Source organism: Callospermophilus lateralis, chromosome 12 (assembly GCF_048772815.1).
Source record: "Callospermophilus lateralis isolate mCalLat2 chromosome 12, mCalLat2.hap1, whole genome shotgun sequence".
Lineage (NCBI taxonomy): Eukaryota > Metazoa > Chordata > Mammalia > Rodentia > Sciuridae > Callospermophilus > Callospermophilus lateralis.
Window position 1 is genome coordinate 100,891,331 of NC_135316.1, and position 71,865 is coordinate 100,963,195.

Consider the following 71,865-nt stretch of genomic DNA (forward strand, 5'->3'; position numbering starts at 1 on the left):
GTTCAATCCCCAGCACCACAATAGATAAATAAATAAGTAAATCTTTTCTGAGACTTGCTCAAAGTCTCAGTTTCGCCATCTGTAAAATTGGACCTGGACCTGGAGATCCTTGGCTGCGGTCCCTTAGGCTCTATTTGTTTGTGATCTGTGAAGGGGCCACCATAGGGAGGAGGAAGTCAGCAAAGAAGCCTGTTTGCGGCGAGCTTTTGTCTTCTCTGTAGAAGCCAGTCCCTTTGTAAAATAACGCCCTGCCCGACTGCCTAATGAATTTCTGCAAGGCTGGGGTCTTGGTTTTCCCCACGCGGGAGCAACGAAAGAGAGGGGGACGTCCAAACCCGGCGAGTGCCGCCTGGCTGTTATTTGCAAAGCGGTGTTCACCAAAACGTGCCCAAAGCGGTGCGCGCGGGCGCACTCTCCTCCTCTGCCCTGGGCAGCTGTTCGCATTTTGTTTCCGCCTCCTCTCAACCTACTCCCTTGTATCCCTTTAACGCCTGCTGCCGACTGCATCCCTGCTGCCCTCAGTGTAGGATGGGCACTTCTCTTCAGCCTGCAAATGAGAAGTGACATTTGCACTCGGCTCAGCCAACGCGTGAGCAGAGCGGCCGGACACAGGCCCATTGACCGAGAGCGGTCCAGGGGCCGGCCGGCTAGGCGGCATCAGAAGCTGCCTTAATTAATACCATCTTAAATAGTCCAGCAGCCACCGAAGACAAAGTTGAAGAAAGACTTTAAGGCTGAGTGCCCCTCGACAAGCTCTTTTTCCCGTGTCATTCAATATTTAATGCGCCCGCTTGTAATTCTACTACTGGTGTTCCTTTCTCAGCGAGGACATTATTTTTTCACGGTGCCCATAGCCAGGGAAAGCCCTTTAGGCAAAGAAAATCAAAATGTTTGTTGTTTTGGATGACTTATAACTCTTGTTTAACACAAGTACTTTCAGGAAAGTATAACAGGCGCAGCCTCCAAAGCAAACAACACAATCCTTGTGACAGAGTCGGACACAAAAAGCACATTGTCTTGCGGACTACCCTTTCTCTGGTGCTAGATGGGGGCCTGTCTCCAGTGAACGCCACGATGCCATTTCACTTTTGAACTATTGTTTTTGAGTTATGCCATGTGGTCAAAAGGAGCGAGAAGGGGGTTGTTTCCAGGCTCCTAAGACAAACGAGTTGCCTTTTCAATGAAATCCCCCTCGATCCTTGAAAACCGAGTTTAAATGTCACTTCGCCTTTCTAATGGGCGCAGGGCTGGAGGCGACCCTTCAAAGAGCCTCGGTGATAAACGACCCTGATTAAATATGGCCCAGACTGCTGGGAAAGTCCGAGCTCGGCCTGGGTGCTCAAGAGCGCCCCTCGCTGGAGGGCCCTGGAGGAGCCCGGGCCTCCCCGCCGCGGACGAGGCCACAGCCCCAGGCTCGGGCTCGGGTGAGAGAGAGGGAGCTGGGGTGGGGAGCGCGGGTGAGGGGGGCCAGTTGTAATACAACTTCTTATCTGCCGCCCCCCACACGCCCGTGCGCCCCATCCCCAACGACTCGGCGTGAAAGGTTGGTGCGTTTCCCCCCTGACTTCTTTTTGTCCGTGGCCGAGTGGCGTCTGCAAGTCTGAGCTGCAAAGTTACTGATTTGCAGGCTGCATGTTAAGGCAGCCCATGTAAGTAATTTCTCCGGGCACCCCAGCAAAGGAGAACAAATCGCTGACAAAGGCGAGCGCTTTCGATTCAGCGGCGTCGTTAAGGCAACCCCAAAGTATTCCTCCTATAATAAGTTCCACTTCAAAGGGTTTCTCATTCAGCGGTGACTGCCTCGCACTTTTATTAAGTCCGGGCTTTTTCACTCGGAGGAATCATCTGTTTGGTTATTTTTCATCATGTTTATTTTTCACCATTCACACAGTACTTGTATTAAATAAACAAAGAACAATCGCTCTGCAAATAAAAGTACTTAGGTGGGGAGAGAAGGAAGAGGAACTGGGGCTCTGGCGCCCCTGCCCCTCTCCCCCCACCCTCTGACATCACCCGCCCCCCACCCCCACTCGGTTTTCTCTCCTCTCTCCATTCTTTCCCTCTCCTTTCTCCCAAGCTAGGAGGTTCTAGGAGGGGTTCCACCAAAGAGCGAATAGATATAAGTATGTGCGTGTGCGTGTGTATGTATTTCTGATGAGATGAAAATTGACTGGACTAACTTGGCATGAAAGTAAAGGTCACTGCAACTGTATCTTAATAGAGTGTCTCGAATCGCCGTGGACCGACTGCCAGCGACTCCCCTGGCCCTGCCCATTGCCATAGCAATCCTGATGCTCTGGGCCCATGGACCATAAAAGCAGTAGTTTGAATTTCAAAGAACATGCCTTTGAGCTTCTCCCCGCCTGATTAGGCACTTGCTGTCGTATGCGAATGTGTGCTCCGGGAGTGTTTGTGCGTGGCCGTGGATGTGGGCATTTCTGAGAGTTTTGTTCACGGAGGGAAGTGTGCTGGTAACAACGGGAGCTTTCGCTGTAGGTCTCCTTCACCGTCCTTCCCGACCTGGAAGGCTTCCGTGGTCATGGGTCAGGTGTTTTGGTACACGATGGGTGGATGGGCAAGCCCGTAGTACCGCCATGGGGTGACAGGATGGAAGTATTAATAAGCGGGATTGTTTTGTTTACCTTGTGATCTGCCTTCCTTTCCTGATGTCAGGTGATCCTTTGGGAGATCAGATTGTCTCTCAGGCAGTTGTACTTCCTAACCAAACTGGGATTTTCAAGTACTGATGTCCAGTATCTCTCCTACTTCAAGTATAGATAGAGATGGTAGAAAAAAAACCACAGTGGTCTCCAAAAGCTTCCACAAAATGAAAGATATCAGGACAAATATGATGTCTGCAGACAGCTGGGCTCAGCTTTTGAGGAGTGTGGGCCTCTTTTCCTCCAGTCCCCAATGTGACCACACTTGTATGGTCAAGAGTATAGAATTTCCACCCTTGAGGTCTTCCTCAGTACCTTAGATTTTAGGAGCATTAGCTTTCTGCAAGAACATCTGAATGGGGGAAAATATGTACACAAGCAACAAATGATCATGTGATTGAAGATTCTTCTAACCAGCAAAACAAAGGTATATGATTTAAACAGTGTTTGCGGGAGCCACATCTTGCCTAGGGAAGATGAAGTCTTTGATGATAGCCAACTTAGTGTCAATAAGTGGCTTTCTTTGAGACATATTCAGATGGGAACGTCTTGCTTGCCAATTGCCATAGAAATCTTAACACACCATGAAGATTGTCCAAGCGCCAAGCCTTCCGTTCTGGACTAAATTACTTTGAAGTGGCGCAGGACGAGCAGTGGTCAATTTTAACTCTATAGACTGGACAGAGAACGCTGGGAGTGGGAGATTGTGCGTTTTAAAGCAGAAAATAAGAAGGGGAAACTTGTTTTATACACTCTATACAAGGTTCTGCTCATTGTCAGATATCTTTTATCTTTTATATTTCCCATGAATGATTCATGTCTTGGTGGCTTTGTGTCACCCTTCTTTTCACAAGAAACTTCATTAGAGAGCTATAAGTTTTCCCATTGATAGGAGTCCTCATTTACCAGTGTTTTTCTCCTTCGTGTGCTGGTTATTGTCATCTGGCTTAAACAGCTCTTGGCAACCTGTTTCACCTTTACTACATTTAACAAACCTTTTAAAAGCCACTATAACCTTTTGGAGAAATGCTTATTGACATTACTGATTGTTTTTAACTACTTGCCTTTTATCAGTTTTGTATCAGCTAGCATAATAAAACTCCAGGCTTGTTAAGGTACATAGGCAAATACATTAATTTAAGCTACTTGAATATTTTGTTGCCATGAGAAAATCCAATTTCTCCTTAACACCTGCCCCCAGTGCTGAGCGTAAGTTACTCCATTTCCAAAATGAATGACAATAAAGTCCTATTTTGAGGCCCCCATGACCTATGAGAGAACTCCTTAGCCACTATTCAGATTCATCCCACATCCATAGCATCTCCTAGACCGTCTTACTTTATCTTCCTTTGTGTTGAAGCTTCTCACTGTCCTTCCCTCTTTTTCTTCATTAGGTTTCCCCCTTTAGAAGGTAGGCACCAAAGAAATGCTAAAATGCACTTTTCACTGAGTTGAATCACTGTGTATATTACTAACTTTAACAAATTAATGCAGTAACCCCTGAGGTGTGTGTGCTACTGTAGGTACAACCTGCAGGGATTAGTTTCCATAAATATCTGGTATTGTCTAGATTAAACTGTAAGTTAAACCAAGCTGTAAAAACATATTTGGGGGTGAGGGAGGCTAAGAGATCAAAGGAGGAAAACTATAATGTTCACTATCTCAGCAACTGTTCTGTTTGAAAAGAATGACAGAGATATGCCATTAGGTAAAATGTAGCAATACATAGGAAGAATACCTTTATTACATTTCTTACTTCATAGTCATTCTTGCTTTCTTTTCTATTGGAGGTACACATTTTAAGCTTTTATTTTAGGTGTATCAGGAACCAATAAATCTGTGGCAGAGTTAACCTATGCATGGCAAAATACATAAAATACATATTCCTTTGTTTCATAATAAATAAACCTGTAGCATAATAAAGAATAGTGCAAACTACCATTGAAAAAGTTGTATAAATAAAACAACTCATTATACATCAGGAATATTTTGTCCTAATAATTTTACAATACATAAATTATCCCCCCAAAATCCATACCTTATTTTTCTATTTGAAAGGACTTTGAAAGTGGTTAATATGAAAATCAAATAAACTTTTAAAATGTAGAATTATTTTATATTCAAGTTTTATGGTCTTTTTCTTTATAAAGGAGGGTCTGCATGATTCATAATTACTGTAACAATCTGAGGACAACATTGAAAGGCTTTCCAAGTGACAGCACCATGCACTGTACTAGTAATATATCTATAAACTATATATAATCTCATCAACACAATGCAAAAAAGACATGCAGGAAGAGTCTTGGTTTTCACATTACGTTGTTCATTCAAGTAAGCTCAAAAATATATTTTTCCATTTCCTTTCCTTTTTTTTAAATAAACCATGAATCATAAATGATAATCTTTCACCAAAATGTATAATATAATTCTTTGGTGTGCTTTGAACTCTTCCGGGGAGTGGGAGGGAAGGGGGGAAACAATGTCTGAAAATAAATTAATTCAACTGTACAAATAAAAGTGTTCACATACAAGTTATTAACAATGACAAGACTACATCAACCACTCACAGCACACAAATTTCTACAAACCCTGGGGAGGGGGTGTCTTCAGGGTCTCTGAGGATAAATTAGTGCTCTTTAGTATATTTGTATGATGTTTCTGATGGACTACATTTTGCACAGGAGATGTGTTGTACCAACCGAAAATAAATTGACTAAGAGTTATTGTCCTAGGTCCTTGACCTTTTTTATCCTAGCTTGACAGCTCTGGCAAAGGTCACACATTCATCAATGTTTGGTAGTAACTACAAACCTTTTAAAAATTTTAATATGTATAGCAACTCCCTCCCCTCTTTCAATGTAAGTCATGTATTTCACATTATCATTTTCAAGAAGAGAGTTTGGGTGCTCAGTACTCAGGTGGAAGAAAATGCACTCAAATGCATTTAGGCAGTAAAAAATAGAGACTTTTTTTTTTTTTTTTTTAAAGGTTGACACAATAGTATAAAAGAGGAGTTGGCCCGTTTCAAAAACAACAGCTTTCAAAAAAAAAAAAAGGCATCACACCTCCTCAGACTTGACTGTCAATGTTGGCATCCCAAAGAATTTATGCTCAAAAACAATCTCTTTATTACACAAGAAGTTTGGACACAGTAAGAAGGCAGCATCTGAAATTTCAGATTTAAAAAAAACAAAACAAAAACAAAAACAAAAGAAAAAAAAAAAAAAACTCCAGAGAGGAAAAAGAAAGCACTTGAATTTCTTCTGTTTTATAAAAGATCACAGTTTCACAGTTGTCTCTTGCAGCAGCTTTTCTTCTCTCCACTTTTGCTTGAACAATCACAGTAGCACAATACATGGAGATAGATTAAGGTTGCTGCACTTTTTTTTTTTTTTTTAAATCACACAAGTAAGGGTTCTGAAGAAATAATCCTGTATAAAAATATCATGTTAAGATGAGATCAGTAATAAAAGCATGAAAATTAAAAATTATAAATATTAGAACTTAAAGGGCTTTTACAAATACTTTTGGACACAGGCACAGTCCAAGATCTGTTGGCGATGCAGCAAGTGTGTGGTTTACAATCAAGAGGCCTTTGCAGAATTAGGGCTTGACAAGGAGGCTCAAAAGCAGCCTGCGTTACGGTGTCAAAGGCATTCAAGAGGCACTCCGGGAAACACAGAGGGCCTGGTTGCTGTGTGAAGTTCTGACTTAATGCTCATCTTCTCCCCACTTTAAATATATACACATACATGCATATATGTGTGTGATATATATACACACGTATGCACACACATATATATGTATCGGCAGTGTGTATCTCGGTTAATGTCTCCATTCATTTTCCTTGGTACAATTCGCCCTCAGCCCTGTCTCCCTGCAATGTACAAGTCCAGCTTGGTTGTTTTTTGTTAGCTTTTTTAAGAAGAAAGGAAAAAAAAAAAGCCCAAATATCTTAATTAAATTAATTAAATGTACAAACACCATAGGGTTTCATACTGAATAAATAGGGCTAATTAGACCAGTAGCAAGTCTGAGTCACACGTTTGTCTCAGGCTCGGCATTGTCTCAGGTTAGGATATGGTCCAAGGACTCCCACTTATTAATAATGATAAATTCTAATGTATCGTCCGCACAACTTCCGGGTTCCCATACATTTCCTCATCTTCAGACTCAGAGGTGGTTCCGTTGCTGGAAGGTGTGTGGAGGTGGCTGGGGGCCCCACTGGCCTGGCAAACGTACCACTCATTGAGGTTGGTCACCTGAGGGGACAGAGTGCTAGAGCGACTCCTGGCTGGGTCCAGCACAGGGGACAAGGGGGCACCCACCGGAGTCCCCACTGATGAGTAACCAAGGGCTCCTGGAGAAGGTGGGGGGGACTTGCAGTGAATCTTCATGTGCTTCCTCAGAGAACTCGGGTGAGTGTAGGATTTGTCACAGCCTCGGATCTTGCAGTAGTAGGGCTTGTCACTGGTATGGACATGGGAATGTTTCTTTCGATCACTGCTATTGGCAAACTTCCTATCACAACCATCAAATTCACATTTGAAAGGCTTTTCCCCTGCAAGGAAACACAGGAAAGGTTAACAATGGCTTTCCAGAGACTAGCTTGAAAGAAATCTTGGAGCAGAACTGGGGATGGAGTTTCCCATTCTCCTAAAGACCAACACCCAGCCTTATTTCTATTCCTAATTCCTATATTCCAAGACGCAAAGGAGAAGAGATGCTGCAAGGACTGGCCTGGGCCCACTTGCCTGGAGGTTCTGCTTAGATCTGGATTTTGAGAGGCCAGATGCCAGCCCCCTAGGTACTACAGGGGTCAGGGTGAAATCCCCATGGTTGAAGCAAGGCCCAGGATGTACCACTGAAGCCCACCTGGGCCCTCATAACAACCTCATTCATCTCAGGGTCAGGACACTCAAATATACAAGTAGAAAATCCTCTATCAAGATAAACACTGATAAAAAGATACTCTCAGAATCACGGGTGGAGGTGAGAACAAGAAAAATGGAAGAAAGATAAACATATAACATTAAAAATAAGCTGGGGATGCAATAAAATGATGATAATGGCACTTTGTTCCAGAGTGTTCCCAGAATTTCATTGCTGGGAAGGAGCAGCAGGAGAGGATGTGGAGTTAGGAAAGGAAAGGAAATAATCCAACATTCTCCCTTTAGAAATAAAGGCACCTGTGAAACACAATCCCACCACCAGCTTTTGCAGGGCTGGCTGGGCAGAGAATAAGCTGCTGGTCTCCGCATTCTGCCAGATTCCCCCACAACTTGCAGGGTGCTGGACAGTGTGGCAGAACAGAATCTGATCACATGTGGGCAAAGACCACAGTCTCGGCACACAATCTGTCATTTACCTTAGGCTTTTCGTATACTTATTCTAACAGCTTTCTCCATCACTTATTCATTAAAACCACTTTAAAAAAAAAAAAATCAGGGTCTTTGGCCTGTTACCCCTAAGCTGGTCTGACCATACCAGGCACACTATGACTTAAACACAAGGCCACTAGTCCAAAAAGTAGAGATGCTTAATAACACAACCAGAAAAATTTAACCACTGCTCCTGGGGGTTGAAAAACAAAAGGGAAGACATCACTGACAGCATAGCTGGGCTCTCTCACCTTAGTGTCTATGAACTTATAAATTTGAATCCATAATTGAATAAGTCATCACATATTCTTTTATAATATCTTCCTCTGACATTCAGATGATCTAAAAAGATCACCAGCTACTTTGGTGACATACTAGGTAGGGCATCTTTCTTTGTTTTGGATAACTTATTTTTAAAAAGAAAAACCATTAAGAATTGGTTTAATGCACATACATTTCTGTGGTGAATCTTATTCCCTCCACACAAATATGTGTTTGTTGTTTTAAAAAATATTTCACTAATGGCCACTGCTTCAATGCCAGAATATGTTAACACATCTGAAAATATCCAGAAGACTGAAATATAACTTTCCCTACCTATCCTTGTTTAAAAATGAAATTAGACATTATTGGAATACAACTCTTAACCTATAAATAGCAGGAAAACAGAGAACTCACAAAAAATTACAACCTTTAAAAATTCTTTGGAGATGACCCACAGCAAAAACAAAGCTAATTCCTTTCTACCAAAACATCAGTGACTTGTCCCGATTTTTGTATTACATTTTAAGTTGGAGATAATACTAATTTAAAATAGCAGTCTTCTTTTTTTTTTACAAAACAAACAAAATAAGATAATCAACCTCCTTCAATAGGGAGGCTTATGTGGTTTTATTCATTCTATGCACATGTCAATGTTGTTTAGAATTCTTAGGTTTCTGCCCAACTTACATAACCCGGATTGTGAAAGGTAAAGCTTTGAACATTGCTAGTCCCTCCACTACTCACAAGAGAGAGAAGCAGTAAAAGTCAGTAAAGGGAGAGAGGAAGTGGAAAGAAAGTTGGAAATTAGGGATAAAGGAAAGGTGGAGGGACAAAGCAGAAGAAAAAGGAAATGTATTAGAAGGGCCTGGTGTTGTTCAGGGGGCCCACAGGAGCTCTGAGTAAATTCCCCCTAAATAGAAACACTGAGAGACCTCAGTGTTTACATTCCAGATTCTGACAGAGGAGTCACATCAGAATTTAACTATTTACAGAGTTTTGGAGATTTGGTGCCTGTGGGAAGGTAACGGAAAGGAAATCAAGTTGTGGATATCACTCAGGGCTTGCCAGCTTGCTCTAGGGTTGGGCTGGGAGGCAGATCATAAACCCAATTGAGGGCAAACAGGTCAGGACAGAAGACTTCAGGAGTGACCTGGGGATTAGTCCGTTTGACCAATCTGTTCTGGGGTCCTGATAACCCCCCAAAAGGAGAGAAGTCTATACTAGGGAGAGAAAGAAGTCCACAACTGTCCCTCTCTGGACACAATGTCCAATGGCTGAGGACCCAAGGACAGCCAAAACACCAGGCCAGGCGCGGGTTTGAGTTGGACTGGGAGTCGCCAGCATCCCAGGTTGGGGTGTGTGTGGAATCCCTGCATGCTTTTCCTGGTGGGGTTCACACTAGCAGCAGGAGTGGGGAGCAGGAAATTCTATCATTCTCACAACCTGGAACCAGAAAACCAGCCACCGGTCCCCTGCCCCCCACCCCCACTCTCTCTTGGAGCAAAATCTGCTCAGTGCTGTGGGGTCCCCGGCAGAGGGGCAGGGAAGGAAGGTCCACTCCCCACCAGAGGCCAGGGAAGGAGAGGGGCGGAGGCCACATGCGCCTCATTTAGGGCCTCCTTTTGGGAACTCGGTTAGGGCGGGGACTTCACAGTCCCAGTGCTGGGCACCGAGCAAGCAGATGGCTTAGTGGGCCATGGCGTTTTTATAAGAGCCTCGTGGGAAGTTTCCTTTTGGAAAAGCCATTAAGGTGGATTGATCTGGATTAGAAAAACACAAGGCTCAAGGGACAACGTGCTCCCAGCCGGTCTTCTGCAGGTCCACAAGGGAGGCCTGTGAGGTGTCAGTCCATAGGAGCAAGGCCTGGAGCGCCAGCCTGGGGCCACCCGGCCGCGGCTGCTCCTGGACATTTAGAATAAGTCATACACACCCCTAACACCCGCAGACTGCCGCTGGCCAGGTCGCGGCCCACGCCCCCGGGCTGCCTCCTCGCCGCCGCCGCCACCGCCACCGATAAATCAGCCAAGTGATCACTGAATGTAAACTCCAGTTACTTAAGTGTCCTCCGAGGGGTAATATTGTCTGTCCCTATAAATCCCGGCTATGCTCAGCAGCTCTACCGACCGAGGAACTCCTTGGTTCAAAGAGGGCACACTACCCTAAGGGGCTAAACCGCCGCCCCATGCTGCAGCCACCCTCACCGGGCCACGGCGGCCCCAAAGGCAGAGCTTGGAGTGGGGTGGGAGGGTCCCCACGGCGCTGGGGACTCCGCAACCCCATGTTCCACAGCGGGTTAGGCCTCAGCAACCACAAGAGGTCTCATCTTCCTCCAACTAGAACCTTCCTTAAAAGGACAAAAACCAATTCTCCGGCATCCAGCACACTCGCAGGTGCGTGGGAAGTCTATGTGTGTGATCGCTGTGTGACAGCGCGTGTGTGACTGCGGGTGTGTAAATGAAGTGAGGGAGCATATATATGAAGTATGAGGGAGTGTGGGTGTCGCAGAAATGGGGTGCAGGAGGCGGGCAGGAGTGTGTGTGAACTGGTCCCGGACCATGTACGTGGAGGGGTTAGGAGTGGGGTGTGTGAGTGGGGTGTGACTGAGCGGGGGTCTGGGGGGGGGCGGAGGGCGGGCTCCTCTTGACATCCGCACCCATCTCGGAGGCACTAGACCCCCTCCCTCCGACGGGCCCCAGCTCGCGGCCCCAACACCGTAGCAAATCCCACGCGCCCTTGCCCCCCCCACCCCACCCCCCCCGGCTTTCGGTGGTGCAGCTACCGCGCAGGGTCTGCGACCTGTAGGAAGGGAGGCACCGCAGGGGCGACTCCGGCCCTGGCCCTGATTCCCCGTGGCCCTCCCCGACCTCCCGGGGCCGGGCGGATGGGGGCTGCCGACCGTCCTGGGCGCCTTCCTGCTCCTGCTGCTGCTGCTTCTGCTCCGGGGAGGCGGCGGCGGCGGCGGCTGGAGCGCGTTGCCGGTCCCGGCCGAGGGGCTGAGGGCGCGCTGGAGACTCCGCCGTGTGGGAAGCCTGCGCGGGGCCTGTGTGTGCTATCGAATTACTTATTCATAGAAAAAAGGGGGAGAGAAAAAAAAGAAGTCACATGTCCGGGTTATACGTATGCGAAGAGAAGCAGCAGAAGGAGGGAAAAATTAAGGAGAGCAGGAGCAGGAGGAGAAGCAGCGGCGGAAGCGGCGGCGGCGCAGGAGGCGGCGGCGGCGGCGCGGCCGGGGACAGACACCCACCTGTATGAGTGCGCTTGTGGATCTTGAGGTTTTCAGAGCGTGCAAAGACCTTGCCGCAGCCCGGGAAGGGGCAGGGGAAGGGCTTCTCGCCAGTGTGCACGCGGATGTGGTTGATGAGCTTGTATTTGGCCTTGAAGGGCTTGCCTTCGCGTGGACAGTCCTCCCAGAAGCAGACGTGGCTGCTTTGCTCCGGGCCGCCCACGTGCTCCACCGTGACGTGGTTCACCAGCTCATGCATGGTGCCGAAAGTTTTGGAGCAGGGCTTGGCGCCGCCGGCCGGAGGCGGTGGCGGTGGCGGCCCGGCCAGCTCGTCGGGGTCGATCCACTTGCAGATGAGCTCCTGCTTGATTGGCTGCCGCATGTAGCGCAGGAAGGCCCCGGCTGCCCCTGGGAGGTGGGGGTGGTGCTGGTGCGGGTGCTGCGCGGGCGGCGGCGGCGGCGGCGGCGCCGGGGGCGGCGCGTGGTGCTGCAGGTGGGGCCCAGGCCCCGCTGCCGCTGCGGCCGCCGCTGCAGCCAGGTTCAGGTTTAAGTTCACGGCTCCATAGCCGTGCAGGGCGGCGGCCGCAGCGGCAGCCACCGCCCCGTAGTGCGCGTCCCCAGAGCGTGGAGCGAAGGGCGGCTCTGCTCGGCCATACAGCTCAGCAGCCGCTGCTGCTGCCGCCGCCGCCAGCCCCAGACGCATTTGGCCGTTGAGCGGGTGTGGGTGACCGCCGGGAGCCCCTGGAGTGTCGTGCAGCGCGGGGAAGAGCGCCGGGCCACCGCCGCTGTCCGGGCCCGCGTAGGTGCCGCTGGCAGAGATGAACATGCTGGCCGAGTGGGGAGGCGGGGCCGGGTGCTGGGGGGAGCTGGTGCCGGACCTCTGCTCCCCTCCGAGCGGGGCCCCGTGCATGGCCGCCGCGGGGGCCGTGGCGGAAAGGTCCCTCCGGAGGACGAAGTCCCTGCTGTGGCCTTTGCCGCTGCTGCCGCCGCCGCCACTGTTGGTGGTGGTGTAGCCCGAGAGGGCAGAAGGAGGAGGCGGGGGAGGGGAAGGAGGAGGGGGTGAAGGGGAGGGAGGAAGAGGAGGGGCTGGGGGCGGGGGCGCGGAGGACTGCGCGCCACTGCTGCCCCCGCCGCCGGGGTAGGTGCCGGAGCCTGGGTGCGCGACTACGGCCACAGTGCGGGCAGCAGCCGCTGGAGCCTCGGACTGCGCCGGGAGCACCTGGGAAGAAGGGCTGAGGCTCTGAGCGCTCGCCTGGGCCATGTGCTCGGGTCCAAGCGCAGTGACGGCCACGCCGGGGTCAGTACCCAGGTCCCGCGGGTGGAGGTGCGCGGTAGCAGCGCGGAGTTGGGAGTGGGCGGGCGGGCTGGCCAGCGCCGGGAAGCCTGTCATATTCTGATGCGGCTGGGCCTGAGCCGTTGCCAAATCCGCTAATCTCAGCTCTGGCGGGTTCCTCTTGCTCAAAGGGGGCTCCATCAGAACTACACAATCAGGCTCATAGACCCTCACTGGGGGGACCTTTTTCCCTCTGCCCGCCTTCAAAAACATGTATATATTAGGCGCTCTTTAACTTCTTTTGTCCTGACCTCCTAACTCTGCTTATTCCTGTTCCCACTCTGTCCTCCAGCGATTGGCAGAGTGAGCACCACATTTGAGCTGCACAGTGGGACTGAGATTTTGGAAATGGCACGGGTGGGATTGGAGGGAGCCGCGTGATTGGCAGCAGACTCGGCTGCCCGATTGGCTCCCGTTCAGACCCTGGGCCCAGCGGGGAACCGCCCCTGTGCTCGCGACCGCCTGCGCTTTCACTTCGCGCCCCCTCCTCCCCTGGAGCCCTTGGTCCCCGCCTCCCCAGGGATGCCCAAGTTGCACTTGCAGAAAGTTTGTGCTTGGCCTGCGCGCGCAGCGCTCTGCGCTCCGTTGACGCGCCTATGGAGAGCGTGCGCGCGCAGTCAGGGTACACCGGGTGGTAAGGGACTGGAGACCCCCAAGGGGCAAAGGGCGGGGCGGGAACCCCTAACTTCAAAAACCTACGCCTCACTGCTCGCAGTTTCCCCTTCCAGTACCCACTTCTACTCCTCCTACTTTGGAAGATGCCTGAGCTGCCCTCTGCAGGAGGGTGAACTTCCCGTCTTCATACCTGTAGTGGTGATGCCAGAGACATTTGGACACCAGTCTGCCCAGCTCTCACGTAGGGAGCAGACAGGAGACCGACCAAGGAAGGTTATTAAAGTCTATTGATTGCAAAACAACTGGAGTGATTTGGCTCCGCAAAACGCCAGGTGAAGTCAAAATAAATCTTTTCCCAAAGGAACGGTTTTATTTCTACTTTTTAGCTCATGGAGTCCCTTTCAACAGGGTTCAAAGGAGTTGGCTCAAAGTGTAATCTCACTACTCATGGGTTCTAGATCTGCCACTTCCAATTAGATCTACCGGAGGGGCGGGGCGGCGTGGATATCCGGCAGCAATGCTAACTTTTGCCTTTCGGAGATACAGTGACAGGGCAGGCCAAACCTCATCTCTCCTGAGCGAAGCAGTGCTAAGCAATGTCCTTTAAGCAGAATTTCTCTTTCTTGTCCAGAACGCACTTAACGTGTATGCCTCATTTCTTTTAAAGGACCACAAATTCAAATAGATACAATACAATTTATCTTAGTTAGTTATTTACAATAAAATATCATCTCACCTTATCATTTTCAAGTAAACTGAGATGTCTTATTTGAAAACCATAAAAGCTGGACCTCATTGCTGTTCTTAGTGAACACCATCCCTTCCCAGCAGTTTGCTACCAAATCAGTTTTTAAAAAAATAACGTGAAGTTCCTATATCACTTGGGAGGGGGGGGGGCAGAAAATTCCAAAGTAGGTTATAGTGTACCAAATTGTCACTTCAGATTTTTAAAAGGAAACATTTTTTTAAATGTGTTAGTCCAAAATGTTCTAAAACTAATATCAGGATTAAAAATTTGCTTTCCTCCATAAAATTATTTGTTAGAGGTCATAATAAATAAAATGTGTTCCCCCTCCCCTTTGGGGATACAATAAAACATGTTCCTAGCTTAATTCGTTTACCGTTCAAGTAAAGGTAGACCACACAAAGCCATCCTCAGGAAATGGTCCTGGGAAGAAATAAGGAATATTTTTCAAAAGAGTTGATTCCATAGCCCCATTGACATGGGTGTGAACAATGCTAAGTGAGAGTTTCCCCATGAGCCATGGGAATGTCATTTCTCTTATAAAACTGACAAGCAAACAAAGACAATAATACTATCAAATTTCAAATGAGCTTTTTTTTTTTTTTTTTAAAAGCTTCAGTGAAGTTCAGATATAGGGAAATTAAAAAGGCACGAGTGAAGCACAATGAAAATTTTAATAGGCAGGAGTGACAAAATCCACATCCATATTTTAAGAGACCATGTCCTTCCATGATTTTGTTCCAAAATCTTAAAACATCTGAAGCCAATCACAGGAAGGTGGATTGAGAACTGTGCCATCTCTATGGATGATTTATAAAGAAAGCATCATATTGGGAATTATCACCACTTTCTTTCTTTCCTCTCAAAATATTTCAAGTGAATTTCCTTTATGTGAATTTCTTGGCAGTGAATGTCCATATTTGCAATAATGGCAGCTTTGAGTTCCATCCTGCAGGTTATAAGTAAAAACAAAACAAAACCAAGGAAAGGAATGAATAAAGAAAAAGAAAATAAATACAGCCTCGCCTATAATATGGACTGTTGAGCATTTTTATTGCGCAATAAAATGGGTACCTCCACCCCCCTCAAAATAGCTTTTCGTCAAAATTATAACTGCTTTGTTTTATTGAATTGCTGAAATTTAATGGTTTAATGGGTGGAGGCATGAAGGAAGGGCTGTAAAAATGTGAATGATGCTGCAGCAGAGCCGTGCGGAATCTGGAACCCGCCTCCTTGTACAGCTCTTGTTAAACACAGCGTGATATGTATCTGTCATCGATTTAATATGTCTTAATTCAAATATAGCTCCCTGATCAAATTCTTTTTATGGAAGCCTTAAAAAAGAAAAGAGTTTCTTAGGAAATAACAGAGATTTGGGTAGTGACTGGAAAAACGGATATTTACAAAGTGAGTTTAATGAATATTTGCAAATTTATGACCAAATCCAGACCCTAAAAAGATAATTGACTCAGGTAAATCGACTTGAGCTGCTAATTCTTAAGAAAAAGGACTGGGAGCAAAATTTCAATCAACACCAATAAGGCGCCAATAAACCTCCTGCCAATTAAACCTGAGAATAGGCCTAGCTAGATGGTCATCAGGAAGGCTTGCACTGGATTTCCGGGATTGCCTTTCTTTATAAAAAGAGCTTTTTTGTTATTTTGTTAGACGCGCTTTTTTGTTATTGTGATGACCTGCCTGACCCCAGGTGCGCTGTTTCTTTTTCAAGCTATTTGGGAGCCAAGTAAAATCTCTTTAAATTCCGAGTTTCTAAGGGCCCAATAACTGTGTTACTCTTCTTAAATAAACACCAACAACTTCCAGGGCGTTGAAGAAAATGATGTATTAATTTTAAAAGCAGGGGGCTATAGAGGCACTATGCCAGTTCTCCTTCCGTGGATTTAGCCCCATATTTCCACGGTGGTGCTGATCCTCAGGGCCAGTCCTCAAAACGTATGCCCTTGCAGCAGAGGTGCTTGTGTGCTTGTGTGGAGGTAGCAATGTGGCAAGTCACTGAAATGCCCTTTGGGGGGCTTTTTAAGGCCGTCGGTTTCCAGACCTTTTGGTTGCACCCCGAACCCCAACCTCTTCAGGTCCTGAACAAAGGCACCGAGAGTCTGAGGAGGAGAGAGGCACAGTAAATGCCCGGCTGGCGGGAGTCTGACCGCCACGCCACAGCTCAGTTGCCTATAGAGGCCACTGAACGGGTCTCTGGGGACGCTCACGCGGGCGCTTAGGGCTTCCCGCTGCGTGGAGTGAGGAACGCGGCTCCTAGGCTCCCCGGTGCCCTCCGTTCCTCACTGAACACTGCCAAGTTTCCTGCGATGGGTGTGGGTAATAATAAACTCTAGGGAAGTGAATTGGACATTTCCTGGCCTTTGAGCCTTTGATTGTTTCTGCAGGCTAGGGAAGAGGGACACTTGGGGACTGTGGGGTGAACAAGAAAGGAGCTGGGGGACCACCAAGCCTCCTTTTATTGCCCCTGCAATTGCTTTATGACTCGCTGATCCCGCGTGGTTTCTGAGAGAACGACCTCCTCGTAGAAGGGCTGGGTCCGGGCGGATTTGGAGAGTCCAGGGGCATTTGGGCCGCGTGGGAGGCGGGTTCAAGGGCGAATGAGACACCTCAAGTTAGTTACTGGAGAAATCGAAGGACCTTTGAAGCCTAGCCCAAGGATGCCCTTGGGTGCTTAGCGGACGGGGTGCCGCGGGTGGGGGATTAGCAAGCAGACCCTGGGAAGGTGGTGATGGTTCACTGGAAACTCCACAAGCCAGGGCCAGATGGGCAAAGGGGACGGCAAAGCTGCATTTTGTAGCGCTTTGTCAGGGCTGGAAGTGATGGGAATTTTCGATGCAAGGACATCGCCACCCGTCTAGGCAGCAAGGTCCATGGGCCACCTCCCCTGGCCCTATCCGCAGTGTGTAGGGACTAGATCCTCTACCCTCCCACCCTCACCACTAGCGATCTGCCTTGGGTGGGGGGCTGCTGTGAGGGCCTTATTGCTCCTAACTGCCCCCCCACCCCCTTTCGCTGACCTCTGAATGGCTCTAAGAGGATTGCCTCTCTTTTCTGTCCTCCTAAATTCCCGCAGAATCCTCAGGCTCCTATGTGCGGGGCTAAGAGTGTCCAAACATGTGCTTTGTGGTAAAGTTTATGATCCCTGTCACATGCGCATGAACACAATGAAAATAAGGTGGAAGTCACAGCTGTGTGGCCAGTGACTGAGATGTTGAATTCCGTGGGGTTTTGTTTTGTTGTTAATTTCAGTTTTGATGGTCAACAATTAGACCTTCTCATGTCCACTTAACCTTTATGGTTAAAAGCTGCAAAAACATTATCCCTCTACTTCCCCACTACTAAATAAATTGTATAAAACTGACCTTTCCTCAAATGCTTTCATTTGGTTATCAAACTTTTAAAAACTCACAGATAGTGGTTTTTGGAGAAAGATCTTTGACTTTGGCCTACATTTGACCATCAGGTTTGGTAATTTCCTGGGAGACACTCCTGTGTTCTAAAATAAACTCAGAAAGTGAAAACAAGAAAAACAAAACAAAACCCTCCCTACATGTTCACAATTCATATAACCACCTAATAATCATACTGGCCCCAGGATTTGCTTCTCCCCCACTTCATCCCTCATCCTTTAGAATGTTTTTGGATGCAAGATTTAAAAAAAAAAAAAAAAAAAAGGAGCAAACAGAGGATATGTAGTTTTTTAAAAATCTCAGAGTTGTGGGGTGGTTACCCCCACTCAACACCCTTTCAGTATCTATGCTTCAATATTTGAAGAAGCTGTTAAGATAAATCAAATAGTGACACGTTGATGGATTTACTTGTGTAAGCAATATGGTTGACATATGGCATTGTTATTTATGAATGACAGCATAAATTGTATTACAAAGTCTATTGCAATAATACTGCAGTTTATTGGAAAGCTGCTCGCCTGTCATCTGTATTCAACCTCCCTGGATGTGGTTCGCCTGGGAGCCCAAAGGATAACGGTCCTCAGGATAATTAAACATGTTCACATAAACTAATGCCTTCTGGTTTTTGTTTGTTTGTTTTTGTTTTATTTTGCAGCAGTGGAAAAATTCCCATCAGGAAAGAGGAGATGAAATAGGAACAATTAGTTCCCTTCCTTTCACAAAACCACAGCCACTATCACCAGGGTTAAAGACAGGTGTGATGGATCCCTTCTATTTTTCCCAGAGTCCTTTTTTGACAAATATACAAGTACATACCCGTATCACTAAACTGCTGGTGAGTACATATTTTTATACATATTTTAAATAAGCCCAGTTAGAAAACAGAAATTTTAACTGTAGGTGGAAAAGAAGTTCTTTTAGCAGACTGGAGAGGGCCTTATGCTATGACATATTTAAAAGTTACAATATTGGCTGAGATTTTTCACAATTTCCCCTTCTTTTACATTACACTTTTCTAAAGTTCTGACAAAGAACATTTGTTCTAGGTGGGTTTTGCAGAGGTAGCTTCCCTACCACACATGTAGTCTTTTCACGGGTCAGGGGTCACCCAGCCCAGGAGTGGCTGAGACAGCTGAATCAAAGGTGACCTGCAACTTAATATCCTGTTGATGATCTTGTTGAATTTATGAGTCTGTAATATAAACGATGGTGCTAGAATCCTGAAAACATTCTCCTTTTTATCCAGGTTATGCAGTGTATTCCATACTTGTTTCTCTCATCTCTTCTCTCTGCTTCTCTCCCCCACCCCCTCTTTTCTTCAGAGGAATATTAAAAGTTTCAATAATAAAGTGGCTTTCCAATTTAACAATTGACTTTGTTTGTTTGTTTTTTAGCTTTTCCCATGGAACAATGTATATGTGAGAAGGACAGAGTGTGCACAGTTTGTGTATATGTACACAAAATGCACATCATACTACAAAAGAATTCAAACAACATTGTTTCCAGAGGCCCAGAAACCAAAAGGAGGTTCTCAGTTGATAAGTGTCGGGGTGTGTGGTGGGATTTTCTAAGTTTTGAATATACCACACATTCCAGATCCTGCTGTGATTCTCTCTCTTTGCCAGGAAATGAACGCCCCACCACACTCCCAAGGTTTTCCGGATCTTCACCAGCCCTAGGCTCAGGTTTTGCCTGGTTCAGGCTTCTTCAGGATTTCAGAAGAACAATTTTTGGAAACTCACAATGAGGGGACATGGAACTAGTTGTGGGTACCTCCAGTCTGACAACGCTGCAAAACTGTCCTTCCAGAAACCTGTTGAAAAACTGAATTCATGCACACAGTTTATAAGAAAGCTTGACCGGGTTTTTTTCCCCCGCTTTTCCTTTCCCTTTCTTCTTCTCCCCCCTCCCCACCCCCTTCCTGCCAAGGAACAGGGGTCCACTTTTGAGGCGATAACTCTGAAGCCTTTGCAGTTTTTTTTCCCTTCTTGTTCTCTCTCGCTCTTCCCTCTACTTCCTTAAAAAAAAAAAAAAAAAATACTGTCATTGAAGGAAAAGGGTTTTGCGGTTTGCAGAGAAATAAAGCATTTCTGAGAGGGGATGGAGACGTGACTTTGAACTTGGCTCAGCTCCTCTGTGTCCTGCAGAGAGAGGAGAACTGGAGCAGGGAAAGAATAGCCAGGAGGGCCCAGCCCGCGGGGTCTCCGGCGGGAATTAAGGCGTCTGCCCCACTGCCCGGCAGCGAGCAGCCCCCGGAACCCAGCGCCAGTAAGCGCCCAGCCGCGCTACCCCAAAACGCGGGCGCAGCAAAAGAGGAATCAAAGCGAAAAGAGAGAATGGGTCAAAGAGGAGCGGGAGGGAGGATTGGGGAGGGGTGAGAAAGTGGTAAAGGAAGAAAACTTGGAAGTCTGATGCCTTGAAAGAAGGAAAGGAAGTGAGTTCTTTGGATATGCAAGATTGCTTTCTCACAATCTCTATTAAGGATTTTTTTTTTTTTTTGGTAATGTTTGGAATAAGCCATTCCAGGTACTCTCCCTTCATCTCCCCCATATAAATTCATCAATTTATACAGTAAACAAACGTGAAAGACTGCATTGGGCAATTTTAAAGGGCTCAACGTGGCAAGGCAGCCTTTCTGCCAGGAGAATTCATTCTCTCCCTTTTTTCTTCCCCCCACCCTCTCTCTTGGGGGCCAACTTGGCAATTGCCCTCTGCCCCTTTTAGAAAAGACATAGGGAAAGAAGAGTGCCTCCAGCTTCCAGACAAACTCCTAAGCTTTAGCCAGGTGTCCCAGTCCCCTTCCTTTTTGCCCCCCTCCCCCATGGCAGGGAAGAGGGGAGGACAGAAGGAGGGCACAGGGCCCTTTATGGAAGGGGCTACAGCCAGTTCCAACACAGAGAGAGACCCGCTTCAGCGGGCAGAGGCCGTCTGAGCCCGCACAAGAAAGCTCGGGTTATGCTAGCAATAGTGAGAAGATTCTTCCCGCGTTTTGGATGATTTCATTTTAAGATTAAAAATTTGAAGTGCACGGTGATTATTTTCTTGCTTGAATTTTTATTTCAACTCCCAGCGATTTGTAAATAAAAGCAGTTTTCCAGACCAGCCAGGCAAAGAAAGGCGCTGGTCTTACCCTGTCCCTTCACACCTCCACAGCCTGGGAATCCGCGGTTCCCTCTCTGGTTACCTCGAGAGCAGGAGCTTCGGGCGTTGGGACAGACTATGTCCTCAGCGACTCAGGGTGCAGCGTAGGCCTCAGGGCCAAGGGGGCTGGCCAGGGGCCGCACCGGGAGTAGCTTCGTGTCCAGCTCACGCCCGAGAAGGGGCACACTCTTCACTCCCAGAGAAGTAATATTTACCTTATGGAGGGGTTAAGCCCTACGAGTCTGGCGGTTTCCTCTCCCCAGGCCCTGAGCCTTACCCTCAGCCAAATTCTGGCCTAAGCCTTGCTTGGCTGCTAGCGTCCCCATCCTTCTCAATTCATCGTGGCAGCAGACTACTGGGCATCGACCCCTAGGGTGACACCGTCTTTAAACGACTTCCAGACAACCCCCTCCTTCGTGGAGGGGGGCACTGCCCAATGTTTACTGCTGTAATCGGAGCAGGAGGCGAGCGGCTGGGGAACTAAGCGCGCCCAGGGGCGGGTGGGGACCACCGCCCGGCGTGGGGGCGGTGTCTGGGTGAGAATCCAGAGAATCGTAGGAGCCGGAAAGACTATGTGCCCACCGTCCTTCACCAGTTTTCAATACCATAGAGCAGGTTCACCAAGGGAGGGGAAGGAATAGGGAGCGTGCCAAATCGGCAAGAGATGGGCCCCCAGGCCGCTCCCTGCTACGCGCTCCCGACCGGGCTATCGGCCTGAAATGTCCCAGGGCGCAGGACCTCCGGAGTGACTACCCGGTTGCAAGCCACGTCTCGGGCGGCACGGAACGCCCGGGCCCGCAGTTTCTGGGATTTAAAGTTGCTGGGAGTGGCTCGGATCCCTGGGGAGTCCGTGGCCTGTGTGGGTACTGTCCCGCTTCTGGCCAGCGACTAGCTGAGGGCGACGTAACCCCGCGGCCTGGGGCCCTCGCAACGCTTGCTGCGCGATTCCCAGGGGCGACGCTGCCGGCCAGGCCGAGGAGCCGAAGCACCGAGCGCGCCGGCGAAGCGCCTTAGGCTGGCAGACACGGCCCGCGGGCACATTCGGCGGATGCTGGAGCGGCTAGGAGCTCCCGGGGCGCGGGGGAGGCGGGGCTGGCCGGCCTAGGGGCGGGAGCGCCGGATTGACGAGGCCGCAGCGACCAATAGTGGCGTCAGGAGGGCGGGCGGGGCGGGAGCCGCCGTTAAAGGGGCGGTGTGACCGAGAGGCCGGCCCTGGAGCGGGAGATAGAGAACCCGGGGCGGGAGACTAAGGGGGACGCGGGGGAGGGGAAAGGAAAAGGAGGAGACAAAAAAAAAAAAAAAAAAAAAAAGAAGAAGAAGAAATAAAAAATAAAAGGCTGCAGCTGCGGCGGTAGTGCCCACCGAAATAAACAGGCGGTGGCGAATGCAGCCCCTTGCAGCCGAGAGGGGGAAGCCGCTTTGGCCTTCTCTCACTTGCTGGGACCTGGGACTCCCTTCTGTCCTCGCGGGTGCGGCCATCCGCTCCCGGTCCAGCACCCAGGGCCGACCTGCCTGAGGAAGGGGGCGAGCGAGAGATCACTTTTTTATTGTTGTTATTGTTTTTCCGCCCAGCCCCCCTTCTCCCCTCCCCCTCCCTGCCTACTCCCCTCCCACAGCCTCCTTCTCCCCCCACCCCGCCCGCCTCCTCCTCCGGCACAACTTAAAGAAAGAGGGAGCGGCGCGGCTGCTTCCTTCATCTGGGGGAATTCGTGGCCACTGCAAGTTTACTACTCGAAGCGCAGCCAATGCCAAGCGCGGAGGACCAGGAGGGCTGAACACCGCAGCCGCGGAGCGGAACAATACCCGCAGCGCGCGGGGCGGCGCGAGCAGGGCCGCGAGGGAGGGAACGGCCGCCAGACCGTGCGGCGGACCCAGCGCCTGGCCTCCTCCTGTTGTCCCGGAGCCCCAGCCGCGGTCAGGTGGAGCCGCGGGTACCCTGAGCTCGAGCGCCGGACGCTGAGAGCGAAGCTAGCCTCCGTCCTTTTCTCGCTCGCCTGCCGGGCTGAGGACAGTCGCCGCCCCCGGGCATCCATCCTGGTCCTGCAGCTGCAGAGATTTCATTCTGTGGACGCAGCTAGGCGCAGCCGGGCCCGGGGTCTGCGGGGCGAGTGAGCGAGTGAGTGTGTTCGTGCGCGCGCGGGTGCGCGCAGGGGTGGGGGCCGCGGAGCTGCGCTCGCCCCCCGGTGGCCCCCCTCTCCGCTCTGCTCCCCACACCTCCCTCTCGCTCCCTCCTCCCTCCCGCCCTCCCTTGCCCTGCCCGCCCGCCCCCGCCGCAGCTCCTTTAATACACTTTGGTTCTCCGCCTGGCTTTGGACTCTTCTCCTCCTCCACCTCCTCCTCCTCCCGCGCCTCCTCCGCCGCCGCCTCCTCCTCTTCCTCTCCGCGCCTTCGCTCTGTGCCCGGCCGCTGGAGGCAGATCCAGGCGGTGGCGGAGGCGGCAGTCACAGGATCGCGGCTGCCCGGGCTGAAGCCGCCTCTACCACCGCCGCCTGCTCCCGGAGCCCAGCGGCCACTGGACGCACCGCGCGAATTGGGAGTGGGAGCCGAGGCGGCGCGAAAGCGCAGGGCTCGCCGGGGCCGACAGGGCGGGCGGGCGCACTGGCCATGCTTCTGGACGCGGGGCCGCAGTTCCCGGCCATCGGGGTGGGCAGCTTTGCGCGCCACCATCACCATTCGGCAGCCGCGGCAGCGGCGGCGGCCGCGGAGATGCAAGACCGTGAACTGAGCCTGGCGGCAGCGCAGAATGGCTTCGTAGACTCGGCCGCTGCGCACATGGGAGCCTTTAAGCTCAACCCGGGCGCACACGAGCTGTCCCCTGGCCAGAGCTCGGCGTTCACGTCTCAGGGCCCCGGCGCCTACCCCGGCTCCGCGGCGGCCGCCGCCGCAGCCGCCGCGCTCGGGCCCCACGCTGCGCATGTTGGCTCTTACTCCGGGCCGCCCTTCAACTCCACTCGGGACTTCCTGTTCCGCAGCCGCGGCTTCGGGGACTCGGCGCCGGGCGGAGGGCAGCATGGGCTATTCGGGCCGGGTGCGGGTGGCCTTCACCACGCGCACTCGGACGCGCAGGGCCACCTCCTCTTCCCTGGCCTCCCGGAGCAGCATGGGCCGCACAGCTCGCAGAATGTGCTCAATGGGCAGATGCGCCTCGGGCTGCCTGGAGAAGTGTTCGGGCGCTCGGAGCAATATCGCCAGGTGGCCAGCCCGCGGACCGACCCGTACTCGGCGGCGCAGCTCCACAATCAGTACGGCCCCATGAATATGAACATGGGTATGAACATGGCAGCGGCCGCGGCCCACCACCACCACCACCACCACCACCCCGGTGCCTTTTTCCGCTACATGCGGCAGCAGTGCATCAAGCAGGAGCTCATCTGCAAGTGGATCGACCCCGAACAGCTCAGCAACCCCAAGAAGAGCTGCAACAAAACTTTCAGCACCATGCACGAGCTGGTGACCCATGTCTCGGTGGAGCATGTCGGAGGCCCGGAACAGAGCAACCATGTCTGCTTCTGGGAGGAGTGTCCTCGCGAAGGCAAGCCCTTCAAGGCCAAATACAAACTGGTCAACCACATCCGCGTGCACACAGGCGAGAAACCCTTTCCCTGCCCCTTCCCGGGCTGCGGCAAGGTCTTCGCGCGCTCCGAGAACCTCAAGATCCACAAAAGGACCCACACAGGTAACCGCAGGCAGGGACCGGGACGAAGTGCGGAAGGGAGACTTGGGGAGAAATGCACAAGCTGAAGTGTGTGTGTGTGTGTGTGTGTGTGTGTGTGTGTGTGTGTCTGTGTGTGTATACGCGCTCGAGCGCGCGGTCGGAGGGCGCCAACCGCTAGCCCGGGCCCTGGGACGGGAGATGTTTTTTGTGTGTGTGAAAGAGCGAGCGGCTTGTTTTTGTTGGATGATGAAAGATTATTATTGGCCTGGGTTTTTCCATGTGCGGAAATTGAATTTTAAATGACCAGTATAATATCAAATGTACGTGTGGGGTGATGCAACTGCTTCCTTTGCTCAGCCCTGGTTAATAATTTGCGTTCTAAATAGAACGCACAAAATAAAACTGCTCTGTAACTCGGTGCCCGGGAAGCGAGCCTAGAGAGGATTTTGCCAGCTTGTCTGAATGTGCTTTTCTGCTCCGGGTGCGTGTCTGTGTTTGAATGGCTTGTGTATTTTCCCACGTCTTTTACTCGTGGTCCAAACGCCCTTCCCGGGACTGTTTCCCATTAAATAAGCCTGGTGTGAGCCGGAGCTGTAAAGCATTTCTCATTTTTAAAGTTTTTTTTTTTTTTTTTTTTTTAAGCCCATCTTGGGGTGGGTCGCGGGGGCTTTACGGTGGTTTCGCAGCAGTTTGTGAAAATCTCTAATGGGCACCACAGGGTTTGCGATTCCAAACTTGGACCCACAATCCGGTCCGTGAGAGCCCCAGGCAGCGCGTCCCCACGGGGGATCGCGTGAGAAGAGAGAGCCGCAAAAGAGCGCGCCTCCAGCCTCATAGATTATTCATCTATGACCAGGGCTCAGTCAAAATCGTGCCAGACGATTTCCTAAAAGAAAGCCAAATGTTTTAGCAACTTCCCTCGTCAATATTTACTCCGAAGTGGGGATGCGCCAGAGGCCTATTGTTCTCTTTTGGGAAGGGAGGGAGCCGAGGTGCGAGACAAGCTTTTAACAAGGTTTAAAATTTGAGAAATTTATTTGCATGAAATGCTAGCTTTCGAGTCCTGTCTCTGAGCGGATGTCTTTAAAAAACAATTTAGGTGCTAATGGAATTTAACGTTAAACGATCCCCTTTCCTAGTGGAACGACGTTTGAGTTCTCACACCTCTAAATGACTCCAAGCATTTGGAATTCTGGCAACAGGATGTTGGGACCACCAGAAAATTAAACGGGGAGATTTTGAAAGGTGTTCCTGACTCTGTTCCCCACCCCACCCCCCAGCTTGGTCCCTCTGCAATTATTATAAGACTACCTTATCTCTACTATTAACCCTCCCCCCTCCCCTTTTTTTCAAACTTATTTTTAAAAGACTGGTGAAACTAGAATTACAGTTAATTCAATATGCAGAATTTTGGATGAAAAATACTGGCTCAGTTAATATCCACAGCCCGTCCCCCAAACAACACATAGCTTCTCCAAATGTAATTGCCTACTGGCGGCAGAGAGAAACCGACAGCAGCCCAGCAGCCTGTGTGATTTTGATAATGCCCCAAATATTTTGTCATAATAACAGCTTCTCCATGGCGAGACCAACTTGTTAGAAGCTGCGCATCCAAGAAGTCCTATAGAAAAGCGGGCAGGGCCAGGATCTACCCCAAACTTGTTAGAAATTCGAGGAGATGGGCTTCAGCGTAGAAGAAAGTGAAATATGAAGTAAATGATCAGTACTGTCAGGTGGAAAAGGGGTTAATTTCATCTGGGTCTGCCACAGAGGGGATCCGACCTGTTTAAGGAATTCAGCCCTTCTACCCCCAAGTCGTCGCCTTGCCTGCCCCCTAACAGCCTGGTGTTCCGGGGCTCTGTGTCTCAACAAGCGACAATGTTTGCCGCCCACAGGGGAGAAGCCTTTCCAGTGTGAGTTTGAGGGCTGCGACCGGCGCTTTGCCAACAGTAGCGACCGGAAGAAGCACATGCACGTCCACACCTCCGATAAGCCCTATCTCTGCAAGATGTGTGACAAGTCCTACACGCACCCCAGTTCCCTGCGGAAGCACATGAAGGTACCCCCGCGGTAGCAGGGAGGAGGGCGAGGCCGGCCTGGCAGGCCGGCCCGTAGGGGCCTGGAAAACCGAAAACCGCAGCGCGCCCGGGAAGGTCCCCAGGGAGCCCGGGTGGAGAGGGACACTTCTGGGGTGCTCCCCCTCGGGGGCCCCGGCCTCACAGCAGCTGCACTCACATCCAGTCCCCTCTGGTCCCCCCTCCCGGCTTTTGTCTTGCAGGTCCATGAGTCCTCCCCTCAGGGCTCTGAGTCCTCCCCCGCCGCCAGCTCAGGCTACGAGTCATCCACGCCCCCGGGGCTGGTGTCCCCCAGCTCCGAGCCTCAGAGCAGCTCCAATCTCTCTCCCGCGGCGGCGGCGGCGGCGGCAGCGGCAGCGGCGGCGGCGGCCGCGGTGTCCGCCGTGCACCGGAGCGGAGGCTCCGGCTCGGGAGGCGGCTCGGGAGGCGGCTCCGGCGGTGGCAGCGGTGGGGGCGGCGGTGGGGCGGGCGGCGGGGGCGGCGGCAGCTCTGGTGGGGGCAGTGCGACAGCCGGGGGCCACAGCGGCCTCTCCTCCAACTTCAATGAATGGTACGTGTGAGGGCCCGGGCCTCCCTTCCTCTCCCAGTTCCCAGCGCAGCTGCCCTCCCCGCAGCGAGAGGCGAGGGCGCCTTGTGATCTCGTATTGTTAAAATTATAAATCTGATTTTTATGATGATGAAAATGATTTTACCAGCAGAAGGATTTTTTAAAAGTTTTTTTTTTTTTTTTTTTTAAAGAAAAAAATTTAGGCATGAAAAGCAAGGGAAAAAAAAAACCCTTCCGGAGTCTCTGAAGCTGAAAATATAAAATAAGAAATAAAAAATTAATTAAAAGAAAATCCCACAAAAATATTGAATCAAACCTCCCTGCCATCATCCCTCATGCCCCCTTTCCTTCCCACCCTGTTCCAAGTCTTCAGACAAACTGTACATAGCAGACGCTTTCCTTTCCTTCTCTGAGTGATTTTAACGGCTTCTTGGTGTATAGAAGTTTTGTCCATTTGTAAACTCTGGGTTGCGTTCCTTCCTGCCTTCCTTTCCTTCCCCAAGTGATGGCCTTTTTCTTTTCTCTTTAGTTTACCTGGTTTCTTTTTTAAGTAATGTGGAAGAAAATGGTTTATTTTGTATTGTGGTATTGAATATTGTGTTCCTTTTTATGAGGCAACTTGATTGTAAACTTCATGCAACTATAGACTGGAGGAAAAAAAATTGAGCCGTGCCAAAGTCTCCCTTCTGTTTCTTCGACACACCGACCCATAGCACACACACACCACCAACAACAACAACGCTTGTGAATGTATTTTTCTGTTAGTTGGGTTTACATGTGATGTTTTAGTGCTTTTGCAAGTTCAATTTGTTAGTTCCTGTATGAAAGATTGTGGGGGGAAAATAAACGTTGTGCCGTTAGCTTTTTCCGTAATAACACCCTCCCTTCTGTAAATACCCGTTACCATATTTATCCATTTGTAATTAAATTATGGTATTAACTTGCTACAGAGGAAACAATATTTATAAAGAATGTTTCTTAACTATAAATATGTACAATTGTGGGCATAAACTGTTTCAGATTTTTTATTTGAAGGTTTTAAGTGGTTTGATCATTTCTTGTGATATGTTTTGAGAGTAATGCATACAGAAATATAATAAAATGTGTTGAAACTGCATGAACATACTGTTTTTTTTTTTTTTTTTCCTAGCAAAGTTTTTAAAGCAAATGAGAAGGAAGCAGCTTGAGGGTTGACATGGGTCTGGATCAGGGTACCAGGTGTTGGGAAGCACCATCCTGCATTCTGGAGAGGAAGGTGTATGTATGCAGAGGAAGGAGGCCAAACTGCCCCTTTGGCAGAAAGTCTCAAAATTATTTTCTACATCCTTTGTTTAGTAGCTGAGAGTGAATTAAATTTTTGGAAATCCCCTGTGAGGAATGGCGGCAGGAACCTTCAGAGTTTCTAATGGCTCCATTATCTGAGGGAATGCCTTTCTTTCTTTCAGCTATTTGGACTGGATTTAAGAGCACTAAACATTTCCTTATTCTTTGTTTTCCCCCTTCCCTGCCCCCTTCCTCTCCCTCCCTCTGAAAAGCTGAGGTACAGTTATTTTTAATTGCACGTTTAAAACTGAGCTGAGTACTTTGTTTTTGAACTTGGCCCAATGATTATAGTTTAAAAGGGCCTGTTTCTTCCAGAAGTTTTTTTTTTTTTTCATGAAATTTTAAGCAGAGAGCTTGCTCAAGAAATCCTACTTATCTTAAGCAAAGCTGCTCTGCACCAATAATCAGGATGTTCAAGAGAAAGTGATGGACTACATTTTAATTTTCTTTTGAGAGAATAGAGAAGCAACAAACCGTTGGCTCCAAACGAAAGAACCTTTGCAAGAATTGACAAATAAAGTGCAAAGGCTAAAATTGCCAGGTGGAAATGAGCTGAAGCACCTTGCTGAAAGGTTTTGCGGCCTCATTCGCCCCTCCCCCCCACGGGACTCAACGAGTTTCCAAACACGCTGCTCTAAGGAAGGAAGGAAAAATAATTTTAATAACCAAAGGGATGAATGGGAGAATTTATTTTTAAGCCCCTGGACTATCAAGACATCTCCTTCTTCCTCTCCCTGGGTGTCCTGCAGCTCGGAGAATCCCCCAGCAGCCACGGAGCTATCTCCCCAGCAGTAAAAAGCCTCGGGGGCGGCACGGGCAGCGACACCTCCGTGGGATCGCCCAGCGCGGCGCTGGACTGCGCCAGCGGAGGCTGAGAGCGCTGGGGACTGCGGTGGCAACCGCTGCTTTCTCCTCCTCCGGCCTTTGGCTGAGCCGCGGGGCCAGGCAGCGCAGGCCCAAAGGGCCTCAGTGGAGAGGAGGACAATGCTGACCTCCCTGAGGCCATGCTACCTGTTATATGCGGAGGAAAGGATTTCAATTTGGGTTTTGCGTGCAGGTAAGACTCAGGGTGACAAATGCCAGACTTTCCCTCCCCAGCGGCCCTGGGAACTGCCTAAGCGCCAATTTCTGAAGCAATCAACCCTCTATTAAAAACAAATTTATAACCCCTAATAATATTAAGCAAAATTATTAAAATAATTGGCATGTGTTACTGAACCTTGGGAGAGTTCATTGAACACATTATAAGCTGTGAGGAAAATCGTTTAGGGTTTTCCAAAGCCCCTCACTCCCAGGGGTGGGCGGGGGGGGAGGGGAGGAGAAGGATCAGATTAAATATTCATCATAATTTGGGCAAGAATGAAACTGCCTATGGCACGGCTTTAACTTTTTAATTTTGGGAAAGGAAGTTGTTGGTTTTGAGACACCTCCCAAATCTAAGAAGGATGAAATGGGGTGTGTGGGCAACTTTCACATCAACTCAAGCCTTAGGGGGTTTTCTCTCATTTGGGGGAAGAAGCAAGAGAAGAATGACCTCACAGCATCGAGGTGGTTCAATCACTTTTCAGATCGGAATGTTGGAGAGTTACCGGAGGTCCTTCCAGGTTGGGGACGCTGATCTTAGTTTTCAGCAGGAAAATAAAACGACAAGGGACAAGGCAAAGAGGAACCAGCCTGGGAGTGGTTCCCTAGTCCTAGATGTACGGAGCTCGTGGGAGCAGCTTTCCTGCAAAATGGCTCCCTGTTCCTCCCTCGGCTTTGTCCAAACGAGTCTCCAACCCCGGGATGTGGCCCAGTCTCCCTCTCTTGCCTTTCTCTTCGGCCTTGGAGTCTCAGGGACTGGACGAAGGGAGAGGGAGATTGCAAAAGTGTTAAAAGTATTAAAGATGTCACCCTAGCTCCACTCAGAAGGCGTGCGGGGGGCTTGCGGCCCAAGAGCCAGACAGCAATCTGTCGCCTCGGCCTGGGGGTCCGGCAGGGGTGCGCGAGTTCTCCGGTCCTCACCCCCGCCCCCACGTCTAAGCCGAAGGCTAACCTGCCTTTGCCGTGACTCCGGAGTCACAAAACTGAAGCCCATCCTCGCCTCCCTCAGGGACCCAGAGCTGCGCTGGGAGGTCGGACTGCGGCGGCTGGAGGAAGCTTTCAGTCCGCCACCGCCGTCAACTTGAACTTCAGGGCGCCCAGGCTCGCTCCATTAGCGCTCCGCTCCATCCACCACCGAATAACGCCCCTCAAAGCGAGAGCCGCTTTATCCGGAGGCAGCTGGAACCCCCTCGGGAGGCCCATCATTATTATTATTAATTATCGTGATCCTCGCTGCATTATTAATGACCACAATGATAACTGGCATCGGTATCAGCTTCTCCCAGTTCAGTGATGTCCTCCCGAGTCCCTGGCGGGGAGGAGGTGACGACCACAGCGGAGGCCGCGTGGGTTCTGCTCCGGCGCTGGGCAAGGGGAAGCTGCTAGGGCTAAGCCCTGGCGGAGCGCAAATAAAGGAAACTAGGCCCTGTACACCCATCCAGCCCTGCCTCGCCCCCTTTCCTCTCTGCCCGCACCTTCTTCGCCCTTCCACTACCCCATCCCCCAACCCCTTTGTCTCTTTTTCAGACGGATGTTTTCAGTCTCAAGTGGTTCTATCTTCCGCACAAAACCCTGAGATCAAGGGCAGATCACAGGCTGGACCGGAGGCTTGGATTTCCCTGTACCCTGCTATTTGTTCTCCCTCATCTCAGCGTTGGCTAGGATAGCCTGACCCCTCAAAGTGAGGAGTCGCTTGCCTAGGTCGGCAGGAGAGGGGGAGGTGTGTCCCCGTTGGTGAGCTCATTGGTGGCACAGGAGACTCACAGGGGACTCATCCAGCACCCACTGGAACTCAGGTCCTTTCCTTTCCTACATCACCTCCCACCCCCCAAATCCAAGGGGCGGGCTAGGCCTACTTCCAGGGACTGAGAAATAAAGGCCTCAAAATAACACCCCATCAAGACTGGGTTGAAGTTTTGGATGTGTTATTTATTTATTTATTTATTATGCTGAAATAGACATGTGCCTCGGAAAGCAAACTTTGGAATCCGAAGTAGGGATTCCATAAATACTTGTGAATTGATGGATTATAGTCTGATGTAAAACTTGGATATAAACAAAAACTTGGAGCCCTCAGCCCACAGCTATCCCCAGCAGATCTCAATGAACAGTTTCAATTTTTAATTGGCAACTCAGAACCTGGCCCAGGGAAATGTCATTTTTCCTGGCCCTCCCCACACCCACCCCAGCTCCCAGCTGATTGTTACTGGGTTTTTATTTTAGGAAAAAAAAAAAAAAAAAAGCTCTCTTTCCAAACTGGATCAAGAGGTAGAACATTAAACCTTAGGCCAGTCTTGCTGGACTCCTCTGAACGAAAAGGCAGATGTAGTGGTTTGAACCACCGGGTGTTACAAATAAGAACTCTTGTAAACCATAACTAGGACAGCCCCAGGGTCCGTGTTCACGGTCAAGGATGTGGGATGACTGAGGCCAGAGCATCCAGGCCCTGCCCTGCCCCTGAATCGCCAAGGCCCAGACCTCTGCCGGGGATCTTCGGGCCAGGGTCCTCCCACTGCTGCTCCGCCCCTTCAAAACGCAGTCCGGGAATCTTCGGTGCTTTGGCTACCTCTTACCCTCTACGTTTTTTTTTTTTTTTTTTTTTTTTTTTTTTGTTGTTGTTGTTTGTTTGTTTGTTTGTATCCGGGGGCCCACAAGCATTTGAAGAGGTGACATCTGGTTTCGTCTTCTCCTGCTCTGTGCCCTGCCCTCCTCCAGCATCCCTCCTGCCTGGTCCAGTGTGGTGGTCAAGCGGGGGCTGGGTCCAGCTCAGCCGCCAGGCAGGGACTGGGGGAGCCCCAGCACTTGCGCGCCGGCGGACACACACACACACACACACACACCATGCACTCACACATGATCACCTTCTGTGCCTTCCCAAACTCTCAGCCCCCGGCTGGTATGGATGAGAAGGGACTGAGGCCAAAGGGGTGACGGAAGGATCCAGCAACTGATGTCCCCTTCACCCTTGCGCTCACTCCCCTCTCTCTCAGCCCTTTAGGTTCGGGATCCCAACGGGCCGGGCCTACCCTGCACTCTCACCCCCGGGCGCTCTCGAGGCCGCGCCTGAGTCTCCAGCATGGGAATGTGTGGGGCGGGGGGCGGGTATGCCTAAACCTGGGGTCCCCCAAGCCCACTCCCAGGAGGCGACGGACCCACCTGAGCTCCCTCCGTCCCTTGGTGCGTGCGTGTGAAATGGCTAATTCTGGAAGGAAGAGCTCACTACTCTCCCATTCACAGACCTCCTGGACTCTGCCCCAACCTCCTAAGCCCTCCCCCAGCCCCAGCCAGGTTTTCTCAGTCCCCAGGCTGAGTCAGTGGCCCTGGGGAGCAGACGCAGCGGAGAGCCGCTAGGGAACGTGGGGGGTAGAAATAATAATAATGTTAATAATGTCAAAGATAATCATCGTAGTTAATGCTCCGAGACTGGGTTGCTTCTTCGAGGTTGGTGGAGGCCTGGGGAGGCTCTTGACTGGGTAGAACTGGGAGTGGGCGTGGGGTTCCTTTTTCGGGAGAACTCTGGCTTCCCTCAGCCAAAAAACCAAAACCTCTGGTCTGGAATCAGGCCGAGCCAGCAAGGGCCTGCCAGGAGCCGGGCTGGAGACTTGCTGAGGACAGACCCGGGATTTTATTTTATTTTTCATTTTTCTTTTTTCTTTCTTTCTCTTGGGCCCATAGCGGTTAATGTGGCCGAATGTGGTTTCCCCGAAACTCTTTGGAGTCAGTTGGTACTGCTTGCCCGCTGCCCCCACTCCCTACCCCCGGCCTGTACCCCCCCCCCCCTTCTCTCTGCCCGCCTATGAATGGTGGATTTAATGAGCGCGGGTGAGGCGCTGGCCGGGTGGTACAGAAGATGCTCTGACCTGTAGGGAGGGCGCGAAAGGTCAGGCTCACGCAGGGCCCGACTTGGGTTCCTCCCAGGCCCACGCTGCTCAGATATTGATCCTGGGAGAAAGATAAACAGAAAGGCTGGACATTCAGTCATGAATACTAATGAGCCGATGCAGGGGTTTTAATTGCTGTGGACTTCTTTTTTCTAGTTAATCTTTATTGCAAACTTCGCTAGTCAACCTCCTCGAGCTTCGTTCTATTTTTCTCCCCTCCCCTCTCCTTATATTTTAATGTGAAATGCCCAGGAGAAAGAGACCCGTGCCAATCTTGACTCTCAGTGCTCCCGTGAACTTAAGAATCCACAGCCCTTGTTCCTAGAGTGGGTCTGCTCACTAATTCTGGAAATGTAGGAGATCCTATAAAATAAATTGTTTCAATGTGGTTTTGGTGAGTCTGCTTCTTGACTTCCTCACCCTCATTGTGTCCTTGGCCTTTAAACTTCCTCCTTATATCTGCATCTTTCTACTGGTCCTGAGCTCCTTTCTACTCCAAAACCTGTGGGTGCATTCTAGTCCCAAACGGTTCCGTGTCTCATGTTTCCAGGATTTGGCACTGGCTTCACCAACCGCAGGGTGTAAAGATTTCAATCTAACATTGAATTTTCAGGCAAGCTAATTCATCAGTTCACATCAATTTGACGTTTTCTTTGGTATCTACAAGCGACACTGAAATATGGGGCAAGAACCTAAGGAAATTTTCAGAAAGATTTCTGCCTCCGTCCTTGATGTACATTTGATTATTTAGCTATGACTACTTTTCTAAAGTGATGCCATTGTTGTTGCACTGAGTTTTTTTTGTTTGTTCCCTCAAAACTGTACTAATACACAGTTAAGTCCCATACAGCAATTCCAGCCATGTTATCAGGAGAGGGGAAAAAATTGCGAGCCCATTTCTTCAACAGACTGGAAATGTGTTGAGACCCATGGGGGGGGGGGGCGGGACCCTGCTAAAATAACTTCCAGTATTATTTTGATCCTTAAAATTTTGGACAAAATAAGCCCATATTTCACATCATTGCCAATAGGTCCCAGCACTGAAGTCTCCTGAGGGTTCTGTTTCACTTACACTTTTCAGTCCAAACTTTTTTTTTTTCTTTCCACAATGATTTATTATGTAGGTAATTTTAGGGGATACAGTTTACAGCTTGAATTATTAGACTGAACACCTCTGGCTGACACCACGACGCCTTTTTTTTTTTTTTTCTGCCTGCAGCTGTGAGTCACAACCCCATTTTCATATCCAGCCTCTGCACATTCCTTCACAATGTATACTTCCTTCTTGCAAAGATCAAACATGCTTTGGTCAAAGTGTTTATTTTAAAATACAGGAAAATTAAAACTAAACACAGCACTACTGATAAAATCCCCAAATGTATCATATTTTTCTCCTCTTGTGCCCACAAAAGAAGTAACAAATTGCACCTCTTTCTGGAATAAAATTTTGAATTGCAGGAGAACACACAGTCACATACAGACACCATTCTCATTTTACTATTGTAACACACCAGAAAACTCCCACTTTTGTTCATATTTGGATTCCTGTTTGAATGTCTTTAGTCCTTACCATTAAAACATCACAAGTCAGCAAATAACAGCATATAATTAAGAAGATTCTGGCAGACATCTACTTTATTCACCAACCTACACACTTTATCCCAGTTCATTTTTTTTCATCTTAGTCTTTTTCTTTTAATTGTATCTTCTAGAATGTAACTTTAGGGGGAGAAGGATATTTTGAAGTATTTGCCAAATGGAAAACAAAAGATCTCTCAGTAACTCAGAAACAAGTTAACAATTCCTAAGCATCTGTATGTTCTTGGTGTATTCACAGGTTTTCTTTTTCCTTTCAAATTAAGGCGAACATTTACAAGGTGGAATCCTTTTCAGCACCTAAATCTTGTAGAGTGGATTTTAACTGTGGGTTTTGGTGGACAAGCTGCCCTTTTGTAGCCCACTCACTCTCTGCTTTCTTCAAACTTCCCTCTATCCCCTTGTGAAAGAGACATAGACCTCAGCCGGCTCCTCTCTAAGGCAATTTACTCAGCTTCTCCAGCCACACAGTTCTTTAACCGGGCAGAAACTGTTGGGCTGTTTTTAATCAAGTTTGGAAGCTGAATCTTTTCCCTCCCATGACTGTGCCCAGGGGTGGATCTGGCTCAATGTCTGGCTCTGTGGGCAGCGAGCTCAGCCACCGGCTTTTCAGACACAACACCAGAGAATGGCATTGAAATAATCGCGTATGGCAGAAATGTTTAAAACATATTAACCTCTTTTACTTCCCATACTTCCAAGCTAAAAGGAAAAAAAAAAAAAAAAGTCAAAAGGAATCTGAAATGATGCTTGTTCACCTACTCAAGGCAGACCAAGGGATAGTAAAGAAGTTTGGTGCTTTGAAAATGTACCCTACAAAATCTTTTGAATCAGATGCTATTTAGGATTAGTGGTAGTTAAGATTCTTATAATTTGTTTGAGAATTTTTTAGACATTAATGATTAACAGATCAAAAACTTCTTTTTAGGAAAAATTGGAGTGTATACAGAAAATCATCCTAATGTGATCCTCTTCTTTATTCTTTAAGGGGAGACAAATTCAATGCATATTATTTGGATGTTTTTTATTTTAAAGAAAGAAAATAAAGGTATTTAGCTTTCATACACTATTGAAGATTCTTTGCAAAGGAGAATCAATGATTTTCAAGACTGAGAACAAAACAAAGAATCAGATTACAATCTTCCTGTGAAATACATTTCTTCCTTTGTTTATTTGAACAACCTCTTCAAATTAAAATGCATTGAATTTTTCTCCCTAGATAACTTAACTTTAAACATCAAAATATTTCTAAAAGTTATAAATGGAAATCAAAGACTTTTAATAAAGCTTTAGCTAACATTTCATATCATGGTCCAACCAGTGCATTTGACCTTCCTTTTATATCTGGTTGATTATGAGTTACAAAAAAATTCTCACCTTGAAAATATCAATTCTTCTGTTGATCTTATTCATTTGAGAAACTAATTTTATGGCATACAATTTGGGGCATATGATTTCATTTCCACTGAATTAATCTAAAAACTAGATTTGGGCTAGAGGTGAGATGTTAGCAAGAAGTCTAAGTATTAATCAAATACATCTCAACTACCTTCCTGTATTCTCTCCATACACATCCTTCTTGAGAAAATGGTTTAACTGAAGAGAGCAGTCATATCAGCTATGTGACTTTAAATTGTCCTGTAGAAGGTTCTAATATAGCTATTTTGTAATATGGCAAAACTATCATCTCAAATTTTGGGTAACATTTTTTTTCCAAATCCTCATGTGATAAAATTTACTAATTCAGAAATGGAATAAATCATACACATTGTTGGGCAAAATATTGCTTCATCTATTTAGATAAGGCACATAGGGTGCTATTGCAATTTATATAAATTGTCTTTTTTATACAATTAAGCTTACTTGTAGGCAATCTACTATTCTCTTATGCATTTTAAAAATGGAATATTGGCTACTCAGGTTGGAACCAAACCCAGTGCCTTGTGTGGGAGCAAAAGATGTTTTCCTTTGATATATGCTACTTGGAGTGCCCTTTCTGCTAAGCCATCTCAGAGATAGGTTTCATCATTTGCCTTTTTTCTCTCAGGTCTGTGGTCCAAGTGACAACCTTTCCTGCAACAGACTCTGTCCATAGTGGAAATATCACCTATTTCTTTGCTTGCAGTTTCTCTTTGTATTTAAAATGTCAAAAAATAAGTTTTAAAATCATTTTTAAAGAGAGCACTCTCAAGAAGCACTTCCTTTCCTACTGCCAGACAGCGCTGCTCCCCAACCTCTTGGCTGGAACCCTTGCTTTCGATTTGTTTGTTTCAAGCATTTCCCTAAAGAACCGGGCTCTTGCGCGCTGTTTAATTCTGCTTTAAAATGCATCATTTCTGTACTGAATCCTCCTCTGAACCAAATTACAAACGAAAATGTATATGATTTGTTCCAAATATGGAATTTGCGAGAATATTCCCATGCTACAATTTAAATTGTTTTTGTCGAAGAAATCCATACTTTTCATTTGAAGTAGGACTGTCTGCATTTCTCATAATAAACAAACAAAAAATAGCGATCACCATCTGCTTGGAGCTTCCTTTATTATTATTTTTAGCGCGTGTATCATTACCTAACTGGTATGTGTTCTTCTGTCCAGCTCTTGATGATCTAGTTGAATTCTAGACATTGTGCCAAGAAGTGTATTTGAAGCAGATAAGTATGTATAATACAAATGCGTTTTGTTAGACCTGATGGATGCTATTTTTCTTTTAATAGGTTTGTAGCAAACTAACACAATAACACAATGTATTCCTTTTCAAGGTACATTGTTGAAACAGGTCTATTAAGAGCGCGTTGAGCTATTTCTCGCTTCTATTGAACAGTCTGTTGCTCAAACACAACAGCCAACAAACGCCAGCTGCCTCAACAAAAGTAGAAACCTAACCCTTTTATGTAATGTTTTAACAGAAAGGGTAGCTCTGTTTAATTAAAAACATTGATGATTCAGTGAAACAATGGAAACTCAAGTTCAAGTGGTGCTCTATTGATTTAAGATGATTTTTACTAGCAATGGGTATAATTCAATACTCCCTCCCCCCTTGTGTAAAGGGGTTCCTTCTTGGGGCATTATTTGGGTGAATAAGAAAAGACAGAGATGGCTATTGCCTTAGAAACCTGATTAACGCACATTGCTTTGAGGGTAAGGTGTTTAATTTATAAGTGCACCCCATATTTTTTGTCAGTTTATTCGCGGTGGGGAAGCTTTGAAAGTAGCTCTTCTCAGCAGGTTAAAAAGTGAAGTCTGCGTCCTGGCATTTAAATGTCTTTGTCATTGTGTCAAGCAAGTTGTTGAAAACTACATGCCCGGAATACTAAGGTTGGGCAGCTAGAGGAGGCAAGTTGTGTGTGTGCGTGTGTGTCCACACGCGCGCCCCTGGACGCAGGGCCGTGTATGCGAAGACAATTATTTCCATCAGCTGCTCGCTAGCCTGCGCCCGACCGCTCCTCCGTGCAGGACCGACGGCCTCGGGGCTTTCAACTCTGGAAGTGAAGCAGGACGAATTCCTCCATGGAGACTCCCTCCTTGGGAGCGTCGAAGTCTCAGCCCTGGGACAGGGGCTCGATCAAGGGTATCCCTGTCGCCGCCCGCCCCCGCAGGGGAGCACTCGAGGGCCGCGAGGTTCACGGCTCCGCGATCGCGAGACCCCCGTGGGGCGAGCCGGGAGGGGCGCCTGGGGCTCGTGCGCCGCGGCCTCCCGGTCAATGGGGGCGGGGGCAGGTGCCTCCCTCGGCCGCGCCCCGCGGCTTGCGCCGTCCGGGCCGCCGGCCGACCTCGCGGGTCCGGCTTCGTGCTTCCCGCAACCTCGGGAGCGCCAGGGGCCCGAGAGGCCGCGGCCCCCATCGACTCCAGCCCGCAGAGCGCGTGCGAGTGCGCCCCCGACGGGAGCTCCCGACGCCGGCGAGAGGCCGCTGGGGGCTGGTGGGCCCCTCGGCCTAGGGCGCCCTCCTCCGCCCGCCCACGGGGCGCAGAACACCGGCCTCGCCGGACGCCTCCCCGGCGGCCCCACACGTGCCGCTCTTTCCCACCGCGGCGGCCCCGGCCTGACCCGCTCCCTCAGGGTGAGGTGAAAGGGCGCTGCCACCCGCCTGGAGGGCCGCACTTCCGCCCACCGCCAACGTCCGGCGCGCGGGGGTGAAAGGGCGCGGCCGCCCGCCGGCTTCCGGGGTCCGCGCGGCGCGGGGCGCCTGAGGCACAGGTGGGCCCGGCCTGCAGCCCGCCCGCGTGGCCGCGGCGCCCGTCGGGCCCGCCGTCGCGGTGAGAGCCGGGGAGGACGTCCGCGCGGGCCCTGAGGCCCAGAGCGAATTATTTAAGCTGTTCCTGGTGTTTAAAGAGGTTTTTCAGTTTTTAAAGAATGTTGTAAAAAAATATCAGCCCTTGTTAACTCCCTCATTACATGCCCCCCCTCGGCTGAACAAGCCCCGTTTCCTGAGGCCGAGGAGCTGTGAGTGTTTCAACATGTGTCAAGTGTCTTATAAATAATACAAATTCATCCAGAAGAGGAGGGGACTCAGCTGACACCTGAGTGCCTGGCACAGCCACACTTCACTTCCAGGTTATTTTTGGCTGTGGAATTGTAGGGAGAAAACTGCCCCGAGTGTGGCACCTGACACTGGGCCGGCTCCCTACCCGCCTGCGGGTGGGCGTCCTAATCCGAGCCGGAGAGGAGCCTCCGTCCGAGTGCACGCGCTCCGAACAGTCCGTGAGGCTGGGGGCTCCGGTCTAGGGCTTCGGAGTCGCCTGTCCTTTGCTGTCAACTCCTATGCTGCTCCCTGTTTGTCCGGTTTTGCTCTTTCTCTAAGTATCTGTTGCTGGGACGTTGCTGGGATCTTCTCCCCTCCTTGTTAGAATGAGGGTGAGTGGCTATAAAGGATAGGAAACATGAGGTTTGGGCTTTCATTTGGGATCTGCACCACCAAACGACTTAAGTTTTGGTATTCATTCTGTTTCCTAGAAAAGCTTTTAAAAACGTGTTTTCCCCACGTCTTTTGAGAACTGAGGAAGGTAAGTACAAAGTATTATTTTGTGATGAAATGGCATCTGTTGTGCGGAAATTAGATGGAACGCTAGTGTTTTGTCCCTTCTCTCTCATTGAAAGAAACATTAGTGTCAACTCCACTTTTAATTTGTTAGATGACCTTTTTCCTATTGGTTTTCATTCTGAGGAAGATGTCTGTGGGCATTCAATTTCTAGCTGTTTTAAAATTTCTGAACTAGAGGGAAGTGTAGAATTTTCAGTTAAAATAATCGAATGTTCTCATAAAGTCAAAAGTATTTGATTTAAAAAAACATACTCATAGTATAATTTTCTTCAATACACTAGATTAACAAAAAATTGACTATTATAGATTAGAGGAATAGGTTACAAGTTCATGTTTCTAAATTGTGTTCTCTGAATAGTCTTAGTTTAAGGCTTTGATGCCTCTGTCTCATACCTTGAGCATGTTGTTAAGTTAGCCCTGATCCTCATGCAGCACGCATCACCAATGTTTCTACCCCATTTCTTAAAATGGCACCCCAGCTGCTGGTAGTATTCCTTCTGGGTATTTCTAGCGTGCTCAAGAGATGTCTTAGGTACCTCCCCCAACAAGTTTAGTAAACTTCCTGACTTAGTATACAAGAGTATATCACATTTTAAATTTCTTCTCCAACCAATTACCCATTTGTAAGTTTTGCCAGGCCCTATGTTGTTTGCCTCTTCTGTATATACTGTTGACAGTCTTGCTTAATGTTTTTCCTATTGCCAGGCATCTCTCCTGCTGCTTTTTCTGGATACAGCTGGTGATGACAGTATTGGTAATATGGAAATCCCAAAGCTTTGTGATGTTCATTGTTGGTTATCTGTGATGTACTCACTCTGTCTGAGGTGTACTATAATGTACTCTCACTGATTTTAATATAAATAGATATTTTTATTTTTACTTATAGTCATTTCTCTTCTTAGAACCCATATTTGAATACAAGGTAGTCTGAGGTAGAGATAATTCCTAGTCCAGGAACTATGGTACATTCAAAGTTACTCCTTTCCTCTAAGCATGAAGGCTCCTTGTTTCTAGGTCATATATTAGGTACCTAGTATATGCAAGGTACCTGATCTCCTCTTTGCTTAAGATGATATGTGTACTCCCAGGAAGTTTTTCATTCTGTCATCTAAGTAGAATTCAGATGTTTGTTCCTGTTCTTTCAGATATGCTCAGATATGTATGAACTCCAGTGATGGAAACAGCCAAGACTGTATATTTGGAGCATAGTTCTTTTTCTCACTATGCTTAGTCACAGATCTGTATACACTCAAATTGGTAGATAAAAACTTTGCTGAGTTTAAAAAACACCTTTTTTTTTTTTTTGTACTGGGGATTAAGCTTTTACCAGGAGTACACCAAACTACATCCCCATCCCTTTTTATTTTTCTTTCCTGATATAGGGTCTTGCTGAGTTACAGAGGTTGACCTCAAACTTGTGATCCTCCTGCCTCAACCTCCCAAGTAGCTGGAATTACAAATGTGCACCATAGTTTCGGGATCATGGCGCCTCTTCATAGGAAAAGATGTGAAGCATTTAGTATAGCAGCAGGTTGTTTATTGTTTATGGTGCTGGTAAGGCAAGTATGGAAAAATGATTAAATAATACAAAGTAAGTAATATTAAAGCATGACAAGTGGCTAAGTAATATAGTGTAAGTACCTTAAAATAAATATCAATCAATCTTTATAGGGTGTTCAAAAATGGACAAGATACCATTAGAAACTGTAGAAAGATTATATACAAAGAAACAGCATATAGGCTAGCAGCATACTTCTCAGCAGACATGATGAAGACAAAGGAATGATATTTGGAAAGGACTTAAAGAACATAACTGTAACCCAAAAGGACATGCCAAATTGAATTATTATTTAAAATGAGAGCTAACAAAAACAATTTCAGACAAAAAAAAGTGGGAATTTATTTTTCACATACCTCTGATAATCATTACCGGAAGTACAGGATGTGTAGGAGGAAGAAATACATTAAACACAGGAGGAGAGAGTGGACCCTAAGAAGAAGTGCTACACAAAGAAGTCAGTCACAATGTGGTAATAATTATTACATATGTAAAATAATAATGACTAATTTAGTGTGGTTAAGAACATATTGTGGATGTGGTTCAGTGGTAGCTGCTAGCCTAGTATATGCAAAGTTCTTGATTTGATCCCCAGCACTGGAAAAATACTGGGAACACAACTTAGCAAAACTGAGAGAAGATGAAATAGTAAATATAAATATGATATAGAAAATAAATATAGGGATGGGGCTCAGTGGTAGGGTGCTCGCCTAGCATGATGAGGCACTGGGTTCAATCCTCAGCACCACATAAATGTAAAATAAAGACATTGTGTCCACCTAAAACTAAAAAAAAAAAAATAAAAAAAGAAAAGAAATATAAATGTATAGAATACACATACAATATTTAAACTTTTTTTATATTTATTCTTAAGTTTTAGGCAGATATAACATCTTTATTTTACATTTATGTGGTGCCGAGGATTGAACCCAGTGCCTCGTGCATGCTAGGCCATCACTCTACCACTGAGCCACAACCCCAGACCCTTAAAATATTTTAAAAATGTCAATGGACCTTTATTTTATTTCTTTATATGTGGTGCTGAGAATTGAACCCAGTGCCTCACACATGCTAAGTAAGTGCTTTACCACTGAGCCACAACCCCAGCCCTCATACATATAATCTTGTTATTTATTTTATTTTATTTTATTTTATTTTATTTTTTTAGTACTAGGGATTGAACTCAGGGCACTTGGCCACTGAGCCACATCCTCAGCCCTATTTTGTATTTTATTTATTTTATTTTTTTAGTACTAGGGATTGAACTCGGGGCACTTGGCCACTGAGCCACATCCCCAGCCCTATTTTGTATTTTATTTAGAGACAGGGTCTCACTGAATTGCCCCTCTGCAGCTGAGGCTGGCTTTGAACTCACATTATCCTGTCTTAACCTCTGAGCTGCTGGGATTACAGGTGTGTATCACATACCTGGCCACACAATCTATTATTAAAAAATTGTTGAAGCCTGTCATGGTGATCCATTGTTGGAATTTTAGCTCCTTTTTTTTTTTTTTTTTAAATAGCACTAAGTTTATTAAATAAGTTCAATTTGTAATTTTTTTTTTTTAATAGCGAATTTTAGCTCCTTGGAAGGCCAAGGCAGGGGGATCTTTAGTTCAAGGATTGCCTCAGAAATATAGGGAGACCCCCATCTCAAAAACAAACGACAACAAAACATTGTGAAATAGTCACTCCTGCTTCTAGCAAAGATGGAATATCTAGTGCCAGAGTATAAATCACTATAACACTGGAAAAAATACATGAACCAACTTTTTGTATATTTTTTTGTTATTGGAAAAACAGTGCAGAAAACAAGTTGAGTTTCATAATTTCTTTGATAATATCTGTGGAGGCACTTTATGATCTGTGGTGCAAGGATGTGGAACGCTTATAGAACATGGTAGAACATGGTGGTCTTTAGGAGTTGAAAGAGTGGAGATATTGTTTGGGTCTGTTGATAATTGTAATTGATAGGTCAGGGTGCCAGAGCAAATCAGCCCCCCAAATTTACATAAAGACTTCATCAATGTTTGGCAAAATATAAGCTGTGTGTCTACTAGGAAAAACTCAGCAAGATCTAGTAGGTAATAGTGACAATGGTCAGCTGAATGGAGATTTTGGAGATCACATTTGTGCTGGGTATTGTTGGAGATCTCTCATTAAATACTCCTGTTAACAGTTTAGGAATGGCTATTAGAGTAATATGTTCTTCAAGATCCATGAACACAGTTCAGATGTGGTGTCCCCTTCCTGTAATCCCAGTGATTTTGGAGGCTGAGGCAGGAGAATCATAAGTTCAAGATCTACCTCAGCAATTTACCAAGAACCTATCTCAAAATAAAAAAGGCCTGGGGGTGTAGCTTGGTGGTAACCCTTGGGTTAAATTTAGCCCTTGGGTTAAATGCCCAGGATGGATGGATGGATTTGGGGAGGAAGGAAAGCAGGAAAGAAAGAAAGCATCTGAGAACCTAGCTTGCATGAGCTCTGGGTTTAATATCCAGCACAGAGGGGAAAAAGAGACTGAGAGTTGATAGAAGTATTGGAATAAACAGATAAGGACTTAATATGACCTTTATAAATGCTTTAAGAATTATAAGAAGGACCTAATGAATAGATAGGGAATCAGAGAAATGGGATCTATTTAATGAGAACCAAATAGAAATTCAATAATTGAAAAAATATATCTGAAGGGCAAATTATACAGAATGGCCTTGACAATTTGACATTAAAAAAAACAACAAGAAAAAGCAGTGAGTTTGAATACAAGGCAAGAAAGACTATGGTTTGAGTGAGTCCCCCAAAAGTCCATCCATGTGTTGGAAGCCTGGTCTTCAGTATGTGATATTAAGAGATGGTGGGACCATTAAAAGTTAGGGCCTAATAGGGGGGTATTATATCACTGGGGGTGTGGCATTTAGAAGATATTAACATAATTATTATGGGAATCCTGTTTTTTTTTTTTTTTTAGTTTTTTAATATTTATTTTTTAGTTATTGGTGGATATTACAACTTTGTTTGTATGTGGTGCTGAGGATCAAACCCAGGCCGCACGCATGCCAGGCGAGCGCGCTACCGCTTGAGCCACATCCCCAGCCCGGGAATCCTGTTCTTGAGAGGGTTGTGAGGAAAGAGTGAGACTGCACTCTTTCTGGTGTCTCTTGCTATGTGATTTCCCACCTTGGACAAGTTGCCACCATGATGTCATCTGCAATGTTGTGACCCAGACAAGGGAGCCCTCATCAGAAACCAAATTGATGGAGCTAAAATCGTGAGCTAATTTAATCTCTTTTGGGGGCTGGGATTGTGGCTCAGTGGCAGAGCAGTTGCCTGGCATGTGTGAGGCACTGAGTTCAATTCTCAATACCACATATAAATAAATTTATAAAGGGCCATCAATAACTAAAAAAATATTTTTTTAGTTGTAAATGGATCTTTTATTTTATTTATTTACTTATATATGGTACTGAGTGCCGCAGTCTGGCTGGGCACAAAATCACGAGCCACTCAAGCAGGAACAAACTTTATTTTTGAAACTGCCGCCAATGCCCCATACGCTCCCGGGAAAATTGCCAAACGACCCACGCGGTGTTCTCCCGGACCCCAACAGGAAGTCTCTCCTCCGGAATTCCCTCCTACCGCACTTCCCCAACCAATGGGAACTCTCCAGGAGTCCCGTAGCAGGCCAAGGTGGACAGCAGGAGTCTAATATCCATAAGAATGCAGATCTTAGGGTGGTTTTGATTTGCATTTCTCTGACTGCTAGAGATGGTGAGCATTTTTTCATGTATTTGTTGATTGATTATATGTCCTCCTCTGAGAAATGTCTGTTCAGGTCCTTGGCCCATTTGTTGATTGGGTTATTTGTTATCTTTGTATATTCTGGATATTAGGGCTCTGTCTGAAGTGTGAGGAGTAAAGATTTGTTCCCAGGATGTAGGCTCCCTATTTACCTCTCTTATTGTTTCTTTTGCTGAGAAAAAACATTTTAGTTTGAGTAAGATACCACCCTAAGATACCATCTCACTCCAGTAAGATTGGCAGCCATTAGGAAATCAAACAACAACAAGTGCTGGCGAGGATGTGGGGAAAAGGGTTCACTTGTACATTGCTGGTGGGACTGCAAATTGGTGCGGCCAACTTGGAAAGCAGTATGGAGATTTCTTGGAAAGCTGGGAATGGAACCACCATTTGACCCAGCTATTCCCCTTCTCAGTCTATTCCCTAAAGACCTAAAAAGAGCATACTACAGGGACACTGCTACATCCATGTTCATAGCAGCACAATTCACAATAGCAAGACTGTGGAAACAACCTACATGCCCTTCAATAGACGAATGGATAAAAAAAATGTGGCATTTATACACAATGGAGTATTACTCTGCATTAAAAAATGACAAAATCATAGAATTTGCAGGAAAATGGATGGCATTAGAGCAGATTATGCTAAGTGAAGCTAGCCAATCCCTTAAAAACAAATGCCAAATGTCTTCTTTGATATAAGGAGAGTAACTAAGAACAGAGTAGGGACGAAGAGCATGAGAAGAAGATTAACATTAAACAGGGATGAGAGGTGGGAGGGAAAGGGAGAGAGAAGGGAAATTGCATGGAAATGGAAGGAGACCCTCAGGGGTATACAAAATTACATACAAGAGAAAGTGAGGGGAAAGGGAAAAAAATATAAGGGGGAGAAATGAATTACAGTAGAGGGGGTAGAGAGAGAAGAGGGGAGGGGAGGGGGGGAGGGGGGATAGTAGAGGATAGGAAAGGCAGCAGAATACAACAGACACTAGTATGGCAATATGTAAATCAATGGATGTGTAACTGATGTGATTCTGCAATCTGTATACGGGGTAAAAATGGGAGTTCATATCCCACTTGAATCAAAGTGTGAAATATGATATATCAAGAACTATGTAATGTTTTGAACAACCAACAATAAAAATTTAAAAAAAAAAAAAGAATGCAGATCTTAACATAATCATATCATCTCAATGGCTTGCTGGCATCATCTTTCAACCAAAAATGCCATGCATCATACTGCTTGGCTATAGCTCTCAGCATCTCCCCCCTTCTGTTTAATTAAGCAACAAGCAAATGTTAGGTAGTCCAATTCAACATATGGTTCTTACCTGTCATCGGATGAACTGACCTCTAGGCGTCAGCCTCCTGTCTTAGGTTGATACCACTGCAATTGGATCATACCCGTCACTGACTACTGGTCCAGCATATAGCCATACTTATGGATAGGCCTATGCACCAGTGTGGGGGGGTGAGGTTCTTTGCCTCACCTCTGTTGGCCCCCAAATTTAGACCATCACTAGTAGAAGGGAGGAGGATACAGAAATGCCAATGACACCAAGCCAATTTATTTATTTACTTATATATGGTACTGAGGATTAAGCCCAGGGCCTCCCACAAGCCAGGCAAGTGGTCTACTACTGAGACACACTCCAGCCACCACTAAAAAATATTTTTAAAAAAGTTAATTAATTAACCTCTTTTATTCATAAAGTGTCCAGCTACCAGTGTTTTGTTACAGCAACAGAACATGTACTCATATACTATCCAAACTGAAGTGGAGAGAGTGAAAGGGCTGGGTACAAAGTGAATGAAGTTTCAGTAGCCTGTGGACAAGAATTGTGAAACTGGAACCTCATACATATAGGAGAGAAGAAGGAAGAAAAAAAAAATTTGAAGCAACAGTGGTTGAGGAAAACCATAAACCCACAGACCCAAGATATTTAAGAAATCCTAAGTAGGATAAAAAAAAATGAAAACATACCTCAGCACATGATTTTTAATTTTGTGTGTGAGTGTGCATTTGTGTGTGAGTGCATGCATATTTATGATGCTACGGATCAAAGCCCAGGATCTTCAATATGCTGGGCAAGTGATCCACCATTGAGTGGCATCCCCAGCCCCACAGTTAAATTTTTAAATTTTAAAGTAACTATAATTTTTTAAAAAATATTTTTATTTGTAGATGGAACAATACCTTTATTTTGTTTATTTAGTTTTTTGTGGTGCTGGGATCGAACTTAGGATCTCATACATGCTAAACAATCACTCTATCACTGAACTACAACCCCAGCCCCAGGAACTATAAATTTTTTTAAAAATTGAAGACAACAAGAAAAAATTATAGGTGGTGCTGGGCATGGTGACGCATACCTGTAATCCCAGTAGCTCTGTAGACTGAGACAGGAGGATCACGAGTTCAAAGTCAGCCTCAGCAATGAGGAGATACTAAGCAACTAAGTGAGATCCTGTCTCTAATAATACAAAATTGGGCTGGGGATGTGGCTCAGTGGTTGAGTGCTCCTGAGTTCAATCCACCCCCTCCGCAAAAAAAAAAAAAAAAATGACAGGTAGCAATGAGAAAAATGACTTTTCATCAGAAATGATGAGAGCCAAAAAATAAGGGAATGATATCTTTAAAGTGCAGGGTGAAGAAAATGTCAGTGTAGTATTTTTTTTTTTTTTTTTTTTTTGGTGTGTGTGTGAAGTACTGGGGATTGTATCCAGGGCCTTATTAATGCTAGTGTTCTACCACTAAGCTACATCACCAGTGTTTTTTAAACTTTATTTTGAGTCAGGATCTAAGTTTCTGATGCTAGCCTGGAACTTGGATCCTTCTGCCTCAACCTTTAGAGTAGTTGGGATTATAGGCAGACAGCAATGCATTTTCTGGTACTGGAGATTGAATCCAGGGGAGCTTAACCACTGAGCCACATCCCCAGCCCCCTTTTATATTTTATTTAGAGATAGGCTTTCACTGAGTTGCTTATGATCCTGGAACCATTTCTGAGACTGATTTCCTCCTGCTGGGATTACAGGCATTACAATGGGATTACAATATGGGATCCTATGACCAATGAGTATATCCTAGTAAAATGAAAAAAAAAAAAAAAGAAAGATATTTTTAGATAAATAGAAGCATCAAGAATTAGTCACTGGGCTGGGGATGTGGCTCAAGTGGTAGCGCGCTCGCCTGGCATGCATGCGGCCCAGGTTCGATCCTCAACACCACATACAAACAAAGATGTTGTGTCTGCCTAAAAACTAAAAAATAAATATTAAAAAATTTTCTTTCTCTCTCCTCTCTCTCTCTCTCTCCCTAAAAAAAAAAAAAAAAAAAAAGAATTAGTCACCGGCAGACCTGCATTACAAGAAATGTTGAAGGCTGAAGAAGGAAGCTGTTTTTTTTTTTATATGTATGTATGTATGTATGTGTGTGTATATATATATATATATATATATATATATATATATATATATATATATATATATATTTTTTTTTTTTTTTTTTTTTTAATTTTCTTGACTACTAGGGAGGCTGAGCCAAGAAGATTGCAAGTTCTAGGGCAAACTGGGAAACTTAGCAAGACTTTTTCTCAAAATAAAATAGAAAAGTGTTGGGCGTGTAACTCAATGGTAGTGTATCTGCCTAGCACATGAAAGGTCTTGGGTTCAATATCCAGTGGCACAAAAAAAATGAAGAAAAATGATACCTGGTGGAAAATCATATCTACAAGAAGAAATGAAGAATACTTGAAAATGTTTGAGTAAGTAGAAAAAACTTTTTTCATTTTAAAATTTCTTTAAAATATAGACATTTAAAACAAACAAACAAACAAACAAACAAACAAACAAAATGGTTGTGGAGAGCAGTGCCTCATGGTTGTGGCAAGCTTGGTGCCTGGGAAATTTTCTGTGCAAAGGTACAGGATGCCTAGCTGCTATGGTAATGCCCCCCATGAGGAGATTCTATGCTAAAGTTTTACCAGCTTTGACCTTGATCTCAGACACACAGCTCCTAGGAATAGAGGAAATTTCTTGCTAGACAACCTCAATGTTTCACCAGCTCTGCTGTTCCTGAACCTGCCCACCTAATAGTAACTGTAAATAATGGACTTTCTTGAGAGCTACACAAAGCTCCTAACATTGCACATTGTAAGTGTAGAATGTAACTGCTGGGGTGCTGAGGTGGTGTAGCTCAGTGGTAGAGTGCTTGCCTTGCACACGTGAGGCACTGGGTTTGATCCTCAGCACCACATAAAAGTAAAGATATTGTGTCCATCTACCACTAAAAAATATTAAAAAACAAACAAACAAAAATGTATCTGTGGAATAAGCTGCATAATGTTGCTAACTTTGTAACTTTCATGAATACTAAGAATAATGCTTGCATAGTCTTTAATCTGATAATGAGACATATATAAATAAAAGTTGCTGGCTGGTAATTATTTAGATCTGCTTCTCAATCACAGAGCAGCATTCCATCTGACTCCAGCTTTTATTTTCAAAATCTGTATCCATCAGTCTTTATTTTTCTTATCTCCCTTCATCCCTTGCTTTAACTGCTAGATTGGCTGCACTAGTCAGGGCAGATGGTAATAATTGATTGTGAGGTTTAAACCACATAGAAGTAAAATGTAATGGACACAATAGCCCAATACAAAGCGAGGGGAAAATGGAAGTGTACTATTTTATTAATTCATGGTAGATTATAATAAAAATATGTGTCATTACCAGGTGCATACTCGTAATATAGTGACTTGGGGAGCTGAGGTAGGAGGATTACAAGTTCAAGGCCAGACTTAGCAACTTGGCAAGATCCTGTCTCAAAATAAAAAGGGCTAGGGATGTGACTCAGTGGTTAAGCACCTCTGGTATAGGAAGGGAGGGAGGGAGGGAAAGAGGAAGAAAAGAAGAATAAGTATTATTATCCCTGAAGAACTCAGTAAAATGTACTGCAAAGAAGTACAACTGAAAGCTAATAAAGAACATAAAGTGAGAGGACTAGGACTCAGTGGCAGAGCACTTGCCTATTGTGTGAGGCACTGGGTTTGATCTTTAGCACCACATATAAATGAACAAATAAAAGGCATTCTGTCCATCTACAAAAAAAAAAAAAAATTAAAAAAAAGAACAAAAAGTAGAAAATAAAAATAATGGAAATCAAGACAGGCAAAAGAAAAAGGAACAGAAAACCAAAATAGCACTAATAAACAAATATATAACCTAAAACTCAACAATGTCAATAGTTGCACTAAGTTTAACCAGACCAAACACTCAAAGGACAGGAGTACCAGTCTAGATTAAAAAACAAATCAAGACTCAACTTGAGTGGCTATTTAATAACAAAAAAGTAAATTTTAAGGAGGGAATATTAGAAAAAAAAATAGAAGGACATTTCATAACATTGGGAAAGGCAGTCATATATAGTCTGCTTACCTTTGAGAGGTTGTGTAAGATTGCACCCTGAACCCTCGCAGGTTTGGATGGCTTTATAACCATGCTGGGGACTATCTTTCTTTTCCTCTTCTGAGCTTGATGTATATTTCTTTGTTCTTCTTAATGCAAATACATCATATAGCTGGCTGACTCTGCTACTCTCCCTCTTCCTAGTGGAGAGGGATGGAGTCCTTCATTTGCATCACAAGAGGGGTTCCTTAAGATCGTCTCCCTGCTTTCCTTGCATGATGGAACTCACTAGTGGTAAGGGACCAGTGCTCACTATTAAAGCTGACCTTGCTGTGTCTCTCCTCTATGTGAGGAAAGCATTGTTCTTCTGGTATCTGTATGAGTTGTGTCTTTCTTGAAAACCAAGACACCTGTAAACAATGCAGAAGGTTGACATCTGGGATTGCTACTCCTTATGTAGGCGACAAGTGTCACTAACCCAAAATACGACAATAAAATTCATGAAGAAAATGTGAAACTGGCAGAGCTAAAGGGAACAAGGTACAATTCAATTATAATCTGGTGAATTTAATACTTCTCAATCAGAGGAGAGGATCTGTTGGTTCTTTGTTTTATGAATTTGAAAATGAGATCTATAGACATGAAGGTTGGGAGCAAAGTAACAGTATGAAAGCAATAGAAAGCAGAGCTTCCACAGGGGGAGGGATCCCAAAGAGGGTTTTTGACAGGTGATTATTGTATAGGGTTTATATTATCAGGTTAGAGGGCAGTTAGGTAGCCTTGAAGACCAAAGGCTAGAGATTTTAAAGAAATGGGTCTTTGGAGATGGGGCTGTGGCTCAGTGGTAGAGCGCTTGCCTAGCATGTACGAGGTATTGGGTTTGATTCTTAGCACCACGTATAAATAAATGAGCAAAATAAAGGTTCATTAACATCTAGAAAATATTTTAAAAACCAGGTGGGTCTTTGGGTCCAGTCACATCGGGGTACCTGGTATTTATGTGCACCTGTCCAACCAGGATGTTGATCACGTGCTGCTTCATCTCATGGACTGGCTCTGGATTCTGGTGCATACCTTCTGGCTTCAATGGAGTCACTGGTCATGAGCTGTCTACTTAATTTTTAAACTCCTGGGGAGAGGAGGTCTTAACCTTGTCTGCCTAACACATTTCTATCTCCTGCTCTCATTAGTAATTGATAGAACAAATAGAGGAAAAAGTTAATAATTATATAGAAAATTTCAACAACTCTATCACCTTGGCCTAGTTAACATTTGTGTAACATTATACCCAAGAATTGGTTTAAATGTTATCAACCACTTTGACCTTACTGGCATTTATATAACACTACACACAATAATAATATGTATTCTTTTCAATTACGAATTTGAACTTTTGCCAGAATAGACCATATGTCAGGTCATAAAACTAGTCTCAAGATCTTGAAGATTAAAGTCATGTATTCCGTGACCTAAATTAAATTAGGATTTGAAAATAGAAACTTGGAAAATGATCAAATATTTGAAAATTAAGCAACACACAAAAAAATCCATTTAACCTATAGAATCAAAAAAGAAATAACATAGGAGTTTAGAAAATATTTTAATATTTTGAACTGAGTGATAATGAAAACATAGAAATTTGGAGATGCAGCCAAAGAGAGAAATTTGTAGCTTTAATAAAAAATTAAAAATATCCTGAGTTCAATCTCTAGCATAAATTAATTGTTTAAAACTCAGGGCTAGTATGTGACTTTTCTAGCATGTAAGAGTCCCTGGGTTTGATCCCCAGAAACACATACAAATTAATTAATTATATAATGAATTAATTAATTTGGGGGACTGTAGTCCTGGGATATTGCATAATTTTGCATTCCCAGTTTTTTTTTTTTTTTTAATAACTTTATTTTACTTATGTGATGCCAAGGATTGAACCCAGTGTCTCACATGTGCTAGACAAATGATCTGCTACTGAGCCACAACCTCAGCCCTCCAGTTCTTTTTATTTATTTTTTTATTTTGAGACATTTTATTTTTAAAATGTTTATTTTTTAGTTATAGGTGAACACAGTGTCTTTATTTTACTTTATGTGGTGCTGAGACTGAACCCAGTGCTTCATACCTGCTAAGTGAGCACTCCACCTCTGAGCCACAATCCCAGCCCCCCCGCCCCCCCTCCCCGATTCTCACTAAATTGCTGAAATTGGTCTCAAACTTGGGATCCTCAGCTTCCTGAATTGCTGGAATTACAATGGTACCACATCTGGCCAAAATCTCTTATAAGAAGCTAAAAAATGAGCAAATTTTGTTCAAAATTAGCAGAAAAAAATAAAGGTAATAGTAAAAATTAAGAAAATAGGAAATGGACAAAATGAAAAGCTATTTCTTTTTCTTTTCAAAAGCCACCATGAGCTGGGTGTGGTGATCCCTGTAATCCCAGGTGATTGAGACAGGAGGATCACACCAGCCTTCATAATTAAGTGAGACCCTGTCTCAAAAAATAAAGAAGGCTGGGTGTGTAAGTTCAATGGTAAAGCATCCCTGGGTTCAATTCCAGTACCAAACAAACTAACAAACAAAAAGCAGACTATGGTTATATTTCAGTATGTCACTGAAATGTAATCTGTACAACTGTAATCCTTCTTTCCTTGGTTTATTGTTTGTTTGACATGGGGTCTCTCTGTGTTGCCCAAGCTGGCCTTGAATTTGTGATCCTCCTGCTTCAGCCTCCTGAACAGCTAGGATTATAGGTGTGCACCAACATGCTCAACCAGAAGTCATTTCATTAAAAGATATTATTTATTTAGGTACTGGGAATTGAACCCAGGGTGGTCAACCACTGAGCTACATCCCCAGCCCTTTAAAAAATATTTTATTTAGAGACAGGGTCTCACTGAATTGCTTAGTGCCTGGCTAAATTGCTGAGATCTTGAACTTTCGATCCTCCTGCGTGAGCCTCCTGAGCCACTGTGATTACAGGTGTGTTCCACCATGCTCAACTCATTAAAAGATTTTATAAACTTTAAGAAACCTATAGTTAAACAGACCAAGGAGAGAGAGCAAGAGAGATCCTGAAACAAATTACCAATATCAGAAATGAAAGACATCAAAATAATAATCAATTGCCAATAGTTTTTTGGTTTTTGGTTTGTTTTTGATGCTGGCGATGGAACCCAGGGCCTCAAGCATGCTAAGCATATGCTCTACCACTGAGCCACACCCCTAGGCCCAAGTTTCCAGTAAATTTAACAACTCAGATGAAATGCACACATTTGTTGAAGAAAGAAAAAATGACAGATCTAATAGCTTTATATCTAGTAAAGAATTTAAATTTATAAATATAGACCTTTCCATTTCAATATTGGAAGAAAAAGCAGCTGACAAAAGTCAATCCTTATTCATGGTAGAAAATGTCATCAAACTAAAATAGAGCATGTTTTTCAACAAGTTAAAGAACATTTATCGGCTGAGTGTGGTGCATACCTCTTATCCCAGCGACTTGGGAGGCAAGGCAGGAAGACTGCAAGTTCGATCGAGGCCAGCCTCACCAACTTAGTGAGGCATTAATTAACTTAGTGAGACCCTGTCTTAAAATAAAAAAAACTGGGGATGTGGACCAGTGATAAAGTGCTTCTGAGTTCAATCCCCAGTACAAGAACAAAATAAAATCAAGAACATCTACAAAATTCTGCAGCTACCATAGTATTCAATACTTTCTAACACTGGGAACCATCGTAGAGACATGGACAAGTTGGGTAGCTTAGTTATACTCAGTATGTAGCTTGTAAAGTAATTCTAGATTATGACATTTAACATGCTTATGTGAAAGAAGATAGCAATAAAGTAGGTGATTGATACCTGATGGCCTATACTCCGAAGCAGCATATATTACTTCCAGGTAATTCCATCGCTGGTGAGTTGGAAGTAGAATGCCATGCAACACTATGAATCCTGAGGAGGCCAACAACATGTACAGGTTACCAATCCTAGCAGAGGACTCTAAAACACTTCACCATTTTTTTTTTTAAACAGGAAGTAGAGCTCTCATAAGGGAGGGTCCCTAGTGGGTTGTCCACCTCACTAATTTCTGCTAAGATTCTGGCAGATTCCTGAGTCTGACAGAAGGCTTTACACAAATCCAACTGCCAGAGTTCAAGTCTGGTGAGAAAGAATATTTGCACAACAAGTCAGACAAAGTAGATTTATTATTCACTGATAGGCAGCAAAGATAAATAAAGTTTAGGGTTTATAGTGAGCTGGTCTTCCAAGCCTCAGGAAAATTGCCCAGGGTGGATGAAGTCTTTATATGTGCCTCACTTATCCACTCTGTGACTGAGGGAACCCCAAAGCACTCTGCTCTGCATTTTATACCCCAGGGGAAATAGGGATCACTGTTGTAGGACATCCTGGGTTAAGAGCAATAAGAACAAAGCATGGTCTATTCTGGACAGCCCCTCTTCATCTCAAGGCTTGCATTCTTGGTAAGTTGTGCCTGAGAATTGTAAGAGGAGAAAAGATGGGTCAGCCAAATCCTTCAGGGATCTGTCCTTTTAAAGCAATTTAGTCACCAGGCTACAAGTAAGACTGGGAGAGGTAACTGGCTGACTAGCCATATGTCTAGCTTTAATTTTTATTGTGGAAAGGGGACAGGTTTGGTGGACAACTACTAGTCTCTGCAATAACTACATTAAAATTAAACATTTCTGGGCTGGGGATGTGGCTCAAGTGGTAGCGCGCTCGCCTGGCATGCGTGCGGCCCGGGTTTGATCCTCAGCACCACATACAAACAAAGATGTTGTGTCCGCCGAGAACTAAAAAATAAATATTAAAAATTCTCTTTCTTTCTCTCCCTCTCTCACTCTCTCTTTAAAAAAAAAAAAATTCTTCATGATATAATATCACCAAAAAACTGAATACTCAACCCAACATCAAGTAGAAATTATTTTCAAGGTCTACTGATAACGATAATATATGCACACTTTTTTATATGTGCCTCACTTATCAAATGAACTGACAACCAAATAGAAACATAATAAAATAGTAATTTTAAAAATGAGGAAACTTAAATGGTTAATGACACTTATCTGTGGTAATAATCAGGGGAATGCTAATTAAAATGTACAGAAAAGTTTTTACACCCATCAGACCAGTAAAATTAATATACTTGGTAGCCTGTAATTAATGTTGATAAAAATTTAAGTTGGAATTACTTCTTTGGAATTTTCAAAGTGATTTGGAAATACATAAAATGGCAGCAACTTCTGGTTGCTAGCTGCTTACCACAATACCAGAAATAGAATCCTCATTTTTTTTTTTAGCCATATATGTGGCCATCCAGAATAAAGACTACATCTTTTATTCTTTCTTACAAGTCTGTATAGCCATCTGACCAAGTTCTAGCCAACTTTTGGTACCCAATGACTGACCTAAAGAAATTCTTGGGGCTGGGATATAACTTCGTGGTAGAGTGCTTGCCTAACATGCACAAAGTTCTGGGTTCAATTCCTGCACTAAAAAAAAAAAAAAAAAAAAGAAAGAAAAAGAAAGGAAGAGAGAAAGAAAAAAATTCTTACATATTTGCACCAGGAGATGTGATTTAGGATTTACAGAATCACTATTTCATATTTTGCTATTTGTCATAATAGTGGAAACCATTGTCACTCAACAGGGAAATTAATATGTATTCATACAGTGGCACACTATACAGCTTTTAAAAATTAAACTATCTACATGACTAGCATGGATCTTAAACATAATATATGAAAAAAGTAAGTTTCAAAATGATTTATGCAGTATGAATTTATGTAAAAATGTAAAGTGTAACAGTAGGCATCTAGTAAAAATACAAAACAGTCATGATAATAACTAACACTAACTTTAGGATAGTTATCTCTTTGGAGGTAAGGCGAGTACAGTTAATGTATAGCTTTAAGTTGTATCTATAATATTTTCTTTCTCCCTGTGCCCTTCCCTCCCATTTGAAAGATTGAACTCAGAAGTACTCTACCTATGAGATACATCTTCTTTTTAACATTTTTTTTTTAAAGAGAGAGAGAATTTTTAAAAAATATTTATTTATTTATTTTTTTAGTTATCGGCGGACACAACATCTTTGTTTGTATGTGGTGCTGAGGATTGAACCCGGCTGCACACATGCCAGGCGAGCACACTACTGCTTGAGCCACATCCCCAGCCCCTTTTTAACATTTTTTAGATCTTGTTAGTTGGTAAGGCTGTCCTGAAACTTGCCATCTTCCTGCCACAGCCTCCCCTAGTAGCAAGGATTCCAGGCATATGCCACCTCATCCAGCTTTTTTTTTTTCCCCCCTTTATTTTTCTTTCCTCTGTGGAACTGGGAATTGAACCCAGGAATGTTCTGTCTCTGAACTACATCCCCAGCTCCTTTTATTTTTTGAGATAGGGTCTCAGTAAGTGGCCCAGACTGGCCTTGAACTTGGGATCCTGCTGCCTGGACCTCCTGAGTAGTTAGGATCCCTCTCTCCCTCCTTCCCTTCCTTCCCTTCCTTCCCTTCTGCCCTTTCCTTCCTCCCCTCCCCTCCCCTCCCTTCTCCATTGATCATCATCTCCTCCTCCTCCTCCTCCTCTCCCTGCTTTCTTTTGTGAGGTGCTGGGGATGGAACCAGAGTCTTGTGCTTGCTAGGCAAGTTCTCTACCCATGAGCTACATCCCCAGCCCTCTCCTTTTTTAAAAAAGTGACATAAAGTAAATATGGCAACATGTTTATATCTTTGGGTGTCACTTAGTTTTCTGATATATTCTACATATTTGAAAAAATTCATAATTAAAATATTAAAATATTAAAGAGTACAGTAATTGGGCTGGGGTTGTGGGTCAACAGTAGAGTGCTCGTCTAGCATGTATAAGGCCTTGGGTTCGATCCTCAGCACTACATAAAAATAAATAAATAAAATAAAGGTATTGTGTCCAAGTACAACTAAGAAATAAATAGTTTAAAAAAAGAGTACAGTAATTGTTAAAACTATTAAGTTCTGGGAATATTTCATAGGATGCCTCATAGAGAATGCTTAACAGCCAAGTTTTTATTTTATTTTTTGGGTGGAGGATACTGGGGATTGAAACTAGAGGCTTTTTTACCATGGAGGCATATTCCCAGTCCTTTTCATTTATTTATTTATTTTTTAATTTTGAGACAGGATCTCACTAAGTTGTTTAGAGCCTTGTTTAGGTGCTAAGGCTGGCTTTGAACTTATGACCCACCTGCCTCGGTCTCCTAGCCACTGGGATTACAGGCTTGTGCCACCACTCCAGGCAACAGCTAATTTATTTTTAATTTAAAAAGAACTTTAGGCTTGGGGTGTAGCCCCATGGTAGAACACTTGCCTAGCATGGGTGGAAGTCTTGACTTTGATCCCTGGCACTCTTCCTACTTTCTGTCCAAAAATGGAAAAAACAAAAAAAAACAAACAACATTTTAGTTAAACAGTTTTAATTGAGTTAATAAGTAGTAAAACACAATTGCATTAAAACCATGCTACTTTATAAGTTTAAACTGTTTCGTGAGATGTCTAAAGTAGGAACCCCTTCTGAATCTTTTTTCTAGTTATGGAATAAGTTCATATTGTTCTGAAACGTCAACTACTTTGAATTTATGGTTTGTCCAAATGAATTTGAGAGCAATAGGTGATTTTGATGTTGGAGGATCTGTGGGTTTGTACAGGGAAGCCAACAGTGCTGTTCTGGAGGCACCATGAAAGCAATTTTGCTTGTTGTCTTCACCTTATTGATTTTTCTACTTGCCTTCCTCCACTAACATACCACACCTTGCATGATCTGCTCTGAAGGAAATCAGAGCTACACACCAAGGCTGCTGTGGCCTGGATCTGCTGAAGACCCACCTGTAGAATGCATGGGAACTCCATCTTCTCTGATGGAACCCACCTTCTGGGTAGGTGAGCACTAATTTAATGATATAGTATCAAAAAGAAGAACCAAATAAGGTAATATATTGATGAGACACAGATAGGAGAATGGTTATTAATCAAAATAGAAATTTCAGAAGGAGTCATGGATTTTGGGAGAGATGATGTATTTGGCTTTTATATTAAAATCCACGTTCTCTAGCCAGGCATAATAGCTTTTGTATCCCAGACTTGGGAGGCTGAGTCAGGAGGGCCACAATTCTAGGTCAGCTTGGGAAACTTAGTGAAACCCTGTCTCAAAATAAAAAATTAAAAGCTTGGGTATAAAGCTCAGTGGTAAAGTGCACCTGGCTTCAAACCCTAGTACTACAAAAAATAACAAACTGAAAAAAAAAAAACAAAAACCTCAAAACAAAACAAAGCAATATTTTCCCACTGCCGATTTTATTTTATTTTTCTTTTGTCTGTAGAATTGAACCCAGGTGCATTCTACTACTGAGATACATCCTCAGTTGTTTTTACTGTTTTGAGACAAGGTCTCACCAAGTTGCTGAGGCTGGCCTCAAACTCTTGATACTTCTGAGTCACCGGGATTACAGGCATATGTCACTGCTCCCAGCAACCCCCAATTTTAAAACAGTTTTGAGATGATCCAAGATTATCTGTTATGCAACTCCTGTATTTTAAAGTACTTACATTTCTTTCTTTCCTTCTCTCCCTCCACCCCCCTCAGTGCTGGGAATTGAACCCAAGGGTGCTAAGTTTCTGAAACTAACTTCAAATTTGTGAGATTCCTGCCTCAGCCTCTGGAGTTGCTTAGATTACAGAGGTGTGTCAACATATCTGGCTATATTTTTATCATAATTAACAGTAACTCAGTTAAATGTAGTTGCCTCTTGTGATCCAGAAACAATTTTTTTGAGATGGGATTTCAGGCTCGCATCAGACTTTGGGAATCAAGTGAGCCACCTGCCTCAGCCTCTGGATCAGGGACTACAGGCCAGACATGATTCTTAAATTTATTTTAATTAGGAAAAAGAATGTCTTGCTATATATACAGAGATGAAGTTCTCAAAAATAAAATTTAAAAGAAGAGGTTTGGGGCAAAAGTGCTCTCAGTAATTTTTATGGTGATCCTTAACAAGTATATTGGCTATTTTATTCTTTTCAGTTTAATAAAGTCATAATTGTATTGCTAAACATTGTTTTAGATTACTGGAAATTTTCTGTTGCTATCTCCTGTATTTCTCACTCTTGAATTTTCTTCCATTTGAAATATCTCTGCAGAAATAAGGCAGTGGAAAATAAGTTGCCACTACACTTGGCTTTGAATATTTTACTTGAAATTAGCAAGCAAGCATACTGAATTATTGGAACACTAAAACAGGCCATACGAAAATCTTTTAAATATGTAAAATATATGTGGGAAATTTTAAGGAAAAATAAAAATAATAAAAATATACATGGTGACAATAAATACCAACAAGTAACAATGATTAGGTGGGAAAATATTTGTAAATCAATTTATAAAGAGATTGTGTTTGATCCCCAATTCTGCAAAAAAGAGGTAAGATTCCTAAATATAAAAAGAGATTTTAGGAATAAATCAAGAAGAAATAGTACAACAAACTAGGGAGAAATATAGAAAGTATTTAACAGTTTCAGAAAAAGAAATTTTATAAGTATGTGGAAAGATATTCAAGCTTATTCATGGATTAAAACCATACTGAGATAAACTATCTGTCACCTATAACATTGGTAAATAAATGCATTGCTGGTGAAAGTACAAAAAAAAAGTGTTTTTTTTTTTTTTTTTTACTAGGGATTGAATGCAGGGGTGCTTAACCACTGAGCCACATCCCTAGCCTTTTTAAAAATATTTTATTAGAAACAGGGTCTAGCTAAGTTACTTAGAGTCTTGCTAAGTTGCTGAGGCTGGGTTTGAGCTCCCTATTCTTCTGTTTCAGCCTCCTTTGCAAGTCACTGGGATTACAGGCCTGTGCCACCATGCCTGGCTAAGGCTCAAACTTTATGCAAAGGAAATTGTTAATGTATAGAACCTTTACATTTGCATTTGCCCTTTGTATTAATTTCCTACTATTGCTACAGCAAATTGCCACAAACTTAAATTCTGGAGGTCAGAGTCTTTAGGGATGTGTTCCTTCTGGTGACTCTAGTGGCAGAAATTATTTCTTAGTCACTTTTAGTGTCTGCCTGCATTCCTTGGGTCATGTTCCCTTCCTATCTTCAGAGACAGTAGTGTAGAAGCTTCTCTCCTCTCTGACCTGCATCCCTTTTAGAAGCACACTTGTGATGACACCCATTTGCATTGAGGGCAGATAAGAAGAGCTCCTTAATTCAGTCACATTTGCAGCATTCCTTTTACATGTAATTCAACAATAATCTCAGGTTCCTAGGATTGGGAAATGGATATCTTTCAATGGTGGTGGTAATGGTGGATTATTCTGTCTACTATACCCTTTAAACTAGCATTTCTCTTTTAAAAATCTGTCCCACATATATTTTCTGCATTCATTAAGGATATTGTGTGGCATTGCTTATAATCATCAAAGATTGGAAACAATTCAAGTGTTCAGCAATAGGAAACTTGTTAAATAAGCAATAATACATCCACAAAACATAGTGTTATGTGGCTATGAAAGATAATGCATAAGATTTTTAGGTCCTGATATATATACAGATATTTTTAGTATATACTGAAAAGTGCAGAAAACAAGGAGGTGTATTTGAGGAAAATACATTTTTCTTCTGTCGAATAAAGAAATACTGGAATTACAAACACCAAGTGAATAAAAAGGCTTATCTTTCTAGATTGAGAGAGGCTAGAGAGGTAGCAAAAGTTTCTCTTTTTGCAGTGCTGGGGATTGAGCCCAGGGTCTGACACATGCTAGGCCAGTACTGTATTTAGCTACATCCCCAGTCCAGCAGCTGAAGCTTCTTGTGAATATTTGATTTCTGAATCATGAAAATATAGTAAAAAATAAGACCTCATGAAGCAGACAGTTTATTTTCCTCCTCCTCCTCCTCCTCCTTTTTTTTTAAAAAACATTTTTTATTTTTTGGAAGTAGTTGGAAACAATATTTTGTTTATTTTTATGTGGTGCTGAGGATTGAATTCAGGGCCTCACATGTGCTAGATGAGTGCTCTACTGCTGAGCCACAATCCCAGCCCCTTCTTCTTCTTCTTTTTTTTTTTTTTTTTCCAGACAACTTTATATAAGACTTAATTGAAAGAAGCTCTGAGGCACTGGCTTGCTATCAAAGTGTGTATATTTTATAATTTGAATCTTTGACTTTAGTTAAGGTCCTGTGTTCAGTGGGGCTCAGTTAAAATGCAAATGTGTTATATGCTAAGCCAGATGATAGTCGGTTCATAATTTAATATGCTTTAGAATTTAGGTAGGGCATGCTGGTGCATACCTGTAATCCCAGTGACTTGGGAGGGTGAGGCAGGAGGAATGCAAGTTTGAGGCCAGTCACAGCAACTTAGGCTCTAAACGACTTAGAGAGACCCTGTCTCATTTATTTATATATATATATATATATATATATATATATATATATATATATATAAAAATTAATTAATTTATACATATATAAAATTTATACATATATAAATTTATGTATATTTACATTTATACATATATACATATATGTATGTATATAAATTATATATATATAATTTGACTGTGGATGTGGCTCAGTGATTAAGAACCCTTGGGTTCAGTCCTCAGTACAAAAAAAAAAAAAATTAAAGTTTAGGTCAATAGCCAAACTAACCAAAAGGAAAAGAGAGAAGATTCAAGTTAATAAAATTAGAGATGAAAAAGGAGAAATCACTACAGACATCAAAGAAATTCAGAGGGTCATTGGGATTTTTTGAACTTTATACTCAAATTTATACTTGAATAAACTGGAAAATTTAGAAGAAATGGAACATTTTCAGACACATATAACCTGCCAAAATTCAATTGAAGGACATAGAAAACCTAAACAGATCAAAATTTGTAACGAGATAGAAGCAGTAATAAAAAGTCTTTCAACAAAGAAAAGCCCAGGACCAGATGGATTTTCAGTGAATTCTACAAGACCTTTAAAGAAGAACTAATGCTAATAATCCTCATATTACTCCATGAAATAGAGGTGGAAAACTTCAAAATTTATTCAATGAAACCAGTGTCACTCTCATACCAAAACCAGATAAGAAAACATCAAGGAAAGAACTGCAGACTAATATTCCTGATGAAGTTAGATGTGAAAACACTTAATAAAATATTAGCAAATTCTATTCAACAACATATTAAGAAGATTCTACATCATGACCAAGTTGGTTTTCTCCCAGAGATTCAAGGATGATTTAACATATGCAAAGCAGGAATGTAATTAATCACATAAAGAGAATTAAGGACAAAAATTTGTATTCGATTTGCCAGAATTTTATTGAGCATTTTTGTATCTATGTTCATTAGAGATATTGGTCTGAAGTTTTCTTTCTTTGATATGTCTTTGCCTGGTTTGGGGATCAGGGTGATATTGGCCTCGTAGAATGAGTTTGGAATTACTGCCTCTTTTTCTATTTCCTAATATAAATTGAAGAATATTGGTATAAGTTCTTCTTTAAAGGTCTTGTAGAACTTGGCTGTGTATCCATCCAGTCCTGGGCTTTTCTTGGTTGGTAAGGTTTTGATGGCTTCTTCTATTTCCTCATTTGATGTTGGTCTGTTTAAATTGTGTATATCTTCTTTACTCAATCTGGGCAAATCATATGACTTGAGGAAATTTGTCAATGCCTTTGATGTCTTCTATTTTATTGTAGTATAAGATTTAAAAATATTTTCTAATTATCCTCTGTATTTCTGTAGTGTCTGTTGTGATGTTACATTTTTCATCACGTATGCTGGTAATTTGAGTTCTCACTCTCCTTCTCTTCTTTAGTGTGGCTAAGGGTCTGTCAATTTTATTTATTTTTTCAAAGAACCAACTTTTTGTTTGTCAATTTTTTCAATTGTTTCTTTTGCTTCAATTTCATTGATTTCAGCTCTAATTTTAATAATTTTTTGTCTTCTACTGCTTTTGCTGCTGGTTTGTTCTTCTTTTTCTAGGGCTTTGAGATATAGTGTGAGGTCATTTATTTGTTGACTTTTTCTCCTTTTAAGGAACAAACTGCATGCAATGAATTTTCCTCTTAGTACTGCTTTCATAGTGTCCCAGAGATTTCTATATGTTGTGTCTATGTTCTCATTTACCTCTAAGAATTTTTTAATCTCCTCCTTGATGTCTTCTGGGACCCATTGTTCATTCAGTAGCATATTGTTTAGTCTCCAGGTGATGGAAAAATTTTTATTTTTTATTTTGTCATTGATTTCCAATTTCATTCCATTATGATCTGATAAAATGCATGGTATTATCTCTACTTTTTTGTATTTGCTAAGAGTTGCCCTGTGGCATAGTATATGATCTATTTTAGAGAAGGATTCATGTGCTGCTGAGAAGAAAGTGTATTCACTTGATGCAGGTTGACATATTCTATATATGTCAGTTAAGTCTAAGTTATTGATTATGTTATTGAGTTACATAGTTTCTTTATTCAACTTTTGTTTGGAAGATCTATCCAGTGGTGAGAGAGGTGTGTTAAAGTCACCCAAGGTTATTGTGTTGTGGTCAGTTTGACTCTTGAACTTGAGAAGAGTTTTTTTGATGAACATAGCTGCACAGTTGTTTGGGGCATATATATTTATGATTGTTTTGTCTTGTTGGTGTATGGTTCCCTTGAGCAGTATATAATGTCCATCTTTATCCCTTTTCATTAACCTTGGCTTGGAGTCTACTTTATTTGATATGAGTATGGAAACCTCTGTTTGCTTCTGCCATCCATGTGAGTATTTTTCCCAACCTTTCACCATCAGTCTGTATATTTCTTTTCCTATCAGATGAGTCTCCATACAAAAACACTTCAAAAAGATTGTGCACCATGAGGGGATTCATCCCAGGGATGCAAGGTTGGTTCAACATATGGAAATCAATAAATGTAATTCATCACAGCAATAGAGTTAAAGATAAGAATCATATGATCATCTCAATAGATGCAGAAAAAACATTTGACAAAATACAATACCACTTTATGTTCAAAACTCTAGAAAAACTAGGAATAACAGGAACATATCTCAACATCGTAAAGGCTATCTATGCTAAGCCTCAGGCCAACATCATTCTAAATGGAGAAAAATTGAAGGCATTTCCTCTAAAAACTGGAACAAGACAGGGATGTCCTCTTTCACCACTTCTATTCAACATAGTTCTTGAACCACTGGCCAGAGCAATTAAAGAGATGAGAGAAATCAAAGGGATATGTATAGGAAAAGAAGGACTTAAATTAGCACTATTTGCTGATGATATGATTCTATACCTAGAAGACCCAAAAAACCCCCAACAGAAAACTTCTAGAACTAGTAAATGAATTCATTAAAGTAGCAGGATATAAAATCAACACCGATAAATCAAAGGCATTTCTGTATATCAGTGACAAAGCCTCTGAGAAGGAAATGAGAAAAACTATCTCATTCACAATAACCTCAAAAAAAAAAAAAAAAAAAAGATACTTGGGAATCAACTTAACGAAAGAGGTGAAAGATCTGTACAATGAAAACTACAGAACCCTAAAGAGAGAAATCAAAGAAGACATTAGAAGGTGGAAAGATCTACCTTACTCTTGGATAGGCAGAATTAATATTATCAAAATACTACCAAAAGCACTCTTCAGATTTAATGCAATTCCGATCAAAATCCCAATGGCATTCTTCATAGAAATAGAAAAAGCAATCATGAAATTTGTCTGAAAAAATAAGACCCAGAATAGCTAAAGCAATCCTTAGCAGGAAGAGCAAAGCAGATGGCATCACTATACCAGAAATTAAACTATACTACAGAGCAATAGTAATAAAAACAGCATGATTTTGGCACTAAACAGACTGGTAGACCAATGGTATAGAATAGAGGACACAGAGATTAACCCACAAAATTACAATTATCTTATATTAGACAAAGGTGTCAAAAACATGCACTGGAGAAAAGATAGTATCTTCAACAAATGGTGCTGGGAAAACTGGAAATCCATATGCAACATAATGAAATTAAACCCATATCTCTCACCATGCACAAAACTTAACTCAAATGGATCAAGGACCTAAGAATTAAACCAGAGACTCTGCATCTAATAGAAGAAAAAGTAGGCTCTAATCTTCATCATGTAGGATTAGGCCCCAACTTCCTTAATAAGACTCCTATAGCGCAAGAATTAAAACCAAGAATCAATAAATGGGATGGAATCAAACTAAATGTTTTTTTCTCAGCAAAAGAAACAATCTGTGAGGTGAACAGAGAGCCTACATCCTGGGAGCAAATCTTTGCCCCTCACACATAAGAGCACTAATCTTTAAGGTATATAAAGAACTCAAAAGGCTAAGCACCGAAAAAACAAATAACCCAATAAACAAATGGGCCAAGGACCTGAATAGACACTTATCAGAAGGGGATATACAATCAATCAACAAATATATGAAAAAGTGCTCATCATCTCTAGCAATCAGAGAAATGCAAATCAAAACTACTCTAAGACATCATCTCACTCCAGTCAGAATGGAAGCTATTATGAAGACAAACAACAATAAGTGTTGGTGAGAATGTGGGGAAAAAGGTACACTCATACATTGCTGGTGGGACTGCAAATTGGTGCAGCCAATATGGAAAGCAGTATGGAGATTCCTTGGAATTCTGGGAATGGAACCACCATTTGACCCAGTTATCCCTCTCCTCGGACTATACCCAAAGGACTTAAAAACAGCATATTACAGGGACACAGTCACATCAATGTTTATAGCAGCACAATTCACAATAGCTAAACTGTACAGCCAACCTAGATGCCCTTCAGTGGATGAATGGATAAAAAAATGTGGCATATATATACAATGGAATTTTACTCAGCAATTAAAGAATAAAATCATGGCTTTTGCAGGTAAATGGATGGCATTGGAGATGATAATGCTAAGTGAAGTTAGCCAATCCCAAAAAAACAAATGCAGAATGTTTTCTGTGATATAAGGAGGCTGACTCATAGTGGGGTAGGGAGGGGGAACAAGGGAGGAATAAATGAATTCTAGATAGGAAAGAGGAGAGGGAGGGAAAGGGAGGAGGCAGGGGATTAGCAAGGATGGTAGAATGTGATGGACATCATTATCCAAAGTACATGTATGAAGACATGAATTGGGTGTCAACCTACTTTATATACAAACAGAGATAGGAAAAATTGTGGTATATATATGTAATAAGAATTGTAATGCAAAAAAACTACATGTATAAAGACATGAATTGGCATGAATATACTCTATATACAAAGATATGAAAAATATGTGTAATAAGAATTGTAATGCATTCTGCTGTCATGCATTTAAAAAATAAAATAAATTAAAAAAATGAAATAAAAAAGGGCAAAAATTACTTATTTTAATAGATGAATGAAGGCCTTTGACAAAATTTAGCACCTGTTCATTATAAAAGCAGTGAGGAAACTAGAGATAGAGGGAACCCACCTTCACATCATGAAGGCTACATATGAAAAATCTGAACCCAATCTCATAGTAAATGTGAAAAGCTGAAAGCATTTCCTTTAAAATATAGAACAAGACAAGGATGTTCACTCTCACCACACCTATTTAATATAGTGTTGGAAATCCTAGCCAGAGCTATTAGGAAGTAAAGGAAATAGAAGGATAAAAATAGGAAAGGAAGAAATCAAACTATCACTATTTAAAGATGTTATAATCCTATACTTAGAAAAGCCTATATAATCCTATACTTAGAAGAAAAGACTGATAGAGCTAATAAGCAAATTCAGTAAAGAAGTTGGTTACAAAATCAACATATCAAACATCCATAGCTTTTTAGCCAAGGTGAAAAGACCTCTATAATGAAAACTACAGAAAATTGAAGAAAAATATTGAAGACAAAATAAGATGGAGATCTCCTATGTTTATGTATTGGCAGAATGTTAGAGTCTGTAAACAAGTCAAGATGGTGCCTGGCATTTTGCAGAGGGAGTGGTTTGTGAAGTAATGCCAGCGAGCCATTAAGTGTGGAGATTCCTTATTGGTTGACTGCTGTATCTAGTTTATGTTAATTAAGATAAGCTGTGTGGAATGTAGATATACCCCTCTGGTCCTACAATAAAGGGCTCCCACTCCTGCTGTATCAATCTACACAAGTTGCTTGTCACCCCCCCCCCCCTTTATTTTGCTGCAGCCGGACTGCGGCAGCAGAATTAATATTGTTAACTACCAAAAGCAATATACAGATTCAGTGCAATGCCCACCAAAATACCAATGACTTTCTTTACAGAACTAGAAACAACAGTTCTAAAATTTATTTGGAAAAATAAAAGACTCAGAGTAGCCAAAGCACTTCTGAACCAAAAAAGCAATACTATAGGCATCACAATACCTGACTTCAAATTACACTATAGAACTATAGTAACAAAAATTACATGGTACTGGCATAAAAATATACACATAGACTATGGTACAGAATAGAAGACAGAGGGACAAACTCACGTACCTATAGAGATCTGATCCTTGACACAGGTGTCAAATATACATTAGAGAACAGATACTTTTTTTTTTTTTTTAATGTGTGTGTGTGTGTGTGTGTGTACCAGGGATTGAACCCAGGGTGCTTAACTGCTGCACCACATCCCCAGCCCTTTTTATGTTTAATTTTGAGATAGGGTCTGACCTGGTTGCTCTGGGCCTTGTTAAGTTACTAAACCTGGCTTTGAAAACTTGCAGTTCACCTGCCTCAGTCTCCCAAACTGCTGGAATTACAAGTGTGCACCATTCACTTGGCCAGATAGTTTTTCCAACAAATGGTGCTGGTAAAACTGGTAATCCATAGGTAGAAGTATGAAATTAGACTCTTATCTCTTACTCTGTACAAAAATCATCTCAAAATCTATTAAAGACCTAGAAATTAGACCAGAAACTATGCAACTCCTAGAAGAAAATGTAGGTTCAACAGAATATAGACACAGATTATGACTTTCTTTTTGTTTGTTTTTTTGGGTGCTGGTGATTGAACGCAGGGCCTTGTGCATACAAGGCAAACACTCTACCAACTGAGCTATATCCCCAACCTAGCCAATGACTTTCTTGATAGGAACACTAAATCTTAGGAAATAATACCAAGAGTTAATATATGGGATGTCATCCACTTAAAAAATTTCTGCACAGCAAAGCAAACAATTAAGAACATGAAGAGAGGGTTGGGATTGTGGCTCAGCAGTAGAGTGCTCGTCTAGCATGTGCAAGGCCCTGGGTTTGATCCTCAGCACCACATAAAAATAAATAAACAAAATAAAGATATAAAAAAAGAAAGTTAAAAAAAACCCTGAACTTAAAAAAAAAAAGAAGAACGTGAAGAGAAAACCTACAGAATGGGAGAGATATTTGCTAACACTATTCTGACAGATAATTAATATCCAGAATATTTAACTAACTCAAAAAACTTAACACCCCCCCACCCCCCGCCAAGTACCCCAGCTAATAAATGGGCTAATGAACTAAATGGACATGTCTCAAAAGAAAACATACAAATGGCCAAAAAAATACATGACAAAATGTTTTATCATCATTAGCAATTAGGGAAGTACAAATCAAAACTATCCTGAGATTTCATCTCACTGTAGTCAGAACTTTTATACTGTTGGCATTCATGAAGAATAAAACAATAACAAATGCTGGAGAGGATGTGATGAAAAAGGAATACTTTTACACTGTTGGTAGAATTGTAATTTAGTACAACCACTATGGAAATCATTATGGAGGTTTCTCAAAAAACTAGGCATAGAGAGCTGGGGATGTGGCTTAAGCGGTAACATGCTCACCTGGCATGCACGGGGCACCGGGTTTGATCCTCAGCACCACATACAAATAGAATAAAGATGTTGTGTCCACCGAAAACTGAAAAATAAATACTAAAAAAAAAATAGGCATAAAACCACCATATTTCCCAGCTATTCCACTCCTGGTATTTATCCTAAAGAATGAAAGTCCTCATAATATAGTGATACATGCATATCCATGTTTATAGCAGCATAGTTCACAATACTCAAGCTATGGAACCAGCCTAGGTGTCCATCAACAGATGAATGTATAAAGAAAATGTGGCAGATATACACAATGGAGTTTCATTCAGCCATGAAGAAAAATGAAATTATGTCATTTGCAAGCAAATGAGTGGAACTTAAAACCATTGTTAAGTGAAATAAGCCAAACTCAGAAGTTCGAGGGTCATATGTTTTCTCACATATGTGGAAATTAGAGAGGAAAAAGGAGAAGAAAAGTGAGGGAATCTCATGAAAATTGAAGGAAGAGCAGTAGGATATAGGAAAGGAACCAGGGGAAGAGAGAAAGGAAGAGAAAGGAAAAACACTGGGTAATGATGTTAGCAAAATTTTCTTGTTATGTTGTGTGCATGTACAAATATGTAACAACAAATTCCATCAGTATGTACAACTATAATACACCATTAAAAATATGGGGGAAAATAATTTAAAGTTTAGATCATTAATTTCATGAAACACAATGAAAGTCTAATGCAAGTCAAGAGATTGGGAAATATCACAGTAAAGGGCTCTAATGTGTTCTAGGGGTGGGCCCTTGGCACTTGCGTGCTTAGGGTTTGGTGGTAGGGGGAAGAGTTTCAAATACAAGTGTCAGCTAAGAGATTCTCTCTTTTTTTGTTTGTTTGTTTTTAGTTTTTTTTTTTTTTTTCCTTTTCTTTTTTGATACCAGGGATTGAACCCAGAGAGCCACATCCCCAGTTCTTTCATTTTCTATTTTGAGATAGGGTCTGGCTAAGTTGCTTAAGGTTTTGCTAAATCAGTGAAGTTGGCCTCAAATTTGCTTTCCTTCTTCCAAAGCTAGTCAAGCTGCTGGGATTACAGGTGTTCTCCACTATGTGTGGCCCCTCATTTAACTTAGTTTTAGTTTAGCTTTGCCTAAAAAAAACCCATGCTTGGGCTGGGGTTGTAACTCAGTGGTAGAGCATTTGCCTAGCACGTTTGAGGTCCTGGGTTCAATCCTTATCACCACATAAAAACAAATAAAATAAAGGTATTGTGTCCAATTGCAACTAAAAAATAAAATATTAAAAAAACCATGCTTTCTTGGCCTGGGGTTGTGGCTCAGTGGTAGAGTGCTTGCCTAGCTTGTGCGAGGTCCTGGGTTGGATCCTCAGTACCACATAAAAACAAATTAACAAAATAAAGGTATTGAGTACAACTAAAAATTAAATATTAAAAAAAAATGCTATCTCTCCTATGCCATATAGCTTTGATTTTTCTTCCTTAAGTAGCACATTTCAGCAGAACAACAGAAGATTCAGGGTTGGGTCTTAGCACCCAAGTAAATTTAGACAAGTTACTATAGCTCTGTGAGCCTCACGGTTTTTTTTTTTTTTGTTGTTTGTTTGTTTGTTTTTAATACTGAGGCTTGAACCCAGGGGTGCTTAACCACTGAGTCACATCTCCCAGCCCTTTTTAATATCTTATTTAGAGGCAGGGTCTCACTGAATTGCTATCTGCCTCACTCACTAAATTGCAGAGGCTGGCAATTGAACTCACTATTCTCCTGCCTCAGCCTCTCCAGCCACTGGGATTACAGGTGTGCACCACTGTGCCTAGCAAGCCTCTGTTTTATCATTTATGAAATGGGGCCAAAATACAAGGGTAGTTGTGAATTAAAATAACTACCAAATTAAAACCAAATAAATTACAATGAAAATATGGGCTAAGCCCTGGACAAGGAAAGTTGTTTCTGCCTTTTTAGAGAGATGAGCAATCAAGTCACCTTTGAACTGTTGAGGCTCAAATCAGGAAAGGTTTAAGTCCTGGATAGGAAACTCTGAAGAAGAAAGAGAGCAGGGATGGGTAGCAGATTGGCAGAGTCAGGGTGAGGCAGAGCTGTAGGATGGGCTTGACTCATGAGGACGCTTGGGAGTTTATGGTTAGTCTAGTGGGCCACGGTTAGGCTAATACAACACATACACTGAATGGATAATTAAAAAAATTATTAACAGTTTTCTTAATTATTTATTCAGATCAGGTTCTAAGCCATGTAGTTTTGCCATATTTTTCAGAGCC

The 71,865-nt window shown here is 43.7% G+C and overlaps 2 protein-coding genes across 2 annotated transcripts; one reads left to right on the top strand and one right to left on the bottom strand.

The window, feature by feature from the left end:
• Positions 1-6,778: 6,778 nt before the first annotated feature.
• Zic5 (Zic family zinc finger 5) lies at positions 6,779-13,074 on the bottom strand. Its single transcript, XM_076872556.1, has 2 exons — positions 11,550-13,074; positions 6,779-7,221 (listed from the first exon to the last, which is right to left on the bottom strand). Exons 1-2 carry the CDS (start codon positions 13,072-13,074, stop codon positions 6,779-6,781), a joined length of 1,968 nt encoding a protein of 655 aa, XP_076728671.1.
• A 10,320-nt stretch (positions 13,075-23,394) lies between these two features.
• Zic2 (Zic family zinc finger 2) lies at positions 23,395-27,080 on the top strand. Its single transcript, XM_076872524.1, has 3 exons — positions 23,395-24,466; positions 26,341-26,504; positions 26,724-27,080. Exons 1-3 carry the CDS (start codon positions 23,395-23,397, stop codon positions 27,078-27,080), a joined length of 1,593 nt encoding a protein of 530 aa, XP_076728639.1.
• The last annotated feature ends 44,785 nt before the right edge of the window (positions 27,081-71,865 follow it).

Bases quoted from the DNA above. Each gene is read 5' to 3' on its own strand.
- Zic2 (XM_076872524.1), top strand. From the start codon at position 23,395: ATGCTTCTGGACGCGGGGCCGCAGTTCCCGGCCATCGGGGTGGGCAGC. The intron at 24,467-26,340 runs GTAACCGCAGGC...TGCCGCCCACAG, and splicing joins CCACAAAAGGACCCACACAG to GGGAGAAGCCTTTCCAGTGT. The intron at 26,505-26,723 runs GTACCCCCGCGG...TTTGTCTTGCAG, and splicing joins CCCTGCGGAAGCACATGAAG to GTCCATGAGTCCTCCCCTCA.
- Zic5 (XM_076872556.1), bottom strand. From the start codon at position 13,074: ATGTTTTTGAAGGCGGGCAGAGGGAAAAAGGTCCCCCCAGTGAGGGTC. The intron at 7,222-11,549 runs GTGGGTGTCTGT...GTTTCCTTGCAG, and splicing joins CCACAAGCGCACTCATACAG to GGGAAAAGCCTTTCAAATGT.